We start from the raw sequence: 72089 nt of genomic DNA on the forward strand, positions 1-72089 counted from the left end.
ATGGACCCGCTTTTCCAGTAAGCGAATGAAAAGTTTCTTTGCGGCCGGACTTCAAGCTTAAGTAGCAAAGCCGGCAAAAAAAAGTGAAAAAATGCGGGGGGGGGGGGGGAACTTTGTAATGTGTTTACATCCGATCGGACAAATATGCTCTGCCGGGGACATATCATGCCGATTGGCTCCTTTTTGTTTGCCGATAACAACGTATTCTGTAAGTATTTTTAACGCCATGGGCCTAGGTATATAGAAAACTGTGCAGGCAGTAATTGCTGTGAATTGGAATGCGTGTCTACACGTGATAGCTCGCAAAGTGTTTTGTGAACGTTCGCGCTCAGTGAAAAAATAATAAACACAAGGCTGGTACGTGCCTGGTTCCCACACACATCGCTGCATTCTCACATAGAGAATAGCGCAGCGCAACACTGCATCTGGAGTTCATTTTTCACACTAAGCGTAGCTGTGTTTACCCATTGCAAGGCAGCGGTTTCATTTTGTTTACCGAGCCAATACGGCGGGCATAGTTCTTAGATGGCTAAAAAATGGCGCTCCGCATTTCGCATATCGTCTATTCTGCCCAGAATGGCCACACTGAGAGGTTTTGCGATGCAGAAGCAAGGTGCGTAGAGTATGGTGAATATTGTCACAGAAGCAGTGGAACTGGTTAAGCAGATTTACTCACAACTAAGTAAAAAACACCGGCAAGATAAGACACGGAACCGACTGGCGGGCGAGCACCGAGAACGAAGACGAGCGCGTGCCAGTCTCCCGTGCTCGCCACATGGCGGCGCCAGTAAGATAACATTGCGGCATTGCCCCTCCCGGTGGAAAAGGCACCGTCCCAATGCCGAGTAGCGAGGTCGAAGATAACCGTAGTCGGCGAGGGCACCGCGTTCACATCAAGCAGTTAAAGGAAGCAAAAAAACACAAGTAGATTGACCTAGCGGGTGTAGAAGGGCTTCATCCTGGCAAAATGTACGACTTCCGATTGTGCTTGCCGTCGGGATGAGCGAATAGTTCCTTGCAGGGTCACTTCGTAGGTTACATCGCTGAGTTTGCGTTGTACTTTGTACGGGCCGAAGTAGCGGCGCAGAAGCTTCTCGGAACGACTCCGCTGGCGAACAGGTGTCCACATCGAAACCTGATCGCCAGGGTTGTAAATTACCTCCCTGTGACGAAGGTTATAACGTCGAGCATCTTTATCTTGCTGTGTCCGGACTCTCAGTCTAGCCAGCTGGCGAGCGGCCTCGGAATGCTGCACCAATTGGTCGGCACCGACAATCGATGGTTGGGCAACATCTGGCAGTAGCATTGCGTCCACCATGGTGACAGCTTCGCGACCGTACACCAAACGAAACGGTGTGAACCGGGTCGTTTCCTGGACTGCGGTGTTATACGCAAATGTTGCATACAGTAGTATCTGGTTCCAGTTCTTATGGTCTTCGTCGGCGTACATAGGAATAATGTCGGCGATGGTCTTATTGAGTCTCTCAGTAAGGCCATTCGTCTGAGGGTGGTAAGCTGCTGTTCTGCGATGACAGGTGCCACTGACCCGCATCACTTCCTGGGTTAGAGCTGAAGTAAATGACGTGCCTCTGTCAGTTAAAACGACCGCAGGGGCACCGTGACGAAGGACTAGATCAAAGATGAAAGAGTTCGCAATATCAGTAGACGTGCCGCTGGGAAGAGCTTTCGTCTCACAATAGCGGGTTAGATAATCTGTGGCGACTATAATGTACCGGTTGCCCAATAATGACGTAGGAAATGGCCCGACCAAGTCCATACCGATTTGGTGAAAAGGTACTCGCGGAGGAACAATAGGCTGCAGCAGGCCGGCCGGCTTGACAGGTGGTATCTTCCGACGTTGGCAATCACGGCACGTCCTAACATAGCGCTGAACCATAGCGGCAAGCTTGGGCCAGTAGTACTTTTGTCGTACGCGTGCCAAGGTGCGAGGAAAACCGAGATGTCCGGCAGAAAGCTCATGGCATGCCTGCAAAACGTCGACACGGAGCGGCGTTTTGACAACCAGCAGATACTGAATGTCTGTGAAAGCGTAGTTTTTCTTCTTAAGGACGCCGTTACGCAAGCAAAACACACGACAGGCCACGCGTGAAAAGGCAAGGCGGCGATGAGGCGGTTCCTTCGAGGTAATCGATAAGGGGCCGCAGTCCGATGTCGTCTCGCTGCTGTTGAGCGAGACCTGGCGTCGAGAGAGCGCCGAGAAAAACGGAGTCATCTGTTTCGATTGAAGAACACGGGATAAGGTCTCAGGATAGGCAGTCAGCGTCACTGTGCCGGACTTGTACACAATAGTGACGTCGAACTCCTGTAAGTTGAGACTCCAGCGGGCTAACCGGCCTGAAGGATCTTTAAGGTTCGCTAACCAACAGAGTGAGTGGTGGTCGCTGACCACTGTAAACGGTCAACCATACAAATACGGCCGAAATTTTGTTACCGCCCACACAACTGCAAGTCACTCCTTTTTGGTAGTAGAATAATTCGCTTCGGAACGAGACAGGGTGCGGCTGGCGTAAGCAATCACCCGCTCAACGCCTTCTTGCCACTGAACTAGAACTGCCCCCAGACCAACGTTACCGGCGTCAGTATGCAATTCTGTGTCGGCCTCCTCGTCGAAGTGGCCAAGTACGGGTGTTGTTTGAAGGCGCTTGCGCAGCTCCTCGAAGGCCCTTTGCTGCTCGTCGGCCCAGATGAAAGGCTGGTCGTTCTTTGTTAGCCAAGTGAATGGTTCCGCTATTCGGGAGAAGTCCTGCACAATCTCCTTTAATATGCACACAGGCCAAAAAACCGACGCACGGAACTTATATCAGTGGGGGTCGGGAAAGCATCTACGGCAGCAGTCTTCTCTGGATCAGGGCTAATTCCCTCAGTACTCACGACGTGACCCAGACACTTGAGCTGTTGGAATGCAAAGTGGCATTTTTCTAGTTTTAGTGAGAGTCCGGCCCCGCGGATGGCATTTAGCACGGCCGTCAATCGTTTGAAGTGCTCCTCGTAGGTCGCAGAGCAAATGATATCGTCGTCAAGGTAGACGAGGCGCGTCTGCCATTTCAGGCCGGCTAGGACAGTGTCCATCATTCTTTGAAAGGTTGCGGGAGCGGAACACAAACCGAAGGGAAGCACCTTAAATTCGTGCAGTCCGTCCGGATTAATGAATGCGGTCTTCTCTCGATCACTTTCATCGACTTCGATCTGCCAGTACCCACTGCGTAGATCAAGGAATGAAAAGTATCGGGCGTGGCGGAGTCGGTCGAACGAGTCATCGATTCGAGGCAATCGGTAGACCTCCTTATTCGTAATTTTGTTAAGCCTCCTATAGTCGACGCAGAATCTGAGTGCTTCGTCCTTTTTTTAGCGACCAGCACAACTAGTGAGGCCCATGGGCTTGCGGACGGCTGGATCACATCATCGCGGAGCATTTCATCAACCTGCACACGAATAGCCTCTCGTTCTTTCGCCGATACTCGGTAGGGGTGTTGGCAGATAGGGCTCTCGGTGGGATCAACTATAATTCGATGTTTGGTTACTGACGTCTGTTTCACTCTGAAAGTGACGGCGAAGCAGTCACGGTAAGTGTCCAGAATTGCTTGAAGGCGGCGTTTCTTGGTAAGAGACAAAGCAGGATTCACGTCAGTTTTAACAGTATGTCTAGTGCTCTCAGGAGGGTTCTCGTCGGCCAGCGAAAGGGCGCAATGGGCGGATGGCGCACTGACTTCGTCAAAATAAGTGATAGCTGTACCTTGCGGTAAATGGCGGTATTCGGCACTAAAGTTCGTTAAAAGCAGTTCAGTTCGTTTAATTCTCAAGGCAAAGACCCCCCGAGCGACGAAGACTTGTAGGCTAAACAATAAATTCACGTTCTGTTCCGCGAGGCCTTGAAAGGCGGGAGGGGGGGGGGTTGTCGCACGGTACTGTAACAAACAAGCTGGTGCGGGGAAGTAGTGACATGGTCGTCGCACAATCGAAAAACTGGCCTGCCTGTGTAGTCATCGCTGTGCTGTGTGTACTCGTCGGATATTGCGCGGTGAGTGGAAAACGTCACCATGAAGACACGGAGGTTGATGATTGCGTCGTTTTCTCTAAAAAAATCAAGGCCGAGAATCAGGTCTTTGAAGCGCTTTGCTAGCACAACAAAGCAAAACGAGTAAGTTACGTGGTGAATCTCGACGCGAGCGACGCACACGCCGAGCGACGTTACAACATGCCCTCCGGCTGTCCTTATCGGGGCTCCGTGTCAAGGAGTCAGGACTTTTCGCAGAATGGTAGCAAGGCCATGACTCATAATGCAATAACCAGCGCCGGTACCTACAAGGGCAGTCGTATTGTGGTTATCAAAGACGATCGGTATCTCGGCGGAATGTAGCTCACCGTCGACAAAGTGCGGCGTGTCTGGAATCGTTGGGCTGACAGGTCGTTCGTTACGTCGAAGGTAAGCTTCTGTGATCGTCTGGAGGTCGTCGGACTCGTTGGTCGTGCGGTGCGTCGATTGGGGGCGTCGGAGGAATGCTTCGGCGATCGTCAAAAAGTGGTCGGACTGTTGGTCGAAGCGAAGGGTCGGAGGTTGGTCTGTGTGATCGAATCGGTGAGCGGAGGATGTTGGTCGTAGTGTTCATCAACGGCGGCCCTACCCCCGAGGGTCGCCGTCTTCAGTTTTTCCGGCGCGGACTTAGGGACTGCCTGAAGGAAGAACGGCGGCTGGAGGAAAACTGTCTCGGCGATGGTCACCTGGACTGGCGTCGCTGGAGGGACGCAGGTGGGACGTTGTCGCTGAGGTATTGGTCGATGTCCCGACGTCGTTCACCACAGCGCGGCCGAGGGGCATCAGGGGGAAATCCGCGCAAGCCCATCCGACGGTACGGGCAATTGCGCAGAACGTGACCGGCTTCGTCGCAGTGAAAGCACAAAGGCTGATTGTTCGGCGCGCCCGCGTGTGCTTTGCAAAGGATGGTCTAGCTTCAGGCACACCAGTCGAAACTGGATATTGAAGTGGAGGACGAGCGGGAGGGGTAAAGGTGCAGGGGGCCGATGGTTCAGGCGGAGGGGTACGCAACACGTCGCTGTCTCGTCTTCAACGTCTTCAAACTTGTCGCCATGGAACGGCGTGGGCATACGCGGAGTATGGCAGATCAGCGGCTGGGCACTCGCGGGAAGCTGAATGGTCTGGATTGCCGCTGTAGTCATTCTGATTCGTGGTGGGGAAACAAGCGGACCACACTCGGGAGCTAAGCCTCTCAAGCGACGGCTTGCCTTGTGCACAGGTGTCGTGTCCACGGTGTGTAGAGGGGCGTAGGGGGCAGCCAGAGGACGTGGGATCTACCCCGCACCTCCACCAAAAATGTCAAAGAAGCAGTGGAACAGGTTAAGCAGATTTACTCACAACTCAGCGAAGTCACTGGCAAGATAAGGCACGGAACCGACTGGCGGGCGAGCACCGAGAGCGAAGAAGACGAGCGCGTGCCACTCTCCCGAACTCGCACATGGCGGGGCCAGTAAGATAACATTGCGGCAATATCATCACGTGAGATAATGCAGCAAGCTCCTCAAAAATTGCAAACATTTTGAAGACATGGGAATAGATGCTGACTCTTTTCCTATGTTTCGTTGTTGCATAAATTATCTTTTCAAGGTCTTCCCCTTTGCTAATTGACTGTATTCAGTACTAGCTACAGGATCGCAGGCAACGTGTAATAATGGCTCCGTCCGGTTATGTTGAAGTCACCTCTGGAGTCCCCCAGGGACCTGTTTAAGGGTCCTTGCTGTTTCTGGTATATGTCAATGATACTGTTCATGATCTGTCATACAAAATACGTCTGTACGCAGACGATTTTGTCATTTATCGTCGCATCAAGCGTTACTCTCACCATGATTATCTACAGAGAAATTTTGACTGTATGCAGCGCTGCTGTATTAGGTGGCGGATTTCTCAACACCACTAAATGTCAGTTTGTCGCCTTTACACGTAAACGCAATCCAGACTCTGTTTAATTACACCTTAGACGCTATACAGCTGTCGCAAGTGAGCGAATACAAATATCTGGTGGGTTATTTGTCATCAAACCTAACCTGGAATTAACATGACGAATACATATCAGCAAGGGCTAACAGAATGTTAAATTTCATCAAACGTAATTTTAGAAAAGCGCCAGCTAAGATTAGAGAAATACTTTACTAAAGTGAGATCTATTTTAGATTACGCCTGTACGGTTTGGACCCCCAAACTTAACTTTATTCCGACATGCTTGAAAGGATACAAAACCATGCAGCTCGATTTGTCTGCAATAATTATAACTTCACGTCTAGCGTTACATCACTTAGGGATTGGTTTTAATGAGAACTATTAAGCAGGCTCAGAAAACACTTGCGGTAAGACATGCTCTAGCGAATGTATTTCGGAACAGAGTAGACAGACAAGCTTACTTTCCTCCTCATTTTGTGTACAAGAGGTGCTATCACCAAGTCAAAAAAAGAGAATGTCATTGTCGGGCCAATGTATTTCGTTATTCATTTTTTTTCCACACACTATCAGCCAATAAAATCGACTGTACAGACAATTGCTGCAAGTCAGAGTGAAGCATTGTTTTGCGCTTTGTTGACAGATGTGTAGCTGCTTGCGCGGTGACTTCGTTTAATTTACTTGTTCATTCCTGTTACTTTTTTGCGTTATTGTGGCACCATTCTATTCCTTTCTCGTCTTGTTTTTCACACAACGGTCTCTCGCAAACACCCCGCAATAATGCCTTCGGGCGCAGCAGGTATTCAAAATAAGTAAATAAAAGGATGCCTTAAGCACTAAACTAGAAGTATCCAGTCTTGAGGTAGTCACATATCAAGGAGGCACTACAGATTGTAGCTAACCGCTGAACTGACGTGTTTTGCACCGGTCAGCGGGCATCGTCCTAATATGGCTACTTCAATTCTCAAGGTTTTTCATATAAATTTATTTCATTCAAAGCAACCAGCACGGAACAAAAACCCAGATTCATTATCAGCAAAATTTAGCCCTAATACATGAACTTCACGCTGTAAATAATAATTGGATTTCTTACAAAAGAAAAAATGTTAGCAGGAAAAGCCAAAATATGTGCAATAGTGATTCATAACGACCAATTAGCAGTTTTTCCTTTACATTGAAGGCCTCCCCTTCAAAAAACGGGTCCGCGAGCCCGTTTCATTACAAAGTTCATTACAAAGATTACAGAGCGTCACTCAAATCTTCTGGTCGCGGATCCCCCCTCAGTCGGAGTGGCAGAAAGTGGTGTTCTCACTGTCCTGCAGTCTTTCACAGGGTCACAAACGGAAAGATCCAGAATCCAGGCGACACTTGAGCCCTTCGCTACTATGTTCACGGAGGCTCCTGGAAAAGCTAACGTGCTGACGCACAGGATTGACACCGGCAGCTCCCGCCCGATCCGCTTCAACCCCAGGCCATTGAGCGTCCACAAGCGAGGACTCCTGGATGCCACTCTGGATGAAAATGGTGGCTACCGGTGCAGTAAGACCCTCAAAGAGCCCTTGGGCTTTTCCCGTTGTTCTTGCGCCTAAGAAAGAAGGCACAGCACGCTTATGTGTCGACTATCGGCGGCTGAACGCTGTAACAGTCAGAGATTCGTACCCTTTTTCATCAGTCGACTCTGTTATGTATACACTTGGATCAGCGAAATTCTTCACTACTCTAGACTGTAGCAGGGGTTTTCTGCAGATACCGATTGCCCAGAGTGACATCGAAAAAACTGCATTCACTTGCCATCGGGGCTTATTCGAGTTTGTTCGACTGCCTTTCGGTTTATGCAATTCACCTGCTACCTTTCAGCGCGTGATGGATATAGTGCTCGGAGACGCGAAATTCAACTATGCAATGGCATACATGGACGACGTCGTGGTGTTTTCAGAAAGCCTAGATGAGCATCTGATCCATTTAACCACTGTTTTGCAATGAATGAAGGACGCAGGCATCACCATTAATCCACGCAAAGTGCAGTTGGTTTCGCGCAGAATCAACCTGCTTGGTTTCATTGTTGAACAGGGCACAGTCCGGCCTGACGAGGAGAAACTGCAGGCCATATTGCAGCTGCCATCACCAACAAACGTCAAGAGCCTGCAGCGATTCTTGGGCATGGTCGGTTTCAACCGCCACTTTATTCCAAACTGTGCGGACCTGGCAAGACCCCTTCATCAGCTTCTCCGGAAAGGCGCCCGTTGGTCCTGGACAGACACGGAGCAGGAATCGTAGCTATCGCCGACACTGCTCGTCTGCGGCTCCCGGACCTAAACCGTCACTTTACAGTGCAGACTGATGCGAGCGAGTATGGAATAGGTGCTGTTTTACTTCAGGATCACGAAGGGAAGCTTTGCCTCTTGGCATTTGCAAGTCGCACTCTCTCATCGCCGGAGCGAAACTACACGGTAACAGAGAAAGAGTGCTTGGCAATTGTATTTGCGTTAAAAAAGTTTGACATGTATTTGGATGGGGCTGAGTTTACAATTCAGACCGATCATCAGGCACTGTCTTGGTTGTCAAAGCTGCAGAACCCAGCCGGCCGTCTAGCCCGCTGGGCGCTCGCTCTTCAGAAATATAATTACAGGGTGGAGTACAAGACAGGCACCTTCAACAAGGCAGCCGACGCCCTGTCCCGAGCTCCGTTACCTGCAGATGGCGAGCAAGCACCGCAAGTCCTGGTGATCGCAGAAGCGGCTGATGCCTGGGGAACGCTGGTTTCTCGTCAACAGCTGCTCCAAGCTCAGCTAAGCGATCCTCAGTGCATCCAAATACGAAAGGGCCTGGACAGCGCCAACCCTGCAGGAAGCACAGCGCCTACCGGCAGCTATGACTGCTACCTGGAAGCAGAGGATGGACTTCTCCTGAGATATATACCCGCTGCCGACACAGATGGTGGTGAGTCCCCATTTCGTGTTGTCGTACCAAAGAGCCTGCGCAAGCTCTTTTTAGAGTATTTTCACGACACACGCCTTGCAGGCCACAGCGATGGCAAGAAAACATATGAAAAGTTGGGTCGCATCGTGACTTGGCCCCGCATGAGAAAGGATGTCGTAGCATACGTCCGTACTTGTCTTACATGCCAGACAGCGAAGGCAAGGGGAGGTAAACCACCGGGCTTCTTGCAACCTGTGGAGAGCCGTTACCCGTGGGAAATTGTTGCCTGCGATGTAATGGGGCCTTATCCTAGATCTGTGAAAGGAAATCGCTACTTGCTAGTGGTCACTGATCATTTTTCTAAATGGGTTGAATTATACCCGCTGCGTAAACTGGACTCAAAAGTAGTCTGGGATAAACTCCTAGACGCATTCACTCGGTTCGGCTTCCCGGCGCAGCTAATCACTGATAATGCGACGTATTTCACGGGCAGGATATTTGCTGACACCTGCAAAGCTCTTGGTGTGCAGCACAAAAAGACTACGCCCTACCATCCTCAGGCCAACATCACAGAGCGGGTCAGCAGAAACCTGAAAAACATGCTCGTGGCTTTCACGGAACGTCACAAAGACTGGGATTTGCGAGTGCAGGAGATGGCTTTCGCCACAAGAACCACAGTAAACCGGTCGGCTGGTTTTACGCCGGCAGCTATTCTTCTTGGCCGTGAGCTTCGATTTCCCATTGAACATGCCCTTGCCCATGACTCTGATTTACAGGCTCCCAGTTATTCTAGGTTCACCCAGGATCTCTCCAGTCGTCTCGCCGGAACTCTAAAGGAGGCCAGGGAGAACTTGGACCTCGCCCGCCTGGAGCACTGCGGCCAGTGCAACAAGGGCAGGCGTCCTTTGCAGTTAGACGTTGGGGATAAAGTACTCCGCCGCTCGCACCCGCTAAGTGATGCAACAAAAGGATTTGCAGCCTCTCTCGCTCCTCGATGGACTGGTCCTTTTGTAGTAATAAAGCGTCTTTCGCGTCTGGCTTACATGCTTCGTCATGTGCAGGGCGGCCGGGAGATCGGACCAGTCAACGTCGCCGACCTGAGAAAGTACTACGAGCGGCCAGAAAGGACGTAACGGCACTCGGGTCTACCAGATGTGAACCACCTGGACCATCGTCTGATGAGTGCCACCAATCCAGCGGATTCCTTCAAGCGGGCAGCTCGTCAGAACCAGCACTGTTTTTGTACTCCTCCCAGTGCCCTTCTTTGTTTCGTTCTTAGAAATCTCGGGAGGTGTCCCGTCTTGAGAGGGGGGGAGTGTGGGGCTCCTTAGCCCCTTAAGGTGTTTCAAACCACGCGCGCGTTTTTCTATTTGTATTGTGTTTGCACGGGCAGCGCGAGTGCGCATGAGCAAGCAGGTAATCTTGGGGGGCGTGATGTTAGCGGCGACAGACGAGGGTAGATAAGCGCGTCAGAAGCGAGGCGCGGGGCTTTTTGCGCCGGCGGAAAGGCCGGCGCGGGGCACCGGCGAGCGTCATGGGCCAGCAGGGTGTGTACGGACGACCGAAAGAAGATCGCCGACGCGAAGATTGAAGCAGTGCCTGCAGGAACAGCCTAGCCGTATTTCTGTGAGTTGCTGTGCCGCGAGGGGCAATCTTTCTTGTGTCGCCGTTAGCGCTTTGGCCCCATTGCTCGTTTTATTCGTTCCGCAGTGTGTGTTGTTTCGCCGCGGTAAGGCCCTGACATTCTTGCCGCTTTCCGTTGTTCTATTGTCGCGCGCATGAACAGCCTGAACAAGTTGCAAAGGTTTTAAACAGAAATCATCTCAGCCTGTTAAACCATGCCCATAATCCACAAACGTTTAAATTTAGAATGTTAAAAGTTGAATAGATCTCACTGTTCTCTCCGAGTCTCTTACTCCACATCTCAAAAAATGGGATGTTTTGGACACGTTCACCAACAACGGTCATATATATATCTCATTATAGCTTTTTATAAAGAATACCCTGTGAACGTCATCATCAACCAGACTATACCCCCTGCAGTGTGAAGGCCTCTCCCATACTCCTCCACTTAGCCCGGCCCTGTGCTAGCTGTACACACTTGGCCCCTGCGAGCTTCTTAATCTCATCCGCCCACCTAACTTTCTGCCACCCGACGATACGGTTTCCTCCCCTTGAAATCCAATTTGGTACCCTGTGCAACCATCGGGTGTCCCCTCTACGCACTACATGGCTGCCCATGCCCATTTCGTCTTATTGATTTCCCCTAGAATGTCATTACTCGAGTTACTTGTCTGACCCACTCTGTGCTTTTCCTATGTGTTAACGTCACGCTTACCATTTTTCGTTCAATACCCTCAGCCTTGTTCTCAACTTAAGTAGAACCCTTTTCGTTAGCCTCCACGTTTCAGCACCATAGGTGAGCACAGGTAAGATGCAACTGTTGCATACTTTCCCCTTGAGCGACACCGGTAAGCTGCTAGGCATAATCTGCGAATACTTACCAATGCGCTCCATCCCAATCTTATTCTCCCAGTTATTTCACTTTCGTGGTCTGGGTCTGTTGTTACTACCTGTCCTAAGTAGACATATTCGCCTACCACTTCCAGTGCTTCGCTGCTTATTGTGAATTGCTGTGCCTTCACCAGGCTGTTGCACATTACCTTAGTCTTCTGCATCTTCATTTTCAAGACTTTCATCTCTTCTTTCTATCTTTCTGCTATTCCTTTCTACGTCATCATTTATTTTTTGTAGTTCATCCCCTAAATTACTTAGCAAGGCAATGTAATCGGCGAATCACTGATTACTGAGGCATTCTCCAGCTACCCTTATCACTAACTGTTCCCATTCCAAATCTGAACACTTCCTCTAAGCAATGCGAATAGTACTGGGGAGGTCGTTTCTCCTTGACTAACCTCTTTCGCTTCAGGAATTTGGTTCCTTTCTTTATGCAGCAGCTACCTGTGAACCTGTGAGCCTAAAGTCGCATAAATATGAGAATTTAAAGTTCTGGAGTCCTTGGCGGAAGACAAATGGTTTATGGAAATACCAAACACCCAGGTTATTTCTAAATATCACCTAAATTACATCATGATAAAATTAACCTTTTATAAAAAGAGAGCAAAATTATAGTAACCTATGGTGGATACCAGAGTTAGAAATCAAAGAAAAAAGGGTAAATACTCATAGAAGACGCCATTGCCACCTAGCGTTACCAGGTGGCGCACGGCTCTCCGAAAACAACGATGACGTCTGACTTGTGCTAGCATTCTGCGGCCTAGTTCACTGACTGTGCTTGACTGTGCTTGCCTGGATCCAGGGATTTGGACCGTTCCTCTCGATGACTGTGTGACTTTCCTTAAGAACTACGTGACAGTTGTGTGCCTTTCCTTGAGAACTAGGTGAACGTTTGGTGGAGGTGCGGGGAGCGACTAGCCCATGCAAGAAACCCCTCCAGGCAGCAGTTCCGCGAACCCTGAACCGATCGACATCCCGGTACATGGCTTCAGCCGGAGGCTCCAAGGACTCCCTCCGGAGCTTGCACCATCAGAGACCGCCATGACAGCACCCGCTGTTGCTCCTACGCAAGCAGCCGGCGCTACAGCAACCCACTATACCCTGCAGAAGCCGAGGGTTACCAAGTCATTTAACGGGGACCTTTTCGAGGATGTGGAGGACTGGTTCGTTCACTTCGAAAGTGTGGCTGACTTCAACCAGTGGGACGACGCCGCGAGATTACGAAATGGTTTGGTTTGTGTGGTTTATTGTGCGTTTCAGCCTCGAGGATGGAGCGCGCACCTGGTTTGAAAACCGCGAGAACGTTTTAACATCATGGCGAGAGTTCCGCCGTCGGCTGCTAGAGACAAACCCCAGCGTTGGTCGCCGCGCACGAGCGGAGCGTGCATTCCTTCCCGCGTCCAGCTTCCAAACGAAAGCGTACAGGTGTACTTCGAAGACATAATGCGTCTCTTCAGACGAGCTGATCCAGCCATGTCCGTGGAAACGAAATTCTGTCCCTTAATGCGTGGAATTATGGAGCAGCTCTTCGCGGGCCTCGCGAGCAACCCTCTCGGACCGTGGCTGCGTGTTCCTCACCGAGGCCACAACAATGGAAAAGGTTCTTCACCAGCGTTCCGCCACCTACGATTGACCAGTGCATGCTACTGCCGTCACAACATCATTTACTCCTGTCGGACACCACCCCGATGAACTGCGTGAACAGATTCGCTCGATTGTGCATGAAGAGCTGCATAAAGTGCGGACCTCATCGCAGCCTTCGTTCCGCTTCATCTCAGCTCTTCTACGCGAGGAGGTGCAACAGGCATTCCAGGACCCTCCTCCTGCGATTGACTCACCATATCTGGCTGATGCCTACCACCGTCCCACGTACGCCGACATTACACAGCGCCCTGCTGCAGCTTCGCCGCCACCCGCCCCCTTTCGCCGCCACCCATTCACGCCGCGCCTCTAGCCTCGCTCCAATCAGTGCAGCCGGTGCAGTATTTTGATGATCAACGAGCGCCGTTCTGGAAGGCTGACATATGGTGCAAAGCTAAACGGCGGCCACTCTGCTTTCACTGCGAGGGGCCGGGCCATCTTTATCGGGATTGTTTTTACCGACGCATCGGCTTGCAGGGCTTCCGCGTGGACTCTCCGAGGCCCCGGGTCGATCCACGCCCTCCGGAAATCTAGAACTTCCTTGCGGACCAACAACGTACTCCTGCCCGTCCGCAGAGACAGTCGCGGTCTCCGTCACCGAGGCGCCCTTGCCCGATCCCTAACGACCTCTCGCCAGAGGAACAAGGTCGATTCCCTCATCCTCGCCGGAAAAACAAACTGAGGCGCTGGGCTGAAGACCTCCCGTTGGCGCAGCTACGATCCAACCAAGAAACGACGACGCCTGCACCCGAATTAAATAACCGTAGTTCTTTGGACATTCCTGTGGTAATCGATGGTTGCAGAGCCAATGCTTTAGTGGACACAGGCACTGATGGCTCTATTTTAATTGCACAGTTACCGACTGTCCTGAAAAAAAGTGATCACCCCTAGGTCTGCAGTGCACCTCATAACTGCCGATGGTCATCTCGTCACGCCCAAGGGCATGTGCACTGCTCATGTTGAGATAAGCCAGTCCATGTTCGTCGTTAGTTTCATCGTGCTGGGCGTATGCTGTCGAGATCTCATCATCGGCATCGACTTTCTGTGGGACTTTGGTGCAGTTATCGACCTCCGGAATCAAATCGTCACGTTTTCAAAAGAACCATGGGCCGAACTCAATACCTCCCGTCACCGCAGTGCCGCTCTTCGCATTTCCGCCGGCTGTGTCACGCTTCCGCCAGGAAGAAGTGTTTTCGTTGATGTCGCTTGTGCCGAATATCCCGACGGTGACGCAGTCGCAGAACCTAACCGGTTGCTCATTCTCACTCAAGGCATTTGAGTCACTCGCAGCTTGCTTACGGTTCGCAGTGGCCGGTCTACAATCCTCGTCAAAAATTTTTCTCCGAACAGCGGCACCATTTCCCTGAAACTGCATCGCTTCCGCTGACGCTGTAGTCAATGTCCCAGTCTGTTTTGCGTCCGCGGCAGCTGCCACTGATGACCATCCACCACCGAGCGTCCCTGACAACCAACCTCTCGCGGGCATAAACATCAACTGCAATCTGTCCGAAGGCAAGCGCCGGGCTCTAGAGCAACTACTACTGAAGTTTAAACAGCACTTTGCGTCTTCATCGAAAGTTCGTCAAACGCCCCTAACGCAACACCGGATCAGTACTCATGATGACGTTCGCCCAATCAGCCAGCAGCCTTACCGTGTTTCTGCCAAAGAACGGGAAGTTATCCATTCGCAAGTGCAGGAGATGCATGAAGATGGCGTTGTTCAACCTTCCTAAAGCCCATGGTCTTTTCCTGTCGTTCTAGTCAAGAAGGACGGCGCACTTCGATTCAGCGTCGATGATCGCAAACTGAGCAGTGTCGCCAAAAAGGATGTCTACCCGTTGCCTAGAATTGATGCCTTCCTGGACAGACTGCGGAATGATAAGTACTTTTCATCAATTGACTTGAAGCGCGGGTATTGGCAAATTGAAGTGGACGAACGAGACCCGCGAAAAAACCACCTTCGTTACGCCCGACGGCCTATATGAATTCAAAGTGCTTCCTTTCGGCTTGCGCTCAGCGCCGGCAATGCTCCAATGGATAATGGACACTGTCCTCACTGGCCTCAAGTGGCAATGCTGCCTTGTGTACCTGGATGATGTCTTTTCCGAAGCGTTTGAACATCTGCGCCTGCGGGCTGTTCTCAGAGCGCTCCATTCAGCTGATCTTACGCTGAAGCCCCAATAATGCCACTTCGGTTACAAAGAGCTGAAGTTTCTGGGTCACGTTATAAGCGCTAACGGCGTTCGTCGCGACCCTAACGAGACCGCAGCCGTCGCCAGATTCCCTACTCCTGCTGACAACAAAACTGTCCAGCGTTTTCTGTGTCTATGTGCTTATTATCGACCGTTCATTTCTGACTTCGCCTACGTTGCGGAACTATTGACGCGACTGACGAGAAATGACACCTCATTTGTTTGGACTCAAGAACAAGGGTCATCTTTCTCATTGCTCCACCAGCGCTTTCAGACTTCTCCCGTTCTTGCGCACTTTGACGAACAGGCTGATACTGAAATCCACACGGACGCCAGCCACATCGGTCTTGGCTCTGTCCTTGTACAAGAGGGCATTGAGAGAGTTAGACTATGCTAGCCCCACTCTCTCGTGCGGAGCGAAATTACTCGACGACCGAAAAGGAATTCCTTGCTGTTGTGTAGGCCACCATGATTTTTCGCCCTTACCTCTATGGCCGCCCCTTCAAACTTGTAACGGATCATCATTGCCTTTGCTGGCTCGTTACTTTACGAGACCCGTCTGGACGTTTGGCCCGTTGGAGCTTGCGAATTCAGGAATACGATATTACCGTCGTGTAAAAATCGGGCCGTCAACACGAAGACGCGACACGCTGTCGCGCGCACCACTCCACACTACAGAACCAGAACTTGATGACTACAGCAGCTTTCTCGGTACCCTGCACACATCGGCAATAATGGCTCGGCAGCGGGCTGACACAAACATCCGACCTTTGATTAATCACCTTGAAAGTCGCGCCACACTTCTACATCGGCACTTCACTCGACGTCTTTGCTCTTTTTGTTTGCGCCAGGGCATCCTTTATAAGAACTGGAGGGGCCAGGACAGAGCTCATTTTCTGGTGATCTCAGACAATCTTCGCGTCGAAATTCTCCTAGCATGCCAAGATGAGCCCACTTCTGGCCACTTGGGTTTTTCCCGAACGCCAGGGTACGAAACATGCACAGTCTTTGTCAAAAGTATACGGCCCAAGACGTTCGCTTCTATGCAATGCAACACGGCTGCTGGCCGAAATACTGGAATATGATTTCAAGCTAGAGGAGGACGAGAGCGAGATTTGTCGTCTATGAGATTTCGAACGCTAGAGTTGTTTTACGAGTCTCGTTACTGGGCTTAGAACAAAAATCTTTGGGCCGTATACTTTTGACAAAGACTGTACATATTACTTGCCCGGGCTACCTGCCGATGTCAAACACTCCGTCAAAAGCTGCCATGAATGTCAGCTCCGGAAGACGCCACCGTGTAAGCCAGCAGGGTTTCTGCAGCCTGTTCTGGTATCCCGTGCTCCGTTTGACCAAATAGGGATGGACCTCCTTGATCCTTTCCCTCTGTCGCTGGCCGGCAACAAGTTGATTATAGTCGACTGACTATTTGACTCGCTAGACCGAGACCAAAGCAATTCTCCGTAGCACAGATTAAGAAGTTGCTTCGTTCTTCATGCAAAACGTCCCCTTGCGACACGGCGCCGCTTCGTACGGAATTACAGACAGAGGGACGGCATTTACAGCTCAATTACTCGACCAGATATTTCAGCTGATCTACACTGGGGGGCCCCCGCTAGGCCACAGCGTACCATCCACAGAGCAATGGACTAACTGAACGATTAAAAAGATCATTGCGGACATGCTAAATATATGTGGATGTCCAGCACAAGACATTAAATGAGGTGCTACCGTAAACATATGCGTAAAACACGGCCCTTCAGGACCCTATGCGCTTCAGTCAGTTTCGCCTCGTGTATGGACATGAAGCCCAGACCATGCTTGATGCCATGCATGCTGCCGTGCCCCGCTGAGGTAGACCAGCTCTCACCTCGACGCCGAAGAGATCGCCCAACGCGCCGAAGAAGCCCATCAATTGGCCAGCTTGCACATTGGCCAACAGCAGGGAACTGATGCCCGCCGCTATAACCTTCGCCACCGACAAGTCGACTACATTTATGGGGGATAAAATCTGGGTGTGGACACCTGTCTGTCGCCAGGGCATGTTCGAGAAGCTATTTGCCTTTACTTCGCCCCCAACAAAGTGCTGCAACGCGTCACTGCTGTTAACTATGAAGTGCTTCCTAACGGTGTCACTCAATCGCGACTTCCCCGGAAGCCAAGCTCTGATATTGTGCACGTTGTGCGGCTTAAGCTTCGCCTCCATTCTGCGTGGCCCATTTTCTGCCTCTGATTTTTTTTTAAACCTAGGGTCCCTACCATGCTGGTGGCCCCATTGCGATGTGTTTTCTTTCCGGAGGGGGAATAATGCCACCTAGCGTTGCCAGGTGGCGCACGGCTCTCCGAAAAAGACCTTGACGTCGGACTCGTGCTAGCGTTGTGCGGCCGCGGTCGCTGACTGTGCCTGACTGTGCTTGCCTGGATCCAGGGATTTGGATCGTTTCTCTCGATGACTGTGTGACTTTCCTTGAGAACTACGTGACAGAGGTGTGCCTTTCCTTGAGAACGACGTGACACTATTAAAGAGCAAATAATTGAAAGGACGCGTACCGCAGATTATATAAAGAAGCAACACAGAAATATGACATTCTCAGTGCAGCTGAATTCAAATCACGCAACGTGTTCTCTGGAACTATGCAAGAACATAAACCTTTTTTTGCTATATGCACTGGCAGTAAATAAGGTTAATGAAGCAATTGTAATCATAAGAACAGAAACCAGTACAAGTGCAAACTTCAAGTTCGGAGCTGGAGTCTCTAGAGTATATATTTAAAACCGCGTCGATTTAATAGTATCATCACACAAAACATTTATTGCACCGTCGCCAGACGTTCTACGAACGACATTCATTCAAGCCATGCTTTATACAAACAAAGCGTTTTTCCTCAGCTGTCGCCTCCGACTATCGTTTCCCAGAAATGTACAAGATCTCATCAGTCCTATTAATCCCAATAGATAAAGAAGAAATCTAACCGAATACGTTTAGGGCCACAGTGAGAAATCCTACCTTTGGTAAGATACTGCACAAGACATCAAACAATATGAATGATATCTTTCTAGTTAAAAGCCATCTACAACCAAAACCCAATTCTGATTTAAGCACAATACCTTTGCTACTATGGCATCACGTTTCTTTAAAGAAAATATCAAACAGTAGAGGAAAAATGTAAGAAAGTTTTTATGATATATTTCGACAAAAAGAATGCATTTAACCATATTGCCGCGCACTGTTTAAATCTTTATTTCTGCCGTTTGACAGCCTCTGGCATGCGGCCTTATCGTTGTTATTCCGGCTCGCTTATCAATTCTGTATCCCGTGTTTGTTCATGCTCGTTGTCGCAATACGACGCGTTTTCATTTTCTTTGTCACCAGCGATGCGCCGAGATCTGTCTCGAAGATTCTGACCACTCGCGTATGTTTCTACAATGCTCCAGGTTGTGTTACTAGCAGTTTGCGACATTATCTAGATTGTTTTGAGCAGCCTTTAAATTCAGCGTTGACGAGTCCGACGGGCATTCTTTTTTCGAAAATCGACAAGCACGTTTGTTGCTATCGCCGACGAGTTGCTTAGTTCTTTTGCGGGCGCAAGTCAGCCCAATAAAGAGTTAATTTCAGTACCATCATGCCTGTGTCTTCCTTTGGTGTCAAAGGCCTTGCCGCTACTACGTGACAGCTCGTGGAGGTGCTGATTTTCATCCTTCAAGCGAAGACCCCAAACTTGTTCCCGTTACCCTGGAGGACCAGCCAACAGGCCACCGAACCACTCGCCGGCTTCAACGGCTCCAACCTGAGCACGGTCTGCGCCGGACCATATTCGATCTCGGAAGGCATTGACGCTGACAATGGCCCAGCCTACAGCACCGGTTGGTTTCGTCCAACCCCGTGAGCCCCCCCCTGCTTCTATGAACGACCGGACGAAGATTCGGAAGACTGGATGGACCTTTCGACCGTGTGGCAGAATTGAACGGCTGGAACAACGCTGCGAAACTAAGGGAAGCCTACTTTGTTCTTCAAGGAAATGCCCGAGTTTGGTTCCAAAATCACGAGACTTCTTTAGAGGATCGAGAGATATTCAAAGCAGAGTTTTTGATGGCCTTTGCAAGTTCTGTCCGAAAGGAACAATCTCAGGCCCTCCCCCAATCAAGACTTCAACTCCCAAACGGGCCCGTCCTGGTATACGTAGAGGCGATGTAGCGCCTGTTTCGCCGCCCCGGTCCTAACATGACTGAAGGTGAGAGAGTGAAATTATTAATTCGAGGCGGTGAAGAGTCGCTTTCTGCAGGACTTCTCCAGAACCCGCCGAAAACTGAGGACGAATTTGAAAGGGAAGCATCGTCCATCGAGAAGACGCTGGACACCCGGATGCGCCACTATGAGCGACCACTTCAGCCGGAATGCTCAAGCCACTACCCCAGTGCATCTGCAAGCGGAGAGAACCTTCGGGAACTCATCCTGAAGATCGTGCGATAGAAGCACCGCCGATTGCTGCCATCATCACAACAACCCCAGGTGGCGACGCTAGCGGTCGTCATCCGTGAAGACGTCCAACAGGCGCCGTCCGTTCCTCAAGTGATGGCTGCGACTGTTCCAGCACAATAGGCAGCAGCGATGAACTACGCTGCTGTATTACGTCGCCCTGCGCGCCGACGTGATGACTTTCCAAGTCCTCGCTGCTACCGTCCTGTTCCTGAAAGCCGCCCCTTGGCTCCCGCCCGCCAAGCCTACCAACGACCCCCCAAGCCCCAGGAAGTGCGACGCCTGGAGGACAGCAAACAACCGGCCATTATGCTTCCACTGCGGTGTGGGTGGCCACATTCTGCGCCACTGCCCGTACCGACGAATCGGTCTCCGCGGATTTCCAGTCGACGCTTCACGACCACACCCATGTGAACGACCGCAAGAAATCGACAACTATCTGCGTAGCGGGGAGATTGCACCACCAAACCGTCGGTCCAGTCCCCACGCCCTACAGAGCCCACTTTGCTTCGCAGGCCGTAACTACGTTGAGAGTGTGCGCGGAAGGTCCCCAAGCCCGCGCAGGGGAAACTAAATAGAGCAACCTTTGGAGGTGAGGTTGCTTCACGACAAAAACACGGCGATCCTCCACAGCCGACGATTAGTGACGACGACGCAGCTATTAAATCGCCGATCCACAGGACGACAACGTTGACGAGATCACGACTGGACTTCAAGTTGACATTGACGCCCAGCGACGTTACGACGGTGTGCCCAGGCCACGACCTCAGCACAAGACGCAGCAGAGATCGAACACAGAAGGCAACGGGCAATACTAGGACACGAACAAGTGACCTTGAGATTTCTGTCGGCGGACGCATAGTTACCGTCCTTGAGGAAGCCGGTGCCGACTAATCTGTTATCAGTGGAGCTTTCGCCGCCCAACTCAAGAAAATGAGGACCACTTGGGACGGCCGCCAATCAGTACCGCTGGTGGTAACCTTATTACGCCATCGGGGCGATGCACCGCAAGGGTTAAAGTAAATGAACGTACCTACCCTACCAGCTTCGTCTTCCTACAGCACTGTTGCCGCGATGTGACTCTGGGCATGAATTTTCTGAACGAACGTCAAGCGATCATAGACCTCCGATCCAAACTAATCAAGCTCTCGACCGACAAAGCGATACCTGCTATGAGAACTTCGGCACATCACGCCGCTCTCAACGTCCTCGACGGAGAATTGACCGTACCGCCTCGATCAAGCGTCATCGTCCCTGTGGTTACAACAGAAGTCGAAATCACTGAAGGGGTTGTCGAAGGTAACACTCAGTTGTTACTGGATAGAGGACTTGGCATCGCAAGAGGCATTGTCCGTTTTCGTCATAGACAAGCTGATGTGCTCGTTACGAAATTCACCGACGAATACCAGCACCTAAACAAGGGCATGACAATTGCTTTCCTTGACGTGATAACGGAAACTCCAGAAGTCTTCGCCCTCCTCAGCCAATTTGAAGACGATGCAGCCAACCGAGCAAAGCAGTCTGATTTCAACATTAACCCAGCGCTCCCCCGAGACAGACAAGACTGGATTCACACTCTTCTTGAAAACTACAGCGAGTGTTTTCTTCAGCGTAGAAGATGCACAAACTCCGTTAGGAAATCATCATGGACGAAATCGCGTGACCGCTACGTCAAAGCCCCTACCTTGTATCGCCATGAGAATGCCAGGCCGTACGCGATCAAGTTAAGGAAATGCTGCGTGATGACGCGATCCAGCCATCCAACAGCCCCTGGGCGGCACCAGTCGTTTTGGTGAAAACGAAAGACGGCACACTTCGCTTCTGCGTCGATTACCGCCGTTTGAATAGCATAACTAAGAAGGATGTCTACCCACTTTCCCGCATCGACACACTGGACCGGCTCTGCAATGCAAGGTATTTGTCATCGATGGACCTGAAGAGCCTATATTGGCACACTGTGGCCTACGAAAGAGGTCGCAAGAAGACCGCACTTATCACACCGGACGGCCTTTTGGAGTTCAAGGTGATACCATTTGGCCTCTGCTCCGCACCAGCTCCGTTTCAACGAGTAATGGACACTGTGCTGGCGGGCTTGAAGTGGCAATTTTGCCTGGTATGCTTGGAAGATGTCGTTGGCTTCTCGTCAAACTTTGAAGAACACCAGAAGCGGCTTCAGACAGTGTTGGAAGCCATCGAATCATCGGGACAACGTTAAAACCAGAGAAGTGCCACTTCGCCTACGAGGAACTGCGGTTCCTAGGTCACATCGTTAGCAAGGATGGTGCTCGATCAGACCCGGAGTAAACAGCTGTAATCGAACAATTTCTACCGCCTGCTGGCAAGAAAGCCGTGCGCAGGTTCCTTGGGCTCTGCGCTTATTATCGATAATTTGACAGAAATATTTCGCGCATCGCTGAACCGTTGAAGCAGCTTACAAAGGCTGACGTACCTCTTAAATGGGAAGCGCCGCAAGGAGTAGCCTTCGACGAACTTAGGCGCCGCCTGCAGTTCCCTTCTGCGCGTGGCCACTTTGATGAAAGCGCCGAGACCGAAATTCAAAACGACGCAAGCAGCTTGGGCCTAGGAACCGTTGTCGTTCAGAAGAGTGCCGGACTGGAGAAGGTAATCGCCTACGCTAGCAGGTCCCCGAAGTCATTTTCTTGACGACCGAGAAGGAGTGCCTCGCGATCATCTGACCCATTTGTAAGTGCCGTGCATACCTATATATGGTCGACCAGTCACGGTGGTAAGCGACCACCACGCGCTGTCCTGACTGGCTAATTTGAAAGACCCATCAGGCCGCCTTGCCAGATGGAGCATACGACTTCAAGAATTTGGCATTACAGTAGTCTATAAGTCGGGCCGCAAGCATTTAGATGTAGACTGCTTTTCCCGCGCTCCCGTCGACGCTCCTCCTAAATACGATGACGGCGATGCCTTTCTGGGACCAGTAAGAGTCAGCATCTTTCCACAACAACAGCGATCAGATCCTCAGCTGAAAGACCTAGCAGATTACTTGGAAGGCAAGACCGCTTCTCCTCCTGCTGTGTTTAGGCGTCAGTTGTCGACGTTTGTCTTTAGCAATGACGTCATTGTAAAGAAGACCTTCGCTCTCAAGAAGACAGCGCAGCTTCTTGTAGTACCTAAAAACCTCAGACAGAAAATTCTTCATGCATTGCACGACCAGCCAACAGCAGGGCACCTCGGTTTTGCGCGGACGTTGCATCGAATCCAGAAGTACTAGTGGCGGCGACTGCCTGCCGATGTTGCCCATTAGGTAAAGACGTGCCGTGAGTGCCAGAGACGCAAGACGCCGCCGATCAGGACAGCTGAGTTACTGAACCTGATACCGCCCCCAGACCTGCCCTTTCAACAAATTGGGATCGATCTTCTCGGCCCCTTTCCATCTTCACCTGCGGGTAACAAGTGAATCATCGCAGCCACCAACTACCTTCCCAAATACGCCGAAACAAAAGCACTGCCCAATGGTACTGCGGATGAAGTCGTAAAGTTTTTTGTCGAACAAATTCTCTTGTGACATGGCGCCTCAGAAGTTCTCATCACGGACAGAGGGACGGCGTTTACGACAGAGCTGACGCAAGTCATCCTAGAATACCGTAATATACGTCATCGACGAACTACTGCGTACCATCCCCAGACAAATAGACTTACGGAGCGTCTCAGCAAAACTATTGTGGATAGAATTGCAATATACCTCGACGCCGAGCACAAGACATGGGACGCCACTCTACCGTACGTCATCTTCGATTATAATTCTGCCGTCCAGGAGGTCGACCTTGTTCAGCCTTGTGTACGGCAGGAAGCCCACGACGATGCTTGACGCAATGCTGCTACACGTAACCGATGAGGATAAACTGGACGTCGCGCAGAGGAAGCCCGAAAACTCGCTCAAATGCGCTTTAAAGATCAGCAAAGAACCGACGCCCGACGTTAGAACTTATGACGACGCGATGCTGAGTACAAACCGGTAGATCATGTCTGGGTTTGGACGCCGATTCGCCGCCGCGGACTGAGCGAAAAGCTTTTACGCCGATACTTTGGCCCCTACAAGGTGCTTCATCGACTACGACAATTTAACTACGAGATCGTTCCCGACGGCGCGGCAGCATCGCAGCGGCGCCGAGTGCATCCAGAAATTGTGCGTATTGTGCGCCTTAAGCCATATTATGCACGCTAAAGGCCGTTCATGTTTGCTTTGCAATGTTTATGTTAATTCATGTCTGTTTATTTTGCAACATTGAGACGATGTTTTTTTAAGGGAGGAGTAATGCCGCGAACTGTTTAAATCTTTATTTGTTCCTGTTTGACAGCCGGTGGCATGCGGCCTTATCATTGTTTTTCTTGCGGGCTTATCAACTCTGTCCCCCGTGTTTGTTCATGCTCGTTATCGCGATACGACGCGTTATCATTTTCCTTGTCGCGAGCGATGCGCCGAGATATCTCTCGAAGATTCCGATCACTCGCGTATGTTTCTACAATGTTCCAGGTTGTGCTACAACCTGTTTGCGATGTTATCTAAATTGTTCTGAGCAGCCTTTAAATTGAGAGTTGACGAGTGCGACGGACATTCTTTTTTCCACGATCGACGAGCACGTCTGTTGCTATCGCCACCGCCGAGTTGCTGAATTCTTTTGCGGGCGTAAGCCAGCCCAATAAAAAGTTATTTTATGTATGATCAACTCTGTTTTTTTTTTTTGGTGTCAATGGCCGTGTCACTACTACGTGACAATATAAATAAAGAATCCATAGCAGCCCTACTTGCGAATCAAAAATAGTCCGAAATAAACATAGATTAGCATTGGGAATATTATGCAATAGAGTAATCAAATATGATTATTTGAACTGCTCTTTACAATACAAACTAAAACAAATCACCATGGGAGCACCGCTGAGCACGGTCCTCTGGTATCTAATTATTCCAGAGCTATTATTAAAACTGTACATCAACGCAATTCTACATTCGAGCCTTTGCGGACAATATCACCATAGTTGTCAATGCATGTCTAGGATAAAATAATGTCGCATAGTGGGGAGATGGATAAGAATTATTTTCAATTTTAAAAAAAGTAAATTTTTGCTTCTTGGAAAAGCCTACGAGAAATTAACCCCGCAAGCTAAAATGAAATGGCTAACCCTTAAAGGGACAGAACACTGGAATTTAGGTTTCGATTTCTTTTCGCCGCAGTGGAAAGATTGATGTCTAAAATGTTCGATTCCATAACGATTTTGTTAGAAACGCTGTAGAAAATTTTTACCAGAAATTTTTTGATCAATGCGTGCTACCGCTTTTATGTGGTCCGGATGCTGGAGACAATGAGCAGCGACCGCGATGACGACTAGTGGTCGAAAAAAAGGCGTACCGACAACAAATTTAAATTTCACTCGCAGGCATTAATTCGACATTTTTTGCGTAGAGTAACGTCCTGTTCAGTTTCACACTCAGTGCTGTTACGACGCAATAACGCACGCCCTCGTCGACGAGTTTCAGTGGGCACTGTCATTGCTTCATTCCCGAAATTGCAAACACTGTGGCGCCATCTAGTGGCAAAACCTGAAAGCATACCTCTCGCGATGCGAAAGCAGGGGTGATTTTTATTTAAGGACGCACTGCAGAGAATGCAAAATATAATAAATTATGGCAAGCGCTCCTAGAATAAAAAAGAACAATGTGCATGAAGGTCAGCGATATTTTGCTAATATGTAGTCACGCGGGGGGCTGCACTGAAAGTACTAGGGTTGCGCCGATAGATAGCGCCTCGGTTGTTTTTATGCGACTTTCAATGGCAAATTAAAATTGCAAAGACTCTTTTCTTTGATATTGCAATGCTCGATCTGTAATATATGAGACACGATCTTTTCATATCCACCATTATCTCATGACATATTTTGGCTAGTGTTCTGTCCCTTTAATCGATGTAAGAACTGAATATATTAGGTGTTGTTTTTGACCAACAATTAAAATATATTAGTTAAAACATATACGCACTACGATATAAATCGGAAATATCTTAAACATGTCAAAATTTGCTAGTAATAATAGAGCATGACACCTGAACACTTAAGACAATATTTTAGAGCCTTAGAAAGAGTAACTATATATGATTCCCCTATATGGTACTCATCAAATCCTTAAATATTAACGAACTGAGAATCTATTCAAAGCATTCCTCTTTTTAACAACATCTAATTTAACTTTCTGCGTCTGAAAAATAAAACAGCCTATTCGACATTTTACATAACAACAGTGTCTTCAAATGGGAAGGAAAAAAACATCGCAGTAAACGAAATTGTTATGGGGAAGTTCAGGTGGACTGTACATCAGGATACCAACACTAACATTGTAGCCGAAGAAGAAGTACGAACGTTCATTGAAGAAAGAAGACGCTGATGCGGGCGATTCTTTCAGTGTCCTGGGTATCCCCGCCGTCGCCCTGGCTCCTGCTGCCGCCCTGCTGACCTGCGGTCGTTATCATTGTCCCGTCCTTAGGCTAGGACGTGACTTTTGGTGGAGTCGCCAGGTACGAATCCCATGCAGCGCAGCTCTACACGTAATTCGAGCCCAGTCTTAATTCCAGGCCGCCGAATTTCCTTGGAGTCTGCTATAGCACCCGACAGCCGCTCCAGTCGACGTCAGCAAGGCCAAGCTCCGGAATTCGGACTCTTGACCGAAAGGAAGACCGCCAGGGTCACGTCACCATGGCATTTCAACCGGAGCAAACCGACAGTGAGGCTGCTGCACGGATAATCTACGTGCCGGTGACCTCAAGGACTCTCACCCCATTTTGTGGCGATAGCCTGAACGATGTTGAAGATTGGGTTCAACATTACGAACAGATTGCACGCCACAACGGGTGGACCCGCGATCAGTGCCTTCAGACTATCTGCTTCTCTTTGGAGGCAACGGCACGGTACTGGTTCGAGAACCACGAGGCCTCGTTGACCTCTCGGGAGCGCTGCAAGAACGAATTGGTGCGCAGGTTTGCGAAACAGCACTGGCGACAGCACGCCGAAGATCTCCTCCAAGCTCGAATTCAGGGCCCGGCCGAAAGTGTGAGAAGCTTTGTAGAGGACATTCTGAGCCTAAGCGCTCGCGCGGACCCACAGGCTACGGAGGATAAATAAGTGCGCACCTTGATGAGGGGCGTCCGAAACGAGACCTTTGGAGGACTTATACGTGATCCGCCGATTATAGTTGCCAGTTTTGTGGCCGACGCGACTCACATTGAGCGCGCATTGCCCACGCGAACAAACCACTATCAGCGACTTGTAACCTACCCCAACATTTCGAGCCTTGCCTCGTCGGAACCTAGTGGTGCTGGCCTCACTGATATCCGCGAAATCATTCGTGAAGTCGTGCGCGAAGAGCTCAGGGGGTTTTTCCCAGCTCATGATCAGCCTTCCCGAGTATCCATCGCTGCGGCCGTTCGTGAGGAAGTGCGACAGACACTCACACCGGAAGCCATCGCTACTGGGCCAGTGGTTGCTGCTGCAGAAAAACAGCCGGCTGAAAGTTATGCTGCCGTTCTCCGTAGGCCTTCGCCCGTACCTCACCAGTACCAACGGGTTACGGATTCTGGGCCTCGACGCCGGGAATTCGTGGCGCAGCAGGACACATACTCGGAGCCGCGGAGACGAAGAAAGGCTGACATCTGGAGAAATGCGGACAGCCGACCATTGTGTTTCCACTGTGGAGAATTTGACCACATGTACCGCCGCTGCCCATACCGAGATCTCGGCCTGCGAAGATTCAGCCGGAGCGACCGACTACCTCGTTACGGTGAATAACCCCGAGATAGCCAGGAGTACCTTCGACGCACACCATCCCCGAAGCGAACCGATGACCGTGAATATCGTCGACCCTCTTCATCGCCGATGCAAACCGGTGACAGTGTATCCCGCTAGCACTCGCCACGCCGCCCTTCCATGCCTCCTCACGGATCTCGCCGTGAGAGCTTGTCTCCTCTTCCGCTTCGGGAAAACTGAGCATGACGACGCCTGGAGGTGGCGTTGCCGAATTCGGCCGAAAAAAAGAGCCTCCACGTATGTTAACATCTTACACCATGGACTACGGCACACGCGGAAACGAAAACGGTTTTGCGGCCTATAGTAATGTAAGCATTATAATCGACGGTCCCGTGGTCACAGCACTCGTTTACACTGGCGCCGATTACTCGGTATTTAGCGGAACGTTATGTCGCCGACTTCGCGAATTGACCACCCAGTGGGATGGGCCTCCGATAAGAACCACAGGAGGTCACGTCTTAGTGCTTGTTGAAAATGCACCGCCCGCGTCGAAATTCATCGCGAGACGTGCCCCGCTAAATGTTTGGTCGTAGATAATTGCTCCAAGGATGTTATTCTCGGAATGTACTTTCTCAGTGAATATGGGGCAGTCACCGATGTAGGGCAGAGTAAGTTGACCCTCCGAGCACGTTCTCCATCGTCGAGATTTCAGCCACCCCAGATGCGCTTAAAGTTCATGCCGAGCATGTGAACTTGCCACCGCTCTCGACGGTATTTCTACCTGTTCGAGCCGAGACTTCCGCTTGTGGCGAAGGCCTTCTGGAAGAAAATGTGCAAATGTTGCTTCCGAAGGGAATCTGTGTTGCGAGTGGAAAAGCCGATGTTCAGGAAGGACGTGCCGACATCTTCGTGACGAACTTTAGGAACGAGCCGCAGCACGTGACAAAAGGGGCAGTTACAGCCCATATAGAAGAGATAAGCGACGCTCGCAAGAATGTTGTGTTGCCTGAGAAGAATATTCCCCTCGAACAGCACGAGGAAAATCCCTTGCAGCTGGACACCAAGAAAAACCATGAGTCGTACCAGACAAGCGAATTACTCGAACTTTTGTATCGTTACCGCGGGTGTTTTTCAACGACATTCAGCATTCGCCAGACGCCTGTCGCGAAACATGGAATTATTGCCGATGGCGTGGCCCACGCGATTCGCCAACCACCGTACCGAGTTTCCCAGAAGGAATGAGAAGCAATACAGGAACAAGTGCGGGAAATGCAACATGAAGATGTCATGCAGCCTTCAAACCGTCAGTGGGTGGCGCCTGTAGTGCTGGTAAAGAAAAAAGACGGGACGCTTTAGTTCTGTGTAGACTACTGGCGACTCAACAAGGTGCAAAGAAGGGTGTATATTCACTGCCCAGAATCGACGACACACTCGATCGTCTCCATCATGCCCGCTATTTTTCTTCTATTGATTTGAAAAGTGGATAGCGAAGAGAGGATAACCGATTGTCGCTTAGAGTAACAAACTGGATTCCAAGGGAAGGAAAGCGTAGCAGGGGCGGTAGAAGGTTTAGGTGGGCGGATGAGATTAAGAAGTTCGCAGGGGTCAAGTGGATGCAGCTAGCACAGAACCGGGTTAAGTGGAGAACTATGGGAGAGGCCTTCGCCCTGCTGTGGGTATAGTCAGGCTGATGATGATGATGATACTGGCAGATGGAAGTGAATGAGCGAGACCACGGGAAGACCGCGGTTATAGCGCTAGATGGCCTTTATGAGTTCAAGGTGATGCCGTTTGGCTTATGTGCAGCGCCCGCGACATTTCAACGCGTCATGGACATTGTGCTTTCCGGACTGAAGTGGCAGACGTGTCCAGTTTATTTGGATGACGTTTTTATCTTTTCAAGCACCTTCGCTGGCCATCATGTGTGCTTCGAAGCGGTACTTCGTGCTATACAGAACGCCGGACTCACACTCAAGCCTTCGAAGTGCCTGTTCGGTTATGGTGAGCTGAAGTTTTTTGGGCATATAGTCAGTCACAGAGGCGTGAAATCAGATCCCGAGAAAACAGCTGCCGTCACATCCTTCCTACCACCGTCGGACAAGAAAACTGTCAGAAGCCTTCGTCATCTGCGCTTCAGACGTTTCGTTCGCAACTTCGCCCAGATCGCAGCGCCGCTAATCCACCTTACGAAAGACAGCGTCGACTTTCTGGGGTATGAAAAGCAAGAGTTAGCGTTCAGGCAGCTAAAGCAAGCCCTTTTGCCACTACCTATATTAGGCCACTTCGTTCAAAATGCCGACGCTGAACTCCACACGGACGCCAGCAACAAAGGACTAGGGGCAGTGCTTGCACAATTCCAGGATGGCGCTGGGCGTGTTATTACGTGCGCAAGCCGAACAAGAAGAGTGTATCTGGGCCGTAACCCCGTTTAGGCCTTATCTGTACGGCCGCCCGTTTCGTGTGGTCACCGACCATCATTCGCTCTGTTCGGTGGCCACTCTTAAGGATCCCGCGGATCGGCTTGCAAGGTGGAGCCTTCGGCTACAGGAGTCCGAAGTCCCGATCGTGCATAAATCCGTAAGGAAACATCATGATGCTGCCTGCTTGTCTCGGGCCACCGTAGGATCATCGCCAGGCGGCGCAGATGATGAGGAAGACAGCTTCTTTGGGGCCTTGAATCGTGACCATATGGCAGATCGGCAACGAGATGATCCACAGCTTCGTCAACTGATGGCGCATCTCGCAGGAGACGAGGATGCGGTACCTCGGGATTTCCTGCGTATTCTCCCTACATTTAAGATCCGGACTGGTGTTCTGTACAAGAAGAATTTTGACAGCAGCCAGAGATCGTGGCTTCTTGTCATGTTGGAAGAGCAGCGCAGTGAGGTCACTGAAGCGTGCCACGGCGATCCTATCGCTGGTCATTTAGGATACACCAGAACGCTTTCGCGTATTCTAGAAACAGTTCCGCGCACTACCGACAGGAACGGCTGCTGAGGCAGCCAAATTTTTAATCGAGAGCATTTTTCATCGAGAGCATTTGACGGTGCCCCAGCAGTGCTGATTAGTGACCGTGGCGCCGCGTTTGTGGCGCAACTCACTCAGGAGATCTTGCGTCTAAGCTGCACCAGCCACCGCAGAACCACAACTTATCATTAGCAAACTATTGGACGGAGAGGCTCAACAGAACTATAGCCGATATGATCGCCATGCACGTGGACGTTGACCATCGGAACTGGGACGAGGTACTGCCCCAGGTCACGTTCGCTTATAATACCACAATCCAGGAGACCACCCGTATGTCCCCCTTCCAGCTGGTGCATGGATAGCAAGTCACCACCATGCTTGACGCTATGCTGCCTCACGCACCGCCAGATGACGTAGCTGATGATGCCCGGCTGTATGCGAACGCTCGGAGGAGGCTCGACAACTGGCCAAACTACAAATGCGACAGCGACAGCGTACCGATGCTCGTCACTACGCCCTCTGGAGACATGACGTCAATTTCCACCCAGGAGACAAGGTTTGGGTGTAGACACCGGTTCGCAGTCGAGGGCTTTCAGAAAAACTCATGAAGCGGTATTCCGAGCCGTACACAGTTGTTCGTCGAGTCGGTGAAGTTGATTACGAGGTGCTGCACAGTGCAACGCAGCCGTCGTCATATCGTTCCTCGCATCCTGACATTGTGCACGTAGTGCAGCGTATTACCAGTGATCCACAAGAACCCTTCCTTCTACTATCAAATGCGCGTGCTTCTGCGCGGCGACTAATTTATTTTGTGTTTAGCATCGGGACGATGCTTCTTTTCGGAGGGAGGCAGTGTAGCCGAAGAAGAGGAAGTGCAAACATTCTCTGAAGAAAGAAAACGCTGATAAGGGGCGGTTCTTTCGGTGTTCTGGGTATCCCCGCCGTCGCGCTGGTTCCTGCTGCCACTCTGCTGTCCTGCGGTCGATGTCATCGCCCCGTCCTTAGGCTTGGACGTGGTAATATATCATATAACAAGAGGGTTGCTCACTCTACTTCCAACTGTTCGTGTACTGTTTTTTGCACAAATAAAGAAAATAAAGGCGAAAAAAAATATACACATAGATCAGAATTTGGAAACGCAGTGGGAACGGCATTTATATTCTTCGACAAACGTTTGGATGTTATAGACTGAGAATATTTACACTTTCCTTATATATCAATAAGGTTATAGCAGAAACAATACCAGTTAAAGAAGCAATAAGTTGTATTAAAGGTCGCAATCACTCATGACAATATCAGATTAAAAGTCAGTTTATTAATCTTACAGTGATAATGTAATCTCAACAACAGCAAATGTTTTATCCAAAATATTACACAAACTGTTAAATAAAGGAACTGCTTGCAGAATCTCTACTACCTACACCAAGGCTCATCAGGGAATAATAGGAAATGAAATCGCTGAAGAATTAACCAATAAAGCAAGATTTCAAGGCCTATTGATTCAGTATCTTGTAAAAAAATAGTTTATTAGGCGCGCATTGTATAAAGAATCAACATATAAGTGGAATATAATCAGGCGACAACAGGGTCAGAATCATAGCTCTCAGTGGATTCGAAGTATTTCAAACAACCCTAAATCACAACGAACTACCTCTTTTCACAACCAATAAGTGGTCATGGACGTTTTCCTTCCCATCTAAAAAGGTTTGGCCTACAGAGAGCAAATAATGCATTTGTAAGAAACTTGTAATAACATTTCATCAATATCAAAAAGAATGTCTAGAGAACAAATCCTTGCACTACAAAACCTATCACAAGGAGATGCGAGGAGACATGAGCCTGAATTAGTTAAAAATCCTAAATTATATTACGTTATTGTACAAATTGTCCACACTATAAATGCAAAATTGTTTCTACTAGTTAGTTGTTGACCTTGAACTTCGTCGCAGGATGAGAGGGAGGGGCACCAAAGACAATTGGGAACATCAACCGAAGGCGGTCATTACCAGTCTGTCAGCATACCTCATGCAATCTCACTAAGTGGGCAACACTAGACTTTATTCCTATGCGAAATGTGGCCCAACTCTCCCCAGGAGTTGAGTGTATTCATGTGCTCCCGTTTGGTTTAGCCCTTGCAGTATTTTCTTGGGCGAGTTTTTTATAAGACACAGCATGGTTTGAGCATAAAAAAACAGCAAGGACTGCTTACTGACTTCACTTGCTCCCCCCATGTTGAGCGCTACAATATTTTCCACTAAGAGCGAATCACCGAATTATTCTGATTCCTAAAGTGGGCCATCAACTCAGTTCAGGACACTGTTCCCAAACCCCCCCTGGACCTACCAGGCCGGACGAATATGTGCTGTAATCCCCGATGCAGGCACAGTTGTTGGTCAGTAAAGCAGCAATCAATTAGGGCAGACAATTAGGGTGACATCAAGGAGGTGACGTCACGCCACCGGAAGTACAGCCGAAAATGGCATAGGAAAGGATTGGCGCGCAATTTGAAAGTACCGAAGACTAAAATGGGTCTTCAAGAAGTGAATTGATGTGACGTCACGCAACCGGAAGTAGAGCCGAAAAATGCATAGGAAGAGATTGGCGCACAATTTGAAAGAACCACAGATTAAAATGAATAAACAAGAAGTGATTTATTGTGACGTAGAAGATGTGACGTCACGCAACCACAAGTAGAGCCGAAAAGGGGCTTATTAAGGGATTAGCGCACAATTTGAAAGTATCAAAGACTAAAATGGGTAAAGTAGTGAATTAAGCACCTAGAAGCAACTAGAAGAAACCAAAAGATACCAACAGCAGCATCAGTACTTTCGCGTTGCCATAATGCCAGTACTTTCGCGTTACCAGATTCTGAAGTGCGCTTTTATTTTTTTTTTTCATTTTAGTCCTTGGTACTTTCAAATTGTGCACCAATTCCTTCATATGCCCTTTTTAGTCTGCTTCCGGTTACGTGACGTCACTGCCTTGACGTCCCCCTAACTGACTGCCTTAACTACTTTAGTCTTTGGTAATTTGAAACTGCGCGCCATTTACTTCCTACGCCCGTTTTTGGCTCGACTTCAGGTTGCCTGACGTCACGTCCTTGACACCACATTAACTGACTGATTTAACTATTATAGTATTTGATACATTCAAATGTGGCGCCAAGCTAATCGCTTATGAGACCATTTTCGCATTTTATGTTTCATTTTTTGCGTTAATTATTTAACTAATTCAAATTAGGTCCTCTATCGATTGACACCACTCATGAACCTCTACGACTTTTCAATTACAGCTGCTGCGGACACAATTTTGCGTGTTTTGCTTTTTTATTAAATACTTAATTATCTTATTGGCTTAATCATTAATTCGGACATTACTCTGTCACTTTCTATCGATTGACACCTCATTAACCTCCACCACTTCTCAATTACAACTTTTGCCGACGTTTACATTTTTGGCCATTAAATCATTTCATAATTTATTTATTGGCCTAATTAGTTTTTGGCAGCAGCATTACGTCAGCCTCTATCGATTGACACCACTCATGAACCTCTACGACTTTTCAATTACAGCTGCTGCGGACACAATTTTGCGTGTTTTGCTTTTTTATAAAATACTTAATTATCTTATTGGCCTAATCATTAATTCGAACATTACACTATGTTACTTGCTATCGATTGACACCACTCATTAACCTCTACCACTTCTCAATTACAACTTTTGCGACGTTTACATTTTTGGCCTCTAAATCATTTCATAATTAAATTATTGGCCTAATTAGTTCTTTGGCAGCAGAATTACGTCAGCCTCTATCGATTGACACCACTCATTATTCTCTACAACTTCTCATTTACTCGCAACTGCTGCGGACACAATTTTGCGGACGCGGGCGGACAGAACCCTCTACTAACGTAGTTATGCTTTCGCGTTAATAAACATATTGGAGCGCAATGTTGATATGCAAGAAGAGAGAGTATAGTTGCAAAAAAAAGGAAATAAATTTTATCGCTGTCTTCAAACTACTCCATACCTTTGGTGGACAGTCCCTCTCCCTCCCCCTTTTGTTTCTTTTCAGTTTTTTTTTTATTTCTTTTCTGCAGTGCAAAAGTTTTTGCCGCATCTTTTATTTTATATCGGTTTAGGTCTGTGGTGGTTTCGGCGTTGCGGGCTGGGCAACGTTCTTTTATTTCTTTTATTATTGCCTCTGATTTCAGACATTTGGTATCTTCGCAGATATTGGCTTTAGAAACGTACAAAATTCGTGATAAACCCAACGCCTACAGGAAATGATAGCGCAAACTGGATATACAAGGTCAGGATTTGCAGAATCGAAATCTATAGTAAGAGTGCATATTTTGGCAGCGTAAAATTAAAGACAGGACTAAAGAAGAAAGACAAGGGACAAACGCTCTTGTCTTTCTCCTTTAGTCCTGTCTTTAATTTTACGCTGCCAAAATATACACTCTACTTATCAAGACCAACTAGCCCGTCTTTCTACGTTAACGAAATCTATACGGCACCCAGGCATCGTCAACGTTGGGCATCGTAGCGTCGAGCTGCGTACGCTAGGGTACCTCGATGCCTTTCATGTCCGCCGCTTGCGGCGGGGGCGAGCCTGACACTGAACATTCATCTGTTGTAGACCCTCATTGCACCCGCCACCGCTTCTGTGGTGGAGGGCTGGTGTTGTTGCGGCGCGCGTCTTTCTTTTCCTCGTACTTTTCTTTATTTTCTCTTCTGTCTGCACGAGGCAGCGGAGGGAGCTTAGTTACAGAGCCAGTAGCAGGCCCATGCATTTTCTTTGACTTCTTCCTACAGCCAGAGCTTTCAAAACGGAGGCGAAAGGCATAGAGGCACCCTAGCGGACGCCACTGGGGCTGGGAGTCTGAGGGTGGTTGGTCCTGGCCCTGATGGGTCTAGGATCGATAGGTCAACGCCGTTTGCGGCGGGGGCTAGCCAGCCACCGATTTTTTATCTCTTGTAGACCGTCATTGCACCCACCACCGCTTAGGTGGTGGACGACGGCTGTTGCGGCGCGCGTCTTTCTCTCCCTCTTCTATTTCATTCCTTCTCTACTTTCTCTCTTCTGTCCGCACGAGGCAACGGAGGTGGCTCAGGCCCCGCCGGAGTGGTGCAGTGGTAAGACGCCCGACTACTGTGCCGGAGTACCCGGGTTCGAACCCGACCTCGGCGGCTGCGTTTCGATGGAGGCGAAACGAAGAGGCGTCGTGTGCTGTGCGATGTCAGCGCACGTTAAAGATCCCCAGGTGGTCGGAATTACTCCGTGGCCCTCCACTACGGCTTCTCTTTCTCTCTTTCCACTTTCACTCCCATCTTCCTCCCTTCCCTTACGGCACGGATGCGGTGTCCACAGAAAACAAGTGAGACAGTTACTGCACCTTTCCCTTCCTATAAATAAATCAGTAAATGGTGGCTCAGCTACAGAGCCGGTAGCAGGCCTGTGCATTTTCTTTTGCTGCTTCCTACAGCTACAATAACAACAACGCCACTGAACAGCGTCGTCTCGGGGCAGCCTCACCTAATTTACCGGCATGATGACTAGCTTTCCCTGCTGTCTGTCGGGCGTGTGTTCGTCCGCACGTGAAAATAATCTGTTCTGCATGTAGGCGCGCGGGTGCCATCTCGCTGCCGCTATGAGAACGCTGTGAACAAAAAGTACATACGTGCTCGCGCTTGTCTCGTTTGGTTTGGTTTTGCTGGAAAGGAAAGGCGCAGTATGCGTCAAACTCGTTTCTAGAAAACTGAACCAGCGCTATCTAGATGCCGCTGACTGAACCGAGCCGTAAGGGAAAGTAGAGAGGCAGAAAGAGGAGATGGTAGTGGAGAACTGCGGAAGGATTTGACCACTAGGGAATCTTTAGCGTGCACCGACATCCCACAGCACACTGTTGTTTTACAGAATGGGTTTCAGGCTGTTCTCGCAAGCATATTTTTGTGACCATAAGCTATTCTCACGTTGGGCGATTTCTGTCGGCTTGTCCGGAGCTCCGAATTTCTCTTAAAAATATTCGTCAAGGTGATGTGCCACCTTAGCAATACAAGATGGCGTCCACCATAAGGTTCGAGGTTCGGACCGGTGCGAAACGGTGCATTGGCTTAATGCGCAAAGAACTACTAGGGGAGGGAGGTGGTGAAAGGTGGCTGATCCTTGCCCTGATATGGCTGGGACAGGAAGGTCACCGCTGCTTGCGGCGGGGGCTAGCCTGCCACAAAATTTTATCGGTTGTAGGCCATCAGTGCTCCCGCCACTGCCTAGTGGACGAGAGCTGTTGTGGTGCGCGTCTTTCTCTCCCTCTTTTTTTTCTTCTTGTGAAGAGGAAGCAGTGCACAAGCCCCGCCGGGGTGGTGCAGTGGTAAGGCGCCCGACTACTGTGCCGGAGTTCCCGGGATCGAATCCCGGCCTCGGCGGCTGCGTTTCTATGGAGGCGAAACGAAGTGGCGTCCGTGTGCTGTGCGATGTCAGCGCACGTTAAAGATCCCCAGGTGGTCGAAATTACTCCGTAGCCCTCCACTACGGCTCCTCTTTCTCTCTTTCCACTTTCATTCCCACCTCCCTCCCTTCCCTTACGGCGCGGTTCGGGTGTCCACAGAGCAAGTGTGACAGTTACTGCGCCTTTTCCTTCCTGTGAACCAATTTAACTTAACTTAAGAAGTGCACAAGGAAATGCCAGTCAGTGGCATCGTGATCGCTGCGCGTGCTGGATCTGACTGTGTTCGCTGCCGCTGTGTTCGCCGCTGATCTGCTCAGTCCTGCTGATCAAGTCCTGTTGGTATACTGAATAAATCCCCCCTTCTTACATTCTCGAAGGAGGAGCGAAAGTGATGTAGTAGGTTCAAAAGCTGAGTGCGCTGCTCTGGGGGAAGATCGGCATCGATGGAACGGAGGAACAAGTCTGTAGAGGGGGGAGCGGGCGCAGGTGAAGGGGGGCTGAGCGCAGTCACGGCACAGTGCGGCGCGTCGTCAGGTTCCTCAGAGATCAGAAGGGATGCGATTGGCTGGATACTTCCGAGGCATTCGCCATGGCGCAAAGCAGTAGGGGAGTTAAATGGGTTAGAGACCCATAACATGGAAAGGCCAGTGGAAATAGCGAGCACTGCGTAGGGCAATGGAAGACACTTGCGGCGCAGGAAAGTATGGGCTGGTGTGAAGAGAACGGTGTCATCGCTAATAGATGCACAAGCGACACGAACAAGCACTGAAGAGCAGGGAGGAAGGTCGATATCTTCGGCGACGAGGGCTTTAGCACTGGAATTTGATTGATCAGCGTCTGGTAAGGCATCGGGAAAAGTCGAGAACCCCACTTCAGCTCGAGCACAATCAATAATAGCAGCATGGCGCGACAGGAAATCCCAGCCTAAAATTACAGCGTGCGAGCAACTTGGCAGCACGACGAACTCAATCGTATAAAGGGAATTCTGGATAACTACTCGAGCGGTGCACGCTGCTAAAGGCTTGATATGCTGACCGCTGGTCGTTCGCAACGAAAGTCCCGCAATTGGCGTCTTCACTTTCTTTAAAGTGCGACGTAGTTTTGCGTCCATTACCGAAATCGCAGCACCAGTGTCAATTAGAGCCATGACAGCAACACCCTCGACGAAAACAATTATGTTTGTCGGCGACAGATGAGGACTTGGGAAGTTCTACTGGGTCGCAGTTCTCGCCTCAGGAACTGCGGCCTCTAGTTTTCCTCATGTGAAGCGTTCTGTCGACGTCGTATCGGAGAGATAGAGCGGCGTCGTGACGACGGTGAACGGCGGTCGGACATGGCTGAGCGGTCTGTGGAGAAATGAGGGCGGGCTGGAGGCTCAGTAGGCGAGGAATACTGAGGCGTCGGAGACCAGTATGCAGAACCATCAGTAGGTGGTGCCGACACCGGGAGACGGTTGCGGCAATAACGAGAAATGTGTCCAGCAAGCCCGCAAGTGTAACAAATTGGCCGGTTATCCGTCGTGCGCCAGGGATTACGTGGTCTTGGAGCCGGTCGCATAAACTGCACAGGTTCTCGCGCAGGCGCAGGAGGTTTCTGAACGTAGGCAGGTGGCGGTGGAGCATATGTAGGTGGCGGTCCGGCCGCAACAGCCGCATATGTTAACGGCGCTGTAACAGGCATGGGTTGAGGGGCTGGAGGAAGAGATTCAGCTACCTGTTCTTGAATAATGTGGCGCAAACTGGGAGCTAGGTGCGAGGAAGGTTCTTGATGGCAGGATATAAGGGAGAGCTGTCGAGCAACTTCTTCCCGAATGAAGGTCTTAATTTGTGGCAGGAGAGTAGAATGTTCGCCTGCATCTGTCAGGCCAGCAAGGGACTCCGAGTGCATGGTGTTCGCGCGAATTATGGCCCTTTGTTTCCGCAGTTCATCAAAACTTTGACACAGTGTAACCACTTCCGCGACGGTGCGGATATCTCGAGCCGACAGCATATGAAAGGCATCGTCATCGATGCCTTGCAGAATGTGCTTGATCTTCGCGGCCTCTGACATGTGTGGGTTAACGCGCTTTCACAAGTCGACGACGTCCTCGATATAGCTCGTGAAATTTTCGCCAACTTGCTGAGACCGCGTACGCAAGCGCTGTTCAGCGCGGAGTTTCCTCACAGCTGGTCGGCCGAAAACTTCAGAGAAGCTAGCTTTAAACGCGGACCATGATGGAATGTCCGCTTCATGGTTTCGAAACCATAGGTTTGCTACGCCGGTGAGATAGAAAATGACGTTGCTTAACTTTGTTTCCGCGTCCCATTTGTTGTAAACGCTCACTCGTTCATAGGATGTGAGCCAGTCCTCGACATCGTGGTCGTCAGTGCCGCTGAAGATTGCGGGGTCTCGCTGGCGGAGGGAGCCAGGACAGATGATGGCCGAGCCAACTTGTACAGCTTGGTGGTTGACGTCCGCAGGCATCGCAGAAGATGGTAATGTACGGCTGCGGAGTTCCAGGGCAAGAGGATAGATCTTACCCAGCACCTCCACCAAATGTAAGAATGGGGGGTTTATTCAGTAGACCAACAGGACTTGATCAGCAGGACTGAGCAGATCAGCGGCGAACACAGCGGCAGCGAACACAGTCAGATCCAGCACGCGCAGCGATCACGATGCCACTGACTGGCATTTCCTTGTGCACTTCTTCCTCTTCACATTCTATATTTTTTCTTCTGCCGCACGAGGCAGGGGAGCTGGTTCAGCTACAGAGCCAATAGCAGGCCCATGCATTTTCTTTTCCTTCTTCCTACAACCACAACAACAGAACTGCTAGTCGAGTCGAGCTTTAAAATCTGTGACGTAGTCGTACCGATGACCTCTGGTCATTACAACCGCGACTGGGGTTTGTTTAGAGGAAAGGCCCATGTATCTGTCACAATTCTGTGTGACAGACGGCCCTGTGCTGTGCCGTAAGGAAAGGGAGGAAGTCAAAGAAGACAAAAAAGGTACTGGTTGTTAAGGGCTCCGGAATAATTTAGACCACCTGGGGATTGTTCACAGACATCGCACCGCGCATAGATGTCTTTTGCTTTCAGCGTGCATCGAAAAGCGTCTGCCGAGATCGGGTTCGAACCGTACCACATGGTGTGAGCTTGCCCCTCCAACCCAGCTGTTCCTCCTCACCCCAACCCCACTCGGGAGGACTGGGAGGCGACCCTGCTCGGCTGCTATGACCTGCAGGCACAAAAGGCCTTGGTCGAGCGAGCCCAGGCAGCGGCCGACGCCACTGGGGTCCCGTACTAGGGACCCCAACCAGTATCTGTAAGGGCTGGATGTTCATAGATCCGGCCGATGCATACATTCACCTCTTTTGGATCAATAAACGTTTGTCACTACCACCACCACCACCCGGGTAATCGAGTTAAGTAACCAAGCGCCTTAACCACTGCACTACAGCGGTGGGTATGACGGGCGAACCAGCAGCAGCAGGAGGAAGCTCCTGGCGCAGGACAAGTTGTAGTTACGTGTTCAGTATGTTACTATCAGAATTTGTAAACTAGGGGTGAAATAGGGGTGAAAGAATCACAGGTTGTCGAAATTTCCTTAGTCCTCCACTAGGGCGTCTCATAGCCTGAGCCGCTTTGGGACGTTAAACCCCACAAACCAACCCAAACCAAATCAAACTTGCCTCGTGAGGAACGGGCTGTTCCTGGCCCTACGGGGCTGGGACGGTAGGTAAACGCAGCTTTTGGCGGGGACTAGCCAGCCACTGAAATGTTTATCTGTTGTAAGCCGTCATTGCTCCCGCCACCGCTTAGGTGATGGACGACGGCTGTTGCGGCGCACATCTTTCCCTCTTCTATTGATTTCTGCTCTACTTGTGTGTGCCCCGCCGGGGTGGTGCAGTGGTAAGACGCCCGACTACTGTGCCGGAGTACCCGGGTTCGAACCCGACCTCGACGGCTGCGTTTCGATGGAGGCGAAACGAAGAGGCGTCCGTGTGCTGTGCGATGTCAGCGCACGTTAAAGATCCCCAGGTGGTCGAAATTACTCCGTAGCCCTCCACTACGGCTCCTCTTTCTCTCTTTCCACTTACACTCCTACCTTCCTCCCTTCCCTTACGGCGCGGTTGCGGTGTACACAGAAAACAAGTGAGACAGTTACCGCGCCTTTCCCTTCCTGTAAATAAATCCGTACAAATAAATCAGTGGTGCAGTTGTAAGACGCCCGACTACTGTGCTGGAGGAGGAGGAGGAGGAAAAACAATTTCATGAGCGAGTTTGTCCTTTCAAGGGCTCAGGGCCACAGCACGGCCCTCACATTACGCGCATGTGTCCAGGTCACGTAGGGCCATGAAGTACTTCTAACACCGTGCGTAGGGCCATGGCACTGGCACCCCGGTCCACACAGCGAAGTTGGATGTCCAGGTCCTGCGACGTAAGGAGGGCCTCCCATTCCTCCCATGATCCGATGGCGGGCTGTCGCTGCGGGGCAGGATCGGCAGAGCACCCGAAAAGAATGTGGTCCAAGGTGGCGTGCAACTCTCCACAGAGAGTGCTGCACTCAGGGGAAACGGGTCGATTAGTAGGATAGGCGTTGAGGGGTGAGAAGCGTTCGGGTTTGAAGACGCCTCGAAAGGATTTGTTGTGAGTGAGACAGCTGGGAGTGGGGAGGTGGGTAGAGTCGACGGGCAAAGCGTGCTTGCTGTGTTAGCTCAAAAAATGTATGTGCCCGCTGTACCCGGGTTCGAACCCGACCTCGGCGGCTGCGTTTCGATGGAGGGGAAACAAAGAGGCGTCCGTGTGCTGTGCGATGTCAGCGCACGTTAAAGATCTCCAGGTGGTCGAAATTACTCAGTAGCCCTCGACCATGGCTCCTCTTTCTCTCGTTCCACCTTCACTCCCACCTTCCTCCCTTCCCTTACGGCGCGGTTGAGGTGGCCACAAAAAGCAAGTGAGACAGTTACCGTGCCTTTACTTTACTATAAATTTTTTTTCCTCTGTCCGCACGAGGCAGCGGAGGCACCCCAGCTACACAGCCAGCAGCAGCAAGCCCGTGAATTTTCTTTTCCTTCTTCCTAAAACTGATTTATTTATAGGAAGGGAAAGGCGCGGTAACTGTCTCACTTGTTTTCTGTGGACACCGCAACCGCGCCGTGAGGGAAGGGAGGAAGGTGGAAGTGCAAGTGGAAAGAGAGAAAGAGGAGCCGTAGTTGAGGACTACGGGGTAATTTCGACCACCTGGGGATCTTTAACGTGTGCTGACATCCCACAGCACACGGACGCCTCTTTGTTTCGCCTCCATCGAAACGCAGCCGCCAAGGTCGGGTTCGAGCCCGGGTACTCCGGCACAGTAGTCGGGCGTCTTACCACTGCACCACCCCGGCGGGGCTTTCCTTCTGCCTGATTGATTGAATTGATTGAATTATAGGAAAGGAAAGGCGCGGTAACTGACTGACTTGTTTTCTGTGGACACCTCAACCGCGCCATAAGGGAAGTGAGGAAGGTAGGAATGAAAGTGGAAAGAGAGAAAGAGGAGCCGTAGTGGAGGGCTACGGAGTAATTTCGACCACCTGGGGATCTTTAACGTGCGCTGACATCGCACAGCACATGGACGCCTCTTCGTTTCGCCTCCATCGAAACGCAGCCGCCGAGATCGGGTTCGAATCTGGGTACTCCGGCACAGTAGTCGGGCGTCTTACCACTGCACCACCCCCAACAGGTAGTGGTAGAGAGAGAGAGAGAAAACATTTATTGCACCCGTCAAAAGGTTGGTGAGGATCCGAGGCGAAGCTCTGTCCCAACCATGTCCTCCCCCTCAGCCGTCGACCTGGATCCCTTGGACCTTAGCAGCGGTCAGGGCAAGACGGATGACTTCTCGTTGCCCTTTTTCGTCCTGCTTGCGAAGTAGTGCCTCCCAGGACTCATCTGTTCGGTCAGGTTCTCAAATCTAGGACACGTCCATATCATATGGATCATGTCCGCTATGCCATTGCAACGTTTGCACCTGGGGCTAAAAATTTCCGGGTGCCACTTGCTGTAAAGCTGGGGGTTCGGGAATACTCCAGTCTGTAGCTTACGCCACATAACCTCCTCGCTTTTGGTGAGTTGCTTACACGCTTTTGGTAGTACTGATCTGCCTAATTTGTAATGATTTAGGATATCTTGGTAGGTGTTAAGGTCATCGTCGAACTGCAGGGGCTCCTCATCGCGCAAAGGGTACGGGGTTGCGCATAAGTCGTCACTGGGATCCCGGAATGTAGCTAATCATCGGGCCAGTACGTGCGCTTTCTCATTCCCCCTCAACACCTGGTGCGCCGGTGTCCAAATGGGCGCTACCTGCTCTGCCTGGGGTGAACCACTGGCCAACACTCTTGCTGCTATGGACGAAATGCGGCCCGCGTCAAAGTTTCTAATCGCTGATTTCGAGTCTGTAACTAAATTTTGACCTGTTGTTGTGTTAGAGCTAGCGCGATGGCCACCTCTTCCGCCTCCGTTGTGGTCGAATTTAAGGTGCTGCAGCAAACTACCGAGCCCCCGTCTTCTCTAGTTGCTACTGAAACACGTCCCCTACCGTTCGCGTAGGTGGTGGTAACAACTTTTATTGCCACAAAACGAAAGGAATTATTTCGGGCTGGGGCGAGTATAGGGTGGCTTTCAGTCGGGGACAACCTCTTGAGCTCGCGTGACGAGGGCCAGTTAAGTAGTTTTCTTGGGCTGGCCAAGAGGTTGTCCCATTCCTCCGCTGAGGGAGCTAGCAAGAGCGTTGTCGAAGGGGGATTGCTGGCGCATTCCCACAGTATATGGTCTTGAGTGGTGTGCGTCCCGTCACCACAGTGCGGGCATGCAGGGTTGAATTCTCCGCTCGTAATTAACGATAGTCGGTAGGGGCTAAGAATGGCCTTTGTTTGTAGACGTCTGAGTGTAGTGGCTTTCACCCGATCCAGATCGGGGTGAGGGGTGGGTACGTGCATCTTAGCTCGCGATAAATGTTTATCTCCGCGTATGTGCGCGGTGCCTCGACAGGCGCGTCCGTTTCCGATAGATCTCCCGTCTCCCGGTTGGTTAAGCCTCGGGTTAGATGGTCGACCCCTTCGTTTCCGGAGTTACCCGCGTGAGCCGGAACCCATCCGGGATTGATAATTTGATCGAGACATCGGTTGCGGAGACTTCGCACCGCGAGTGCGCTTGCAAAATATTCGGCGAAATTTTGAACAGCGCTCTTTGAGTCACTTAAATTAGTTTTGGTGCGGGGCTCCGCGATAGCCAGTGCGATAGCTGCTTCCTCTGCCTTGCATATGGAGCTAGCATCAAATGTTATAGCGTTAATGAAGGTTGACTTTGGAGTGGCCATATATGCCACGCATGCTCCGTTTCTGATGTGTTGAGCTGAATCCACGTACACTGCTTGTGGATGATCCTCGTACTGTTTCTCAAGGGTGTGTGCCCTTGCCTTCCTGCGGGCATCATGTCTGCCTGATAGCATGCTTTTGGCTATTGGTTTAACAGTAAGTCTACTAGTAATGTCAGCCGATAAATAGGATGTTGCGCACACCTCCTCATTGGGGTGTATGGGGAGCTCGTCGAGAATTACGCGTCCTGGAAGGCTGCGTGACAAGCGAGTCACTTGTGCTGTCCTATAGGCTTCAATTAGTTCAGGTAGCGTGTTAAAATTGCACAACTGCAGTAGTCGATCTGAGTTAGCGTATACTGGCAAGACAAGGGCCACTTTGTATGCTGTTCTAATTATGCTAGTAAATGCATCTTTCCCTACGACGCAAATGATAGTACGGGAACGTGCACATGATCCTGATTATCATGAAGGCTAGAATGATCCTGCACAGGTCGGCTTCTCTCATACCCCTGTGGCATGTGGCAATGCGTCTCACCAGCCCACCTATCCGGTGCGCCGTGACTCGTAGCCGGCGTATAGATTGTGTTCTGCGTATTATTCTGCATCAACATTCCGTGAACTCTGATCGTAGCTACCGGGGGTATCGGATGGTTGTCAATGTGTAACTGGATAGGTTCTCGAGAATCTGGTTCTGCCTGTGAAGCTTGTTTGTTCCTTATTAATAGTTCTGATTTAGCCGGTTAACAGTTAAGGCCGTTTTCCTGCACGTAAGGCTACCGTTTCGGTAGCTCGTTGTAATGACTCTGTAATCTCTCCATCGGATCAAACATTGGTCCATATGGCGATGTCGGCGTATATAGAATAATGTATGTGTGGGATATCATCCAACAGACGCGGGAGGCCGCTCATAGCGATGTTGAAGAGAAAAGGTGAAAATACGGCACCTTGCGGTGTTCCTCTCGTCCCTAGTGTAATTTTGTCGCTAGTTTTGTCAACGAAATGGAGCGTAGACGTACGCGCATTCAGAAAGGCAGCGATGTAATTGTATGTCCGTTGGCCTACGTTTATCTGTGAGAGGTACGTGAGGATGCAAGCGTGTGACAGATTGTCGAAGGCCTTACTCACATCGAGTCCCAGGATGGTCCGCCTGGCTCTTATGCGATTTGAATTTAGAATGTCTTGTTTAATTTGCCACATGATGTCCTGAGTCGAAAGACCTGCTCGAAATCCAATCATTGACGGGGGAAACGAGCCTTCCGGATCGGTGTGCATAAGGAGCCTGTTTAAGACAACGGGTTCCATTGCCTTCCCGAGACATGACGTTAGCGAGATTGAGCGGCGGTTCCCCATCTCGAGTCGTTTGCCCGGTTTAGGTACGAAAATAATTTTAGCGTGCTTTCATTCCTCAGGGACGCTGCCCTCTGTCTAGCACCTGTTGAAGAGGTCCGTAAGAGCCTCTACTGACTGGTCTTCTAAATTGCGCAACATCCTATTGCTGATGCAGTCTTCCCCCGGTGCCGAGGTGGTAATTTGGTTAAGAACAGCTATGATCTCTGCTACGGTAAAGACGCTATCCATTTGAGGATTATCCAATCCTGAGTACCCATCATGGCGTGGGTATATCCTGGGAGGTGATAATGTATTTATCTTTTAATGTGGTCATGAGCTCTTTGTCGGTACCTTGGAAAGATTGCGAGATCCCATGTAGGTTCTTGTGGGATTCGGCCTTAGTTCTCGTAGGATCCAGTAAATGTCTAAGTAAAAACAACGTGTTCTTGTTGCCCAGTTGCCCATTAAGGCGGCCGCAAGTCTGGTGCCACTGTTCTCGGCTAGGTTCCCACGAGTAAGAATAGATTTCGTTTCCAAGCCGGGTTAGCCGAATTTTTAAACGTCAGTTGTGGTTATTTTTACGCCATCGAGCATGGATACTTCCTTGCGCTTCAATCATGTGCGCTAGCTTATCGTCCGGGCTGGGCCTGCTGTTCTCCAGGGTAACAGTTTTTGAAATATTTGTGGCGTCTTGTCTTAAATCTACTATACCTTCCGCTGGCCTTTGCGAGCGGACATATCTAAAGGCGTCCCAGTACGTGTACTTCCCTTCCTGGCGACGCATTTTGCAATGCGTGGCTCGAAAAGTGGTACATAGTACATAGTGGTCGCTTCCTACGTTTCTATTTAGATTTTTCCATCTTGCATCGGGGATATTTCTGGCAAAGGTAAGGTCAGGGCACGTATACCTGGTTTGTTACCAATGAGCGTAGTTTTATCACGGTCGACGAGTAAGGTATGCCCTAGCGTCCGAGCTGTCTTCCATAATTTATTTCCCTTTCTACTGCTAACTGAGTAGCCCCGTTCTGCATGGGGTGCGTTAAAGTCTCCAACAGTCAGCAACATTCCATTATGAGTGGCTACATGAACCTTACGGAAGTGTGTGGCTATTTTCGTGCTGTTGTCTTTAGGTGGACTATATCCGTTTAGAATGTAAAGGGGAGATTGTGTTCGTTTGTTCGGTAGGTTTTGTATAAATGTATGAGAGACCTCCGATGTTTCCAAATCTAGTTGGTTTGTAGTTAGATTACGGTGTACAAGTGTAGCTGTGATCGGCCGGCGCTCAGCCGACACGTTCTCATTGTATGCTGTATACCCTGCAAGCTTTGCTTCTGTATTCGTCTCTTGAAGTGCTATGACTGCCGGTCTGTTTGTTTGGGTCAAAACTGCATATTACAGAGCCTTACGCTTGGCTCGGAATCCCCTGCAGTTCCATTGCCACACTATAAAAGGTGTACTAGTCATCGCGCGGGTGAGGTTCCGCTCGCGCGGGTTGCAATATGCTGGGTCTGATAATGCTGCTGGGGGACGGACGCTCTGAAGCGCTGTCAGCTGGGCGTGAGGACGCGGGGTGGGCGGGAGGCAAAGAGCCTGCATTTGGCGTTGGAGATGTCATCACCAGGTTGCTAGGGGATGCTAGTGCGTTAACCCTGGTTGTAAGCGTGTCGAGTTTAGCTAGGACAGTTTCGAAAGTAGTTGGAAACTTTGCCATTGTGTCAGCTACTTTGTCAAGCTGTGGTAATAATTTCTGGACAGTTTCCTCCACCTTGGCGATTCGTTGGTCTATTTTTGCAAATCTCTCTTCATAACTACTAAGTCATCTGTATCTGGCCGAGGTACCAAAGGGGCCTTTCGTTTGTTACGGCGGCTTTGATCGTGTGACTTGCATTGCGTGTGACGTCAACATGAGTGCAAGCCACAGACAAATTTTCATTTTCTGATTACGCATTTGCAGTTTCTAGCTGTTTGATTTGTGCGTTAGACTGAGCTAACTGTTGTTGCAGTTGTCGGACTAACTGTGCCAGCTCTCTTACCTGTGGGTAGGGCGCTCGGCGTTGCTTGTCGCCTGTAAGTGGCGTCTTCCATGCCAAATGTTTGGCAGTTCTTCCTTCTCCACAGTTGGAGTTGGTCCGCGAGCTGCGTCTCTGTGACGACGACCTGCTCCTATCTCTGCTCCCACTGCGTCCACGTAGAGGGGGAAAAAGTCATCCCTTGGTTCCTGAGGCTGAAGTGGTTTGCTTGTGGCTGGGTCAGTTGGGGGACTGCTGCTTTGCAGTGGCGGGAAGGATTCATCCCTTGGGGGTGGTTGTTGGTGGCCGCGTTCTCGGGGACGGGACTGGCGGCCGCTTAGCGAAGTTCCTGAATCAGTGGAAGTGTCCGTGGGGGATTGTGAGGATTTGGGCTTGTGGCTAGGCCCGAAGCGGTATTTGCAGCTTCTGCTGTCTGTTTGATGTGAGCCTTTACATACGATGCACATGGCATGACAGGTAGGTGGTTGGCCGGCTGGTAGGCACTCGTGGGCGACGCCGCAGCGGATGCAAGTAGGTATTCGTGGTTGGGGGCACGCGTTCGCTCGCTGCCCCAGCTTGCGACAGTTGAAGCACGCCTCCGGGCGAGATTTCAAAAGGAAGAATTCGAAAGTAAACCCCAAGTACCGCATGTATCGGGGCAGCTCGGTGTTGGCGAACGTCACGAAGAAGTGCTGCCTCTTGCCCATTCGACGCGCAGCAACGATGGGGAGATCGGCATTACGAGCGCGGAGCTCAGCCAGGATCTCGGCATCGTTTTCGTGACTCTAGGCTCGGTACGAAATCCCCCGTACGGAATTGTCTGGGGCTGCGGCGTAGGCAGCAACCGGGACTACTGTTTTGTTGATGGTAATGGTGCCGATCTTGGCGTGAGACACGGCACGGACATTGTCGGGCGTGCTCACTGTGATGGTGTTGTTAGTAGGGTGGATACGGACTTGGTCGGCAGTAACCGCTAGTCGGTGGTCGACGTTGGCGGCTGCGTAGGTAGCAAGCGCAAGTCGTGCGGAGCCTACGGCGTGGAAGTTCAGTGTGCCCTGTGGGCGGAGGACGACCTTGAGGTGTTCCGAGGGAAGGCGGGGAAGAGGACGTTTTTGGTCAAAGATGGAGGGCGTCCGCGTGGCCGCGGTTTCGGTGGAGTCGTTGTCGTGGCTGGCGTCTGGCCGTCGGCAGATTGTTTCTGGGGCAGAGATGGTCTTCGGTATCGGCGTTGCATCTCGAACGCCATCCATGAGCCATTGGATAACTCCGCGGCAGTAATGTCGGTGCTTTCCACAGTGTAGGGCATAGTCAAGGCGTGGTTGGGCTGGACGGGACGCGACGTCGCCACCGCCTCTGCGCGTGAACGCGCTGATGTCGCGAGGCAGCTGATAGGCTTAGCTGTCGCAGCTGTTGCGGCCAAAAAACATTTGTTGAGAAATCATCAAACTTTGCTTGCCTTCGTCTGGAAATCACCACACCGGGTCCGGAGCGATAGATGAATGTCCACGGCAGACAACCTCGTGAGGAACAGCTTTGGACAGCTAATGCTGTTTCCTCGAACGCTGGCCAGTGGTGAGACACAGCAACAACCTCGTGAGGAACAGCTTTGGACCGCTAATGCTGTTTCCTCGAACGCTGACCTGTGGTGAGCTCTAATTTATTTATTGATATACGTCTCAGTACACTGAAAATTTGGCCCTATGGATGGTGGTAGAGAGACCGGAGTGATGTCTAACGATTAGGTGAGCTCGTCCGCGTAAAATTACAATTCTAAATCTACACTTTGATAATGGAGTCTAATCATCGATCTTTGGTGGTTCAAAATGGTCAAAATTCGCGTTTGCAGGGCGGTGCGTATCTGACGGAACACTGTTCATATACACATGCTGATGGTATCAAACGATTTTTCTCTGCGATATCTATGCAGAAAAAGACGATTGAGATAGATAACAGCTTATATTCTGAATTTCAATACCTATTGGCAGTGGCTGCATATATTTCTTGAAGCGAGAAGCTTCACCAGGCTAGTCAACATCGGGTCGTCACTAGGAGAGACCCAGGTGTTCTCGAAATGGGGATGCACAACAATTGGACGGAGCTAGCTGTGCGCATGGCGCAACTAGAAAGATTGAGCAGAACCTCCACGGGCAGAACCATCCTCGGCTGGGTGGGACTGCAGTAAGATAGAGAAACAAGGGACAAAGTGGACATTCCACGAAAGTGTCGCGAATATATAATAGTGCCCCCCTAACTAAAACCATGCTCCCTACGTACAACAAGGAGAGGAGACAAAAGAGGGCCGAGACGCTCGCAAAGAAAGCGGGGAAAATGAAGCCGGGGGAGGTCGCCTACGTGGACGCGGCTAGCGGGAAGTCGGGGACGGCGGTGGCTGCGGTCATCAACGGCCGCGGCGTACCCGCCACCGCCGCGTCTGTAGCCAAATGTAGGCACGGCTGAGGAAGTTGCAATAGCGCTCGCTTGCGTTGGAACGGAAGCCAGCATAGTTATTAGTGACAGCAAAACAGCTGTCTGGAACATTGGAAAAGGGAGGGTCTCGAAGGAGGCAGCCAAAATTTTAGAGAAAGGAAAACGTGAAAGAAGGATTCGAATTATTTGGACCCCCGCGCACGAATCCCTCCCGGCAATGAGGCGGCGCACAAGCTAGCTCGAGCTCTCTCCTTCCGGGCAGCCGTAGAGCCGCCTGATTGCGATGGGATGGACGAGAGGTTGCAAAGGTATAAGGAAATTTTAGAACAATACAGACTTAGCAGAATGTCCCTGCCACCCCCGGACCGAACGCTAATAACAAAGAGGCCGTCTCTTGGCGGCGCCTGCAAGCTGGGATTTTCCCAAGTCCAGTCTGGCTTTTCCACAAGCAAGTGGAGGAAAATACGGACGATAAATGCGAAACCTGCGAAGAAAGGGGTACTCTAGATCATATAATCTGGCAATGCCTTGATTCCCCTGGCGTCAACGGAAACATAAATAGTAGAGAAGCCTGGGAACTGCTACCGCGGAGCGAGTCCCCCGCCAACCAGCAGCAAGCTATCCGCCTGTCGGCTGAAGCCGCGAAGATACACTGTCGCTTCGCCTGTGTGTAGTCGCAGAGGCCCCGGCCTCCGTCCCATAGGCATGCGTGCCGGGGGCGGGGAGTAGGGGGCCTCCTACATCGGGGGAAAAATAAAGTTCTTAACAACAACCACGCAGGTGTTTGAAGCGAAAAGCTTCACTACGAGGGTCAAAGCCGAGCTTCGCGTATGCCGTGACGTCACCGCCAAGGACAAATGCGCAGCCCTCTCACCAAGCTCTGCCAGCGTTGCCTAGCAACGCTTAAGAGGTGTGCGAATCCTCCTCATAAAAAAAAAACAAAAAAACAATAGCATTCATTCAAAATTGAACCTTTATCCGAGCGCTTTGCCGATGTGCCATGTCGCGCGGGTCGTAAAACGCTGCTCATGATTCCGCTTGTGTACCGTGAGGATGATAGCGAGATTCCGCGCGTGACAAATATGCGATTAGCGCAAAATTTGAAGGTACCAAACGCTTTGTCACTCAATTAAGTTGTGGAAACTTCTGTGACCTCCTCAGTCGAAACCCCAGTAAGCGTAGTTAGCAAGGAAGAAACACCTCGCAAAAAACGAGCAGTAGCAGCTGACGTAAGAAATACCTCAGTGGAGGATAGAGTCCCAAAACTCGAACAAAAAGTGGAGGAGCACAGCCAGAATCTCGATAGTCTAACCCAAAGAGTTGATACTTTAACACAAAGACTCGAACAACACATACAGGATGTAAATCACAAGTTCGGGGTAATTGACACCGTTTTACAGGAAATTCTACACCGGCTTCCCCCTTCAGCTCAAGGGGCGCCAATCGATCTATCCCAGCAAAATGGCCAATCCTAAAACCGTAACAATTTGGCAGTGGAACTGCAGGTCTATGCGCAACAAAAAAACAGATCTGCAGTTACACATTCAATCGCAATCCGAAAACCCTGATATTATAGCGATTCAAGAACCAGAATGTCTCGACTAAAACCGCCAGTGTACCGGGCGGTTCTGCCATGTCACATCAAAGAACAGCCTTTAACCACTACGTTGGTACATAGAAATCTTAGCGTGGTTAACCACGAGATTGAAAACGTAGATCTCGATTGTATATTAATTGAAATTCTGCCTAGCAGAAGAAACTCCTCTTCTCTGTTCGTACTAAACGCATACAGCCACCCCAGGGCACCGGCTGGACCAGCGAAAGCCGCTATACTCAAAACCCTCCAAATCGCAGGCCAAAACCCAACCCTAATTTTGGGCGACTTCAACGCTCAAGACGTGCAATGGGGACACGCAACCATATCCAGGAAAGGAACGGCCCTAATGGATTTTATCCAGCAAAGAGGGCTCACCCAATACACGGACCCCATGCAACCTACTAGGATAGGAAACAGCGTGACCAGGGACACGTGCCCGGACCTAACGGTTGGCCAAAATCTCCCAGACTTAAGCTGGAACAACACCAGACAAAATCTGGGAAGTGACCATTATATCATAATGTCTAAAATCATCATTGCCAATCTCAAACCCCAACCCAGAAAAAAACAAAATCACCGACTGGGACAAACTTAGGACTATCCGCGACCAAAACAACGAACCAATCATAGACTTAGAACACTGGACACAGACCCTCCTATCGGATGTGGGAAAGGCCACTAAGGAACTAGTACATGACTTAGGCGTAAATACGTTTGACAGCCGACTTACGCACATGTGGGAGGCAAGGCAGTCTAGAAAAAAGATGGCTTAAGCAAAAATATAACAAAAAGCTTAGAAACAGGATCGTCACACTCACGAAAGAAATTCAACACCACACCGCAGAACTAGCGAGACAGCAGTGGAGCCATATCTGTGAAAATTTGAATGGCAATCTAGGCACGAGGCAGACGTGGAATCTTCTGCGGCATCTCCTTGATCCGGAATCCAACAAAGCTACCACTCAAAAGGAAATCACCAAACTTTTAAACATAGACCCAGGCACGGATCAAGATATTATAGACACGCTACAGCAGAAATACTTCTGCACAACCCGTGAGACGAAGTCCCTCCCCAATTATAAAGGAGAGCCTAACTCCATCTTGGATGCTGACATAACAATGGCGGAAATAAGAGCAGCCCTCTTTAAGGTACGTACAACATCCGCCCCAGGAGAGGACATTAGCAATAAGACACTCAGAAATCTAGACGACGTTTCTATCACAGCCCTCGCGGACTTTTCGAAAGAGTGTTGGAGGGAGGGAAAACTCCCAGCGTCTTGGAAACATGCCATCCTTAAATTCATCCCAAAACCTGGCAAAAAGCTCGCGCTCGAAAACCTCAGACCTATTTCGCTTACTTCTTGCATAGGAAAACTGATAGAGCACGTCATAAGAGACAGGCTCCAGTCCCACATGCAAAAAGAGAATTTATATCCAAACACTATGATCGGCTTTAGACCACATTTATCAACACAGGATACAATGCTAAGACTAGCAAATGAAGTCCTCTCTCATGAGCAAGAAAGGAGTGCCAGGGCAATCCTAGCCCTAGATTTAACCAAAGCCTTTGATAACGTTAAACACAAAGCAATCCTAGAATCTCTTTCACTGCTGAAGTTAGGCGCAAGAACGTTTAACTACATCAAAGACTTTCTCTCCGATAGGACGGCTAATATTCAAATTGGCACTATCAAATCTGACACCTTCACTTTAGGAGATAGAGGAACTCCGCAAGGATCGGTCCTCTCCCTATTTTATTTAATATAACCCTAATCAAAATGGCACACGAACTCGCCAGAATCCAAGACCTAGAACACTCTTTGTACGCGGACGATATCACCCTTTGGACCACCAAGGAGAGTATTGGCACGATACAAGATACGCTACAACAAGCGGTAGACGTAGTCGTAGAGGATGCGCAAGCCGCGGGACTCGCGTGTTCCCCCCAGAAATCTGAGTTACTCATTCTACACCCAAAGCGTCAAAGAAAGAATAAAGCGCCTGCGATCAAAATCTACGCGGAAGGTGCAGCCATCCAAGAAGTGGAAACACTAAGAATCTTGGGAATGCTCATACAGTCAAACCAAAAAAACGACACACTAATTAAGAAACTGAAAAACACCGTCAACCAAATTTCCCTCCTCCTCAGACGAATCGCGAATAGGCGTGGAGGAGTTAAAGAAGCTGAGACCAGGAAACAAGTAGAAGCCTTCGTTCTTAGCAGAGTTATCTACTCTATGCCATACGTCACCCTCACAGTTAGAGAAAGAGACGACCTGGATTCACTAATTAGGCAGTCCTATAAAATTGCGCTTAACCTCCCTCGCAATACCCCACATGAAACACTACTAAAGTTATGAATTCATAACACCTTAGCGGAAATGGCGGAAGCACACCTCACCGCACAATACGAACGACTATCAAGCACTGAAACGGGGCGCTTCATCCTAAACAAAGCAGGAATACAATATGAAGGGACCCGGACCCACCGTGCGCGAGCAATTAATAGTCCGTCCTCTGCCTAAAAACATGCATCCAGAATACGATACGGACAGAAGAAGGGCTAGAGCACAAAAATTACACGAAAGATTTTCAGTACAGAAAGACACGGCGCACGTGGACGTGGCAGAACATGCGGACAGAGATGCCTTTTCCCTGGCAGTTGTCGATCATCGAGGTTCTCCCCTCGCATCGGCGACAATCAATAAAACAAAATTTCCGGAGGAGGCCGAAGAGGCTGCCATAGCTTTAGCCATTACCTCCACCACTGCCAAATACATCCTTAGCGACTCTAAAACCGCAATTCGAAATTTTGCAAAAGGAAGGGCCCACTCCGCAGCCATCAAAATCTTACAAAAAATCTCCCATACCCGCCTTATCACATTGATCTGGGTCCCTGCCGATTCGGACCATCCTGGGAACGAGGCAGCGCACCAATTTGCCCGAGGATTCGTAGTTAACCGGGAGGTGCGCCGCCCTGAGCTCAGGTCGGCTAGGAAGTGGATGACAACCTACAAAGAAATTACTACCCACTTCAAGAAAGAAAGACAAATCTTCCCAGAACCACATCGATCTCTAAGTAAAACACAACAAGTCACCTAGCGGCAGCTTCAAACAGACACTTTCTTTAATCCGTACATGTACTCAATATGGTTCCCAGAGCAGTTCAGCCCTGTCTGTTCTCTCTGTGGACATCAAAAGGCAGACACACCACACATCCTATACTCATGTAATCAAGACAAGCCATCACAGAGTCTGCAGCTCTCTACCCAATCTCAGTGGGGGGCCGCGCTGCTCAGCTCCGACCCGGAGGTTCAACTCCGAGTCACGGAGCGAGCCGAAAAGGTCGCCGAACGACATCGTCGGTCGGCCACCTGGCGTCCGGCATAGAAGAGGAGCCCACCGCGGGGACGGGAACACCAACCCACCCCGCGCCTACGACCTCTTCTTTAATAAAGTTTACCTCCTCCTCCTCAATTAAGTAGTCGTCAGGGATATGACGTCACCAATCTGCTGTCAGCTATGAGGACTAAGCGAAAATGAGTGCACTCCAACGCTGCCAGGCGACGCTTCTTGCCTTCCGCGAGTGACAGATGCTGCGCCTACCTATCACTCTGTGGGCCGCACAGGGCTCGCTTGGAGACATTGAGGCCAGCCTGCAGCTGGCGGCGACTATAGTAGACCGCTATACTAGCCGCTGCGGCCTTCAATGCTCCCCACAGAAATCGGAATTTGTGCACATCCGCCCCTCTCCCAAATGCACTACTAAAATTCAACTTACTCTTCAATCAGGTCCAATTCCAGAAACACAAGAAGTCCGAGTACTGGGACTCTTCATTCACCAACACAGCAAGCCAGACACCGCATTGGCTAAACTCCGCAAGGTGGGGGACCAGATGGGCCGCATGGTCCGCCGGGTTTCCAATAAACACGGGGGGGTTACGAAGCAAGGATGGCTTGCGGTTGGCAAACGCCTTCGTAACCAGTCGAATCCTGTATTCGACTCCATATCTCCACCTGCGGAAGCAAGGTGAGGATGCCCTCGAGGTCATTCTCCACAAAATCATTAAGCGGGCCCTCGATATTCCGGTGAATACCTCAAATCAGCGCCTCATGGCGCTGGGAATGGTGAACGCCTTCAGGGAATTGAGGGACGCGCACCTCACTAATCAATATACGCGTTTGTCGCAGACGCAGTCGGGCCGCCGCCTACTTGACCGGCTCCACATCAAACATACGACACTTATGGAAGAACGAGCACGTATTCCAGCGCCGTGGAGATGCGCCCTCCGCGTACGCCTTCTTCCCGCCAAAATGGCACGCGAAGACCATGATTGCACGCCTTGCGCGGGCGGAAGCCCTGGCACGCCATTATGGTTCTAAACCCAGTGTTTTTTATGTGGACGCCCCTGGCCCGCACCATGGGGGGTGGTACACGGCCACAGTCGTCCCCAGGCAAAAACAGTCAACGGTCTTAGCTTCAGGGCCCGCAACATAACTCATGCGGAGGAGGTCGCCATAGCATTGGCTGCTTCCCACTCTGACTCGAAATATATAATTTCCGACTCGGGAGGGACCTGTCGGAACGTCGAACAGGGCTGGACCCCTTATCTAGCCTACCGAATACTTCAACATAGCTCCTACATTGGGGACCCCGCTACCCGATATATTATTTGGGCTCCTGCTCATCAGGGGCTGGCTGGAAACGAGGCTGCCGACGCCGCCGCCCGCGCACTCTCTCTCCGGGAAGTTTCTTCTTCCTCCCCCTCCGACCAGGACGCTGATCCTAATCTGGCTTATACATTCAAAGATATCGTAAATTACTACCAATCTACTACCAATCTAGCCCCCGCCTATGTAGAGGCCTTTCAAAGGCGGATGAGCGGCTCTTACTCCGCCTCTATACCAACACACTGCTGTGCCCGGCAGCTCTAAAACACTTCGACCATGCTTTCTCTGGCAGCTGCCCGCACTGTGAGGTGGTATCTTCGGACATCTACCACATGGTGTGGGCCTGCCCCTCAAATCCGGCTATACCCCCTCACCCCAACCCAACCCGGGAGGACTGGGAGGCGACCCTGCTCGGCTGCTCCGACCTGAAGGCCCAACGGGCCTTAGTCGGGCAAGCCCGAGCGGCGGCAGACGCCACTGGGGTCCCGAACTAGGGACCTCCACCTAGTTTTTGTGAGGCTTGGCCCCTTCAGGGTCAACTCATGCATAACCTCCTGTATCTGTATCCTATATAAATGTTTTCCACCACCACCACCTTTCCTGTAAACGAATTATACGCCGGTAAACTTATACGCGCTCGACAGGCGGGCAAATTCAGGATCGCTAGCCACCACGTCAGGTAAGGGCAGCAGGTTTTCGGCCCATACAGCAGGCATCTTTCTAAACGAGGGGATTATCTAGGAGACCCTCTAATTTTTATTTACTTTGGCAAGGCTGCTAACCAGAAGGTAGCCGATTGAATCTCACAGTGGTTTGATTATGAATGAATGAATGAAAACTATTTCCACCGAAAAGGAGCCCCTCATCTCCCGTCTCCGGCACGCAGGCCGGGTGGCGGGTCAGGAGGGCCCCGCAGTCAGTGAGGTTAAAGAACTCTTCACGAACACAGCTGACAGGCGGGTCACGTGCCGCTGAACGGTGGGATCTCCGCTCCGCAATCAAACCTCCCAGGCTTCTCTTCTGTCAATGTTAACGACGGCGCCTGGGGAGTCGGCGCATTCCCATATTATATGATCTAGCGTGCCTTTTTGGCCGCAATTTAACATTTAGAATCTTCTTCCTCCCCGGTCTGTGTTGAGAAAACCCAGACCGGGCAGATGTAGTTACCGGCGTGTAATCGTCTCCAGATGCATGCTTCATTGTTAGTGAGAGAATGATCTGGGGGAGGGTAGACTTTTCAATCTAGTTTTTAAGATTCAGTGATCTGATTGTATGTGATAGCGCAAACTTTAATTCGCTTGCATTCGGGCTGTTCTACCGCGGCCCGGTAGTAGAGATCCCGGGCCAGTAGGTGCGCAGCTTCGTTGCCAGGGACCGACTCGTGTGCTGGTATCCATGTAATGAATATGGTTCTAGTAATGGGATTTGTGAGAAGAATCGTTTTGGTCTCCTCTGAGATCCGTCCTTTTGCAAACTTCCAGACAGCCGTCTTGCTGTCGTTGATTATAGTTTTGGCCTGTGTGTCAGTGAATGCGAACGCTATTGCGACCTCTTCAGCTGTGCTAATGTCCCGGGTGAGTGTTGAAGCGGCAATTTTACGAGCGCCGAGACGGCTACTCCGTCTCAGCAACATGCGTATACATAAGCGACTTCCTCGACTGCTTTGTGTTTCCTTTTTTTAGCGGTGGCTTTGGCTCTGTGTTCTCCCCGTTCTTTGTTGTAGTCTGGGTGCATGTTTCGTGGTAAGAGTGGTACCAGTATTTGATCCCTTATGTTGGGTGGGATAGATGTTTTCGTCTCTGGGACTCTGTCTGATTGGAGTCCGACCCAGTCTAGAATGGTCTTGCCTGCCTGCGTCTGACTTAGTCTTTCCAGTCGAGAGATTGACTGCTTCAGTGAGCTCTTGCCATGTATTACGAATTCCCATTGTCTCCAGCTTCTCTGCTGACGTGGAGATAGAGAGGCCTAGTGCGCGTGTGGCCCATTTTTGAATTATGACATCGATTTTTCACGTTCTCTCTTTTTGAGATTGAGCAAAGGTTTGGCATAGTAAATGCGACTGATGACGTAGGCCTGTGTCATTTTCAGTAGACTGCGCTTCTGAAGACAGTCTCCTCTAAGCGCTACTCTTCTTAATATGCCCGTAACTTGGCCTGCGTAGTTCTCTGACTTTTTGATGGTGTTTGTGTTCTGCCCTCTTGCTTGAAGGACCATTCCTAAGATTCTAATTTCATCTACTAGTGGGATCGGGTAGTTTTCGACATTTATATTTATGTCTGGTTTATTGTTTTTATTTTTGAGGTTGTAGATGAATAGTTTTTGCTTTTGTGGTGAGCAGGGTAGACCGCGTTCCTCAGCGTACTCAACTACCTTATTTGCGGCAACCTGAAGTATGTTCTCTATTTGCTTTAGTTGGGGTGCTAGCCCCCTCATAGCAATGTTAAATAGAAAGGGAGACAAGAAAGAGCGTTGAGGCATTTTCTAGCTACCCGAGGTGACTATGGGTAATTTGGCGCTTTGAAAGTTCATGGTGACTTTTCTGTTTGTGAGGAAGTCTTTGATATAGTTATAGGTTCAGATTCTAACCCAAATTTCTTGAAGACCTTCGAGCACTGCTTCATGCTTGACATTGTTGAAAGCACTTGTTAGGTCTAGTCCGAGAATAGTCATTGTATCCGAATATTTGTGTGTTATGATATCGTATCTAAGTCTGAGCATCCCGTCCTGCTTTCTTAAGCCCGGCCTGAAGCCCACCGTAGGTTTTCTGGCTGTGGCGGCTTCCGCGGCTTGGATATGAGGACTACATTGGCATTTTTGAGTTACTGCGGTAGCGTCCAGTCTCCCATACCTTGTTCATGAATTTAGTCAGGGCTGCAGCCCTGACTAAATTGCCTGACTGCAGCCCTCACTAGTCAGGGCTGCAGCCCTGACTAAACGAGTCAGTCACATGTGACTGACTCGTCGTCTGGATTTCTGATAATCGTGTTCGTGATCCGTCAGGTCCTGGGGCCGATCTTGTCTTTAATCCAATAATCTCAGTTCGGACGTCAGCCCTACTGATGGGGGCATCTATGTCTAGGTTAGGTATCCCCTCATATGCTGGTAGCGTTTCGGTTTCCGATTGTCTGGTGTAATTTTGATTAATTTACTCATCAGTTCATTTTGTCCGAGCCTTCGAAGGCATGCTTAACTTTAGTTTGATTTATGTTGGCTTCTACTCTAGAGTTGTCCAGATCGAGCATGTGCCATAGAATGTTCCATATTTTGGACAGGTTCATGCCTTGTTCCATTTGATCACATCTACTACACCAGCTCTGCTCATTTAGTTTGATGGCGTATGTCTTTATCCCTTTATTATGCCGAGCTAGTTCTCTCCTATTATTACGGTTCCATCTTTGTGTTTTTAGGCTTTTCTTGAGGTCCTGTTTCTTGTTGCACATATTTAGGAGTTTGCTATCGATACTGGGCGGTGTGTCTTCGTCTTCTAGTGGGACGGTTGCTTTCTTCGTGTGTTTCATTAGCGTTTCTGAGCACTTGTCGATATCGTCGATTCCCTCGATACCCTCGTTCTATCGTATTTGCTTAAATATTTCTCTTTCCTTGATTTTGGGTTGTTTGGGTCTTCTAATTTTGATTCCTTTTCCTAGCGTGAGTGCGATAATTAAGTGGTCACAACCTAGGTTTGGCTCGGTGCTTTTGCAGTCCTCTGTAGTTACATTCTTGCTTATTGTCGGGTTGGGGGTGGTGTCCCTGATGAAGCTATTACCCGTGCGTGTGAGTGCATTTGGATCCGTGTGTTTGATGAGTCCTAGTGTTTTCATTTCTTCCCATAATTGTCTGCCCTTAGGATCCTGTCGATTATACCCCCATTCTGATGGGCTGCATTAAAGTCACCCGCCATGATCAGCGGGTTATTTCCTGCGATCTTTAGGGCTTTCCGGAATAAGGCTTGGAACTTAGCTTTCCTTTGCTTCGGAGTGCTGTATATATTCAAGAGAACGGTGCTCTTTCAGTCTTTTTTCCCAGTGATGATTTCAACAAAAACTACTTCTATACCCCGCGATGTGATGTCATGATCAGTAGCGGTTATGTTTCTCTGGATAATAGCCGTGACTTCAGATTTCTCGCCGCTACCTCTGCTGTCGCTTTGATATCTGAATAATTTGCTTGGGGTTTTACAAGTCTCCTGTATCATGATAGCTATGGATTTGTCGGCAGTTTGTTCTATGTATTGTTGCAATAGCACTCGCTTTCTCTGGTACCCTAGCAGTTCCCCTGCCAGATCGTTGAGTTGTCTTTTCGATTATGATTTTTGTCATGGGATTCTGTTACTGGATTCAGAGAAGGCCAGTGATGCTTCTTGCATTTGTTTAGTGAGATTTTGAATCTACACTTGCATCTCTCCCTGAGCCTCTAGACGTTTCTACATTAATATGTTAATACTCGCGAGTTGCTTATCACATTTGTCGTTTCGTTGTTCAAATTTTCTATTTAGGGTTATAAACGGATCGGTCTCTCCCCCTTTGCGCTTTTGGGGTGGCGGCCGAGTGAATTCCAAGCTGATACCGTTTCATTCCTCTGAATTAGAATTAGTATAATTGAATTTGTTGTTTTTGGTACCTCATTTGATTGAATTGCCGGCGGGCTATTAGCCGTGGACTTTTAGTTGAATTTGGATTCAAGCTCCTGAATCTCGCGACTCATTTGTTTGATCATCTCTCTAAATTCTGCGTTTTCCCCTCTGAGTTTTTTCATCTCTCTGTTTTCAGTCTGCGAGGTTTGGTTAGCGAAGCTTACCGTCTGGTTCTCTGCGGACTTGCGTTGGCCCAATGGATTCTTAGGATGTCTGGAAGCAGGCCAGGTAGTCGTTCCTGGCTCGTGTCACGAGATTTCGAGCTCGCTCTGTTTCTCGAGCTTGATCTTGATCTCGATCGGGTCCCCGACCGTGTGTCTGTGTTTTCCCGGTTCCTTCCTCGGGGTTCTCATCCTCGGGGCTCTTATTCCGAAGAGTAGAGGGTGCGTCGCTTGCTTCCTGAAGTTGATTGCAGTTGTGTTCCAGCTTTTTCTCCCACATTTTATTCTTTGAGAGGTAGGGCATCCTGTATAACTCGCGGTATTTGTTGTCTCCTAGGACGTGGTCTTTGCCGCAGAGTTGACAGTTAGGTTCACATATTTGTCTACCACCTGCATGTTTCAAGCCACATCCGCGGCACTTCACATTGATCAGTTCTGGGCATACATCGGCTCTTGTCCCAGGCCGCCGCATCATGTGCAGACTTCGTACTTTTTATATAAGTAGCATCTCATGTTTATTCCCTGGAAATTGAGCCATTTCGGCACAAACCATTCTTCGAAATGTATCATAATAGTCTTGTATCCCGCTCCCAGTCTTCTATTGCCAAAGATTAGCTGATTGATCCTACTCGCTTCTAGCGTTTATTTAAGTTTCCCCGCTGAATATTCGAGCGGTACGTCGCGAACGACGCCTTTGCCTCCATCTTCCTGCATGGCGATGTATAACATGGCTTCAATTATGTAGGGTCCAATCTTCAGAGCTTGAATTGCTGCGTACTTGTTAGTTCTCTCGGTATCCATGGTAGCCACCAGTATTGATTGCAGAGTAGATTTTGGGGAGTAACGCCACCCATCGTGGTCGTCAGGTCCAGGCAGGCGGCTTGACTGATGATTCGAGACAAGCTCAATCTTCCGATGATGTTGATAACATTATTAATTCCGCCTCTGGGGCTAATAATGATTTTGTTAGCGGCGCTGGAAATTCGCTCCTGCTGTCCCTCGATTTTTCGGCCAGCTTCCTCCCTCGAGGGGGCGGGCTTGGTTGGGCTCAGCGTTCCAGCATGGTGGGCTTGGGCATTGTAGACGTGCACGTTTCGGTTTTTATCTCTGATAAACCACTGTCCGTACAAAGTATCGCTGGGAGAAGCATCTCTTCCCTCCACGGCTTTCATCATCTTGCTCTTAAGTCGCGACGCTCTGGGGCCGCGCCCAGCCTCTTCGCGTGACACCTAGCGCCCGGCCAGGCTTCGGACTCGAGCTAGGCCTAACGGTAAGCCTCGGCCTGAAATCTTAAAAGACTCATAATATCCTAAACATTGGGCCTACCATCGAAAGTTTCGTGTCCCTGTGGTGCTTCGAGGTTCAGGTATACGTTAGTAACAGAGGATTGGAGGTGAGACCTCAAATACCGCATTCGCAGAAGAAACTTTTTGGAGCGAATCGTACTACGTCCGTCTCAGAAAGCGAACACAAACTCCCTCGTTTGATTTTGAATTAATACAAGAACTTATATCACGAAGTCATGGGACGAGACTGAGCACATTCAGTTCAAATTCGACCGTTGCATTTCGACTTCTGGAGGCCAAGACAGCGGTGTGCAGATAGACGTCCGCTGGTCTGGGAGAATTCGACACCATGGACATCTATGCGTTCATGCTGTTAGAACCACTAAGGATAAGATAGTGTAGCATGTTGTAGGCATTAGCAAAGCGTCTCTAGTTATTCATAAAGCAAGTCTTACAACACAATTCCGACCCCCTGTTCTCGATGTATGAACTAACTATCCAAGACTTATCGATATATATGGGGACGTGTGTCCACGGTTCAGCAAAATATTCACCGTTTTGTTCGTGGAAGCAAGGCCGCGCCAGCTAACTGACCGATGAATAGGCGCAGCTGTGTGAGTTGAACCGCGTGTAGCACTGCCAGCATACACGGTGCACTCGTGTTCGAGAGTCGTGCAGCGAATTGGCTGTGTCAATTTTTGACAGAGTCATGGATCAAGCTTTCGGACCCCATCAATTTTGCTCCGTTTGGGTTCACCAAGTTGACTGACATCCGTGGACACAAATTTCAGCCAGGTGGGCCCACATTTCAGAATTTTAGAGCGGTTTTTCCTTCGCGTCTCGTGGCACCGACGCGTCTCGTGGCGTCGACTGCTTTTTCCTAACCCACTACCCCTAACCCCAATTTTCCCAATAAAGTTTATCAATAAATCAATGAATATGGTGGTCAACCAGCAGACGTCTGAGTCCTTTCAACAGAGTGGTCAGTGGAGATAACGGCACTGTGCTTGACATCAGAAAGTTCGGCAAATCTAACCGGGCCCAGCTCACCTTTGCCAAGGTGGGCAAAGGTGGACAAAGGTGAGTTGTAATGGACGAACCTGGGCAAGGTGAAGCCCAGGTTCGTGTATTACAATTCCGAGATCGTCTCTGTGGAGCCATATTTGCGCCCTCTTCTGGGCTGCCGCTAATGGGGAACTGTTTGCCATCGGGCGGACTCTTGCTCCAATCCAACTCAAGATAAGTGCGGCCTGTGTGGACACCAGGCGCCTTTAGTGGAGGGGGGGGGGGGGGGGGGGGCGGGCCCCTCACGAGTGTATACACAAGTGTGCAGTTTGTGGTGGCGGCCTTGCCACGAATTCGCGGGACTGTACTGCAAAGTACTTTATCAACAAATCAGTCACCCCAAGGGGCAGGAAATCCTCCTAATATGACGGGCAAGCCGCCACGACAATTGGACGGTGCCGACGCCGATCATTCATCAAATCGCGTCGACGCCACTGCCACAAAGCGACAGACGCCTGCTAGTGTTAAAGACGCCAAGGCCGAAGACGGGCCATCGCCACCCCACAACGGCCAGGAAAAGCAAGCCCACTCCCACGACAAGAATGGCTCGGCCGGCAACTGTGCCAACGCCGTCAAAAATGGGAAGCAGGTAAGCGGTTTGGGTAGGGTTTCCTCCTGCTCCCACCCACTTTTCCTTCCTCTTCCCTCGGCGATGGACGTTGAGCTTTCAAAATCAGTAGCTTCTCTCCGGGCACTAAACGCGATGCTACTCGGCAGAATTGAAGCCTCAGAGGCTAAGACAACTCCCCTCCCTACAGTACAACCGGCGCTAAGGCAATGGAGAGCAAGACGGCGGCGGCGCCGAAACCTTCCCTTGCCGACATTGAAGCCCGTTATTAATGCAAAACTTGATTTCCTGCTTGGGAATGCGATGGAAAACCTCATCGCTCGGGTCATGGAAGCCCTCCCCTTTATAATCGCTCAACCCGTCGCGATTAACACCCGCCTGTCTGAGGTAACTGGCTCGGGGGCAGGCTCATTTCCACTTGTCACCCCTAATACTCAGCATGGCAGGACACCCTCGATGTAGGACATCTCCCCCTTCCAATCGACTACCGAAATTACCATAACTCAATAGAACTGTCGGAGACTCCGGTCCCGTTACAAGCGGGCTGACCTCCCGCTTTTGCTTTCAACATTCGAGCATTTGCCAGCCATGGTCGCTCTCCAAGCGCCAGAGAGAGGAACCACAATACATAATCATAGGACGTTCCAGCAGGACCCCTCGACCTGTCTCTGCGTCCTTACAAATTATATAGCTAATCAGGTCTACTTGTATCTGCAACCTGAATATTTCTATGTAATGGTGCTTTTTCATTATCAATGAATGCTATTTATAGGGGATGGTTATATTCCGATCAATTTTCTATCACCTGGTTGATGGTATGGATATGATAGATAGTAGAGTACAGTTTCCGAAACCCTGCGGGATCCTTTGCGTGATTGCAGTCTAAGGTTGTCCTGATTCTATTAGGGATTACCTTAGTAAATACCTTATACGTAAATGACCGTAAGCTGATTGGTCTGTAGTTTTTAAGATCCATAGCGTCCCCTTTCTTATGAATAAGGATAATGCTTTGCGTTCTTCCATGATTACTATTCATTGATAACGAAAAAGTATTTGACTGAGCAGAAACGTCGGCGGTAATGCAGGCGTTGCGAAATCAGGTGGTAGTGATCCGTACGTGAAAGTGCTGGAAGATATATATAGTGGCTGCGCAGCAACCATAGTTCTGCATAAAGAAAGTAACACAATTCGAGTAAAGAAAGGTGTTGGGCAAGGAGACACGATCTCCCCAGTACTATTCACAGCTTGCTTAGAGGAAGTATTCAGAGACTTGGAATGGGAGCAATTAGGGATAAGGGTAGATGGAGAATACCTCAGTAATCTGCGATTTGCTAATGACATTGCCTTGCTAACCAACTCGGGGGATGAACTGCGAATAATGATTGGTGACCTAGAGAGGAAACGTAGTAAGGTAGGCTTGAAAATAAATATGCAGAAGACTAAGGTAATGTTCAACAGCCTCGGGAAGGAACAGCAGTTTACGTTAGGTAGCGAAGCACTTGAAGTAGTGGCGAATATGTCTACTTAGGATAGGTAGTAAGCGCAGATCCGGACCATGAAAAGGAAATAGCAAGACGAATAAGATTGGGATGGAGCGCATTTGGTAAGCACTCACAGATTATGACTAGCAGCTACCGGCATCGATCAAGAGTAAAGGTAATATACAACTGTTGTATATTTATACAACAGTTGTATATTACCTTTACTTACCTACGGGGCTGAAGCGTGGAAGCTAACCAAGCGGGTTCTACTTAAGTTGAAGACAACACAGAGGGCTATGGAACGAAAAATGGTAGGGGTAACATTAAGAGATAGTAAGCCTGTAGAGTTGGTGAGAGAAATAACTCAAGTTACTGACATTCTAGTGGAAATCAAGAAGAAGAAATGGGCATGGGCAGGTCATGTAGTGCGAAGAGAGGATAACCGATGGTCGCTGAGGGTAACAAACTGGATTCCAAGGAAGGAAAGTGTAGCAGGGGGCGGCAGAAAGTTAGGTGGGCGGATGATGTTAAGAAGTTCGCAGGGGTCACGTGGAGGCAGCTAGCACAGAACCGGGTTAATTTGAGAAATATGGGAGAGGCCTTCGCCCTGCAGTGGGCATAGTCAGGCTGATGATTTATGATGATGACTATTGGCCCACGATTCTTCCCACCACACACTTACATATGGGCCACACCTTCCATCACACTATAGCTAATGTGGCGTCACATCGATTTAGGCGACAATTTCAGAAATTTAGTCAGCAGAAGTATGGGCAAACAGATGGCGTCATCAACGTAAGAGTAATTTAGCAGTGATACTGCCATAATAAAAAACATCATTAGTTAGCAATTAGTATTTAATTAACCTCTATAAGTCGGATTCCCAGTCCAGCGCTTTAATCAACTGCGCCATAGTGCCTAGAATATACTGGCCCAATATATTCTCGGCACTGTAACTGCGCCATGCCCGGAATCGTGAGATGCACATCATAATTCTCCTTGTCTAGCGTCATGATTATAGTAGCGACGACAATGACGCTGAAATTTGTGATAATGATGACCGTAGCAATGACAATAACGGGGCATTTAGTTGATAGTGATAAAGAAAACGTGATGCACCGTGTGCACCAGCAACACTCTGGCTTTCGCATTCCTGCTGTGTAGATTCCATACTGCTTTCGGAATTTTTGCGTCGCCGCGACAGAAATAGCTAGCGTTTGTGCTTGCATGTGAACCAAGCCTTGGTTATGGCGTCATGCCATCTCAGCGCCGCATAATTCCGCTGCTAGGGTAGAGGCGCGCATTGACGTGTCAAGGAGGTTGGTTCTCTATGCATTCTCAAATTCCACCTTACATGCGGCTTCCGCTCCATACCTTTTCTCACACTCACAGCTGGGCTTCTATAAACCGAACGTTCATTGTCGTTATCGGTCTGCGTCCCTGCAACACTTTGCCGTGTTCGGTCACCTCCCCAAGCACCGCATGTTTGCTGTGTCCTACAGAAACGCTGCTCACTCGCAGCTCCCTATGAGAGACAAGGAAACATGACTTTCACAAGGGGAGTACTTCACCCACTCTAAAATTCTTTGTTTCAGCACCATACGTCTAGTGAAGCAACCCAGCAAATTCGTGTAGTGCTTTATGTGCTCCGACTAGCTTTAGAGTTAGGTAAGGCTTCATTCAGTGATACACACGCCCCAGTTTTTCATCAAGATGGTTATTGGGCTATTGTGAGGCTCCTGGAAGTCTTAATTGCTCAAGTGGTGGGAGTGAGAATCGCAGCTGCATTCGAGAGGCAATAAACTCGGGCAGTGAGCAAGGAACAATGGATTTCCTTCGTCGGTGGTGTATTGTTCATAACGCCCATACTTTCGAAATGGAGGTATCTTAAAAGGCAAAAAAAAAGAGCAATAAGCCTGCGTGGTACCCACTTGAGTCACGCAACAGGTGAAAGCTATTGATATTTATCGATTGCAAAGCAACTGCATGACACTGCAACGAGCTTTAGATGTCTCACCTCCGGAGCGTTGTCAGCAGTACCCTTTGCTTTGCGTTTGCCGGCCCCTCTGGCTTTCGCAGCTTTCGACCCACTGATTGTAGCGGTGGACGTTTCTCTGTTGCTCTTCGTCGTCTTTGCCGCCGCCGTGGGTTTAGCTTCCTGTTGACCGATTTTCTTTCTCTTTGCTTCCGCCGCAGAAGGACCTTGGTTGTAAAGCATGAACAGATACATTAATCTCTGGGGCCTCGCATGAACTAAAAGCTTAGAAATGACTACAGGTGTTCACATGAAAGTCTCCGACTTCCGTATTATGTGTAGTTGTTGCCTCAGTATGCGTTCGATTCGTAAGCCCTGGTGTGCAGCACTCGAGGCATTCTAAAGAAGCGTGTTGCTCGTGGCTGTAGTGCGAAATATAATGTGGTACACAACTGTCAAGCTCGCGTATATTTTTAGTTTGTTGCTAGTCTACCAAAATATAGGGAGGCTGAAGCGAATAAAAGGTAGTTTCTTTTGGTGCTCTGTTTGAGCAGGAAAGTATTCCTAGGCAATAATTACACCTCTATATGAAAAGCACTTGCGAAAGCAATGAATATGCAACACTTTCTTTCGAACGGTCGACCTACGCTTCTCTAAGCATGTGTGAAACCCTCGCATGTTTTGTTTTGTCTTTCGGTGCCTTTACAAAGACACGTGCTGCACCAATATTTGAGATTCGGCACTACAGCCTCTTAAATAGCGCACGAGTTAATAGCATCTCCAGTAAAGCCGTTGTTTTACCACTACCGGGCTCGCCCCCTGGACGGCTTGCGGTATTCCCTTCGCTGGCCGCCACAGAGGACACACTGGCGCGGCGACGCCTCGTCTTCGCTGGCCTACGGATCCCACTGCTTGCCTTGGAGCCTCGACTAACTGGCGTAGAGCCCTTGGAATGTGTAATGGAAGGTTGTCCTGCATTAGAAATCAGATGATGTGGAGTGAAAGGGCAACAGAAGGGGCATACTTAAGTCATCACAGATAAGAAAATAGTATTGACAGACAAATAAGCACAGATCAACACCAAACGTTTTGCTCATGGCTGCAGCCTTCGTGGACGTTGGTCCCGATCCCAGATAAGACAAGACATCTTCTCTCTTGGCAACATGCCGCGAAGTATGACACCGTGCGTGCTATTGGCAATGCTCCAGCACTGGACAAACAGCAGGCCGTCGTAGGTTCGTGCCGAAGGCCTGCGAGGCATCTGAAAGTGAACAACGATGGTCCTGCTCCGCTGATATTTGTCCTCCGCATTTCGTACCTCTCGAAGCGATCATACCGGCGCACCAATGAAAGAGTCTGGCGTGGTCGATGCGGCTTCTTTTTTATGTCATACATGTATGATACTAACGTTTTAAAGGCGTAAAAAATCGCTGACCTATTTTCTAGGGCAAACATGAGAAGAAGCATAAGGTCAAACAGGTCCTCTTATTCAGCAATAAGAATATATCGGGAACAAAGGCGCGAAAGGCAGAAACCAGACACAGTCCTAATGCAGCTGACACGTGAAAAATGGAGCATCAAGACTCGTCCTTGACATAATTAACGAAATGTATGCGCTGATAATATAGTCGCGGCTCCGTTTCCATCATTTTATTCTCCAGAATAAACACTTTCTTTCGTAATACAGTAGAAATATAACGGCGCCCAGTAACTAGTTTCCTATCAACATTATACCCTGCCGGGATGGCGCAGTGGTTAGGGCGCTCAACTAGTGTTCCCAAGGATGCGTGATCGAGTCCTGGCCTCGGCAGCCGCTTTCCGGTGCAAGGGAAAGGCAAGGCACCCGCGTGCTGTACGTTGTTAGTGCACGTTAAACAGCACCAGGTGGTAGAATTTTCCGGATTCCTCCACTACGGCGTCTCGCATATCCTGAGTAGCTTTGGGGCATTAAACTTCAAAAACCAGTTCAACATATCTACAGGGATTTGAATATTTGGGGGCTGGGATTTAAACCATTCCTATGCAAAATCTACTACACCATTCGAGCTGAAATAACGTTCACAAAGCAGCAAAATATCGTCTTTGTTATGTGATAAGTGATTCAACATCGGTACTTGCCTAGATTTTCCGAAATCGAGAAAAAACTGCTCTCGGCGGCGTGCACAATTTTCGCAGAAGCGAGTTGAAAAGCTATTTTACCATGGTGCGTCATCTGTCGGGCAGCGAGGCAAGCGCGCCAACGGCCGGGATGGAGCTTGTCTCACTGCTCGACAGATGGCGCATCATGTTAAAATAGCTTTTCGACTGTCTTCTGCGAAAATGGTGCACGCCGCCGAGAGCAGTTTTTTCTCGATTTCGGATAATCTAGGCAAGTACCGATGTTGAATCCCTTATCACATAACATAGACGATATTTTGCTACTTTGTGAATGTTATTTCAGCTCGAATGGGGTAGTAGATTTTGCATAGGAATTTTTTAAATCCCAGCCCCCAAATATTCAAGACCCGATACATTATATTTCTACGATTCCAGCCTCGGTAACAATTGTAGCACCATAGCAATGCAGTCCGTACGTGGTTCAGTGTAACGCTCGCGGTTAACAACCTGCCTCCTCTTCCACTATATATATGTGGATATATATATATATATATATATATATATATATATATATGTGGATATATATATATATATATATATATATATATATATATATAATAGAGTGAAGCGTGCACTTCATTTAAATAAACATTTTATTGGACTCGACTCGACGTTTCGATCGGGGGACTGATCTTTCTCAAGAGTGATTTCTCTTTGTTGCTTTACCTTTTAAAAGGTTTGAGCAAGCGAAACGAACATAGAAGTAAAAAAAAATAACGGATGAAAATTGAATACGAAGTGGCAGAAAGTGTGATTTTGTTTTTGTTTTTCCGGGACAGCGTGCTTGCTAATTGACAATCTTGCTAATGTAGTAGGGATAAACATCTAGATCTATACATAACAGCGGTACAGAACGATGTCCTCAAGGCCTTCTAGACATGGAAATCTGGCCCACCTAACCTCAAGAAAAAAGAGCGTAAGGCCTTAGATTCGCTGGGCAAACGAACTGACATCGGTATCAAACCCGCAGACAAAGGTGGTGGTATCGTTATGTTAGACAAAGATGATTAAATTCATCAGGGCAACTACCAACGCAAGAACCCCCAATTCTATGAGAAACGCTCATCAGAGCCCACTGCTGAACAAAAAAACATCATCGTTAAAAGGCTTAGTACATTAACTGATGAAGGTGCGTTACCACCACGAGCCACTAAGGCGCTGTCCCCCCAAAATACCTCTGTGAGACGTTTCTACATGCTCCCAAAAATATATAAAGTACACCATCCAGGGCGATCTATTGTTTCTCGCATTGGCACACTTACAGAACTTATCTCAATACATCGACTTCTTATTAAACATATACATCCGAAACACCCATCCTACATACGCGACACTAACCATTTTCTAAAAGAATTATCCAATGTCACCTTCCCTCGCGCATATCTTCTAGTTGCCCTAGACGTAGTATCACTTCACAATAACATCCTACATGATGACGGAATAAATGCTATGGTCGGAGGATATAACAAATATAAAATTCCAGACTCTCCCAGAACGAGTGCCACCGAGACACTTACTAATTTGGTCCTTAAACGTAGCTGTTTCCAATTCAAAAACTATTATTATCTCCAAACAAGCGGTACAGCTAGGGCAAGAAAATGGCACCACATTACGCCAATATTTCAATGAACAAAATTGAATCACACTTCCTCTCCTCATATTCAATCACATCTGTTTTTTACAGATGCTTTTTAGAAGACATATTCGTAATTTGGACAAACCCTGAGGACGCACTCACTGATTTTGTCAGCTCGATTAACAGCACACATCCAAATATTTATTTCACGTACAATTAACTTTCTAGATGTTTTGATTCGAGTTTCAGAAGGTAAATTAATTACTAGCGTTTATAAAAAACCTACAGACTGAAAACAGTACCTTCATTTCAACATTTGCCACCAATTACACTGCAAAACATCAATCCCATACTAACAGTTAATAAGATTTAAGTAAATTTGCTCCCGATCGGCCAATTCTAAAGAAAATACAAATCGCATGCGAGAAGGCCTTAAACAGCGCTACCCATCATCTATAATCAACGACGCCATTGAAAGGGCGGAAGTAACTACTCAGTATCAAGTCTCTGGGGAATCTCAACCAAAGCCTCATGGCTGCAATCTCATACTAACATTCACAAACAATTTCCCTAATATCAATAAAATCCTAAAGAAACACTTCAAAATCATAGAATAGAGCGAGCGTGTCTGCAAACGTTTCTCTACAGTCCCCCAAGTAACATGCGGAAGAACGAAAAATTTACAAAACAACCTCCTGGTCCACTCGACAGTCAACAAACCGAAGCCTGCGGGTTGCACACCATGCGGAAAAAAACGACGCCATATTTGCAAACACTTCCAAACAACAACACTCGTTAATACCGCCCACTCATATTTCAAGCTTCTTATCCAAGGAGACTTAAATTGTGTTTTTGGCAACGTTGTTTACATGCACGAGTGTGGCGATTGTCTAATGAAATATATAGGCCAAACAGGCAATTC

Source organism: Amblyomma maculatum, chromosome 4 (assembly GCF_055883805.1).
Source record: "Amblyomma maculatum isolate TAMU_Amacu chromosome 4, ASM5588380v1, whole genome shotgun sequence".
Taxonomy (NCBI): Eukaryota; Metazoa; Arthropoda; class Arachnida; order Ixodida; family Ixodidae; genus Amblyomma; species Amblyomma maculatum.